The sequence below is a fragment of the Syngnathus acus genome, chromosome 22 (assembly GCF_901709675.1).
Source record: "Syngnathus acus chromosome 22, fSynAcu1.2, whole genome shotgun sequence".
Classification (NCBI taxonomy): domain Eukaryota; kingdom Metazoa; phylum Chordata; class Actinopteri; order Syngnathiformes; family Syngnathidae; genus Syngnathus; species Syngnathus acus.
The window spans coordinates 15,322-83,033 of record NC_051106.1 but is presented as its reverse complement, the minus strand read 5'-3'; the positions used below and the strand labels follow the sequence as shown (position 1 = coordinate 83,033).

General features: G+C 48.2%; 2 protein-coding genes and 1 long non-coding RNA gene across 7 annotated transcripts; 2 read left to right on the top strand and 1 right to left on the bottom strand.

The window, feature by feature from the left end:
- The first annotated feature begins 8,329 nt into the window (after positions 1-8,329).
- Positions 8,330-29,077, top strand: LOC119116778 (nesprin-2-like). The gene is made up of 33 exons (XM_037242455.1): positions 8,330-8,566; positions 8,624-8,851; positions 8,924-9,040; positions 12,369-12,689; positions 12,787-13,107; positions 13,176-13,354; positions 13,922-14,138; positions 14,230-14,328; positions 14,417-14,581; positions 14,664-15,011; positions 15,079-15,209; positions 16,036-16,165; positions 16,230-16,397; positions 16,476-18,986; positions 19,066-19,221; positions 19,292-19,503; positions 19,920-21,930; positions 22,126-22,448; positions 22,516-22,660; positions 23,974-24,174; positions 24,281-24,540; positions 24,903-25,062; positions 25,142-25,294; positions 25,424-25,564; positions 25,638-25,799; positions 25,893-26,030; positions 26,116-26,301; positions 26,377-26,490; positions 26,562-26,714; positions 26,771-26,929; positions 27,027-27,104; positions 27,542-27,622; positions 27,840-29,077. The coding sequence occupies exons 4-33, from the start codon at positions 12,681-12,683 to the stop codon at positions 27,987-27,989; spliced, it is 9,261 nt and encodes a 3,086-aa protein (XP_037098350.1). The 5' UTR covers positions 8,330-8,566; positions 8,624-8,851; positions 8,924-9,040; positions 12,369-12,680; the 3' UTR covers positions 27,990-29,077.
- Positions 28,087-53,298, top strand: LOC119116779 (nesprin-1-like). 5 transcript variants are annotated; one of them, XM_037242457.1, is made up of 14 exons: positions 28,087-28,216; positions 29,432-29,536; positions 29,626-29,726; positions 30,164-30,248; positions 33,265-33,565; positions 46,330-46,415; positions 46,485-46,611; positions 46,859-47,049; positions 47,536-47,712; positions 47,794-47,922; positions 47,986-48,083; positions 52,356-52,515; positions 52,575-52,624; positions 52,790-53,298. In XM_037242457.1, exons 2-14 carry the CDS (start codon positions 29,459-29,461, stop codon positions 53,019-53,021), a joined length of 1,815 nt encoding a protein of 604 aa, XP_037098352.1. In that variant the 5' UTR covers positions 28,087-28,216; positions 29,432-29,458; the 3' UTR covers positions 53,022-53,298. The 5 variants fall into 5 exon arrangements, with proteins under 5 accessions (XP_037098352.1, XP_037098351.1, XP_037098354.1 ...); XM_037242456.1 differs by having other exon boundaries at positions 28,175-28,300; XM_037242459.1 differs by lacking the exon at positions 28,087-28,216 and having other exon boundaries at positions 29,233-29,536; positions 47,536-47,679.
- Positions 44,296-66,766, bottom strand: LOC119116781. The gene is made up of 3 exons (XR_005096362.1): positions 66,756-66,766; positions 54,847-54,851; positions 44,296-44,705 (listed from the first exon to the last, which is right to left on the bottom strand). It is a non-coding gene; the product is annotated as an uncharacterized LOC119116781 (long non-coding RNA).
- Between the last annotated feature and the right edge of the window lie 946 nt (positions 66,767-67,712).

Sequence of the window (67,712 nt, the reverse complement as noted above, 5' to 3'; positions counted from 1 at the left end):
GCTTCTGGTGGGGGATATCGGGAGCGATGGTGTGGAACGCCGAGCTGAAGTCCACAAACAGGAACTTGGCATACATCCCTGGGGTGTCTAGGTGGCGCAGGATGTAGTGCAGTCCCATGTTGACCGCATCATCCCCCGACCTGTTTGCCCGCAAACTGCAGGGGGTCGAGCAGGGGGCCTGTGACGTCCTTCAGGTGGCATGGCAACACTAGCCTCTCAAAGGATTTCATGACCACAGATATCAGGGCGACGGATCTGTAATCAATCATGTGATGGCGGGCTTCTTGGCCGCCGGTACGATAGTGGAGCTTTTGAAGCACGAAGGCACCTCACACAGCTCCAGGGAAAATTGGAAGATCCGTGTACAGGTGGGTGCCAGCTGTTCAGCACAGACTCTCAGGCAGGAGGGGGACACGCTGTTTGGGTCTGGTGCCTTCCTGACCTTCTGTCTCCGGAACATCTGACACACCTCCTCCTCACAGATCTGAAGTGCGGGCGCGGGATCTGAAAGAGAGAGAGATACGGTGTTAACGGCGATGGAGGTGTGAACAGGGGGGTTGTGGGGGGAGGTGTGGAGGTTGATTGTGATGCAGGATGTCCTGTTGCGTGATTGGACCGTTCAAACCTGCAGTAAAACCTTTTTAGCTGGTTTGCAAGCCTTGGGTTCTCCACAGGACGGGGGGTGGGGGTTTTTGTTTCTTGAAGCCTGTGATGCTCTGTAGGCATTTCCACTCTGATGAGGGATCAGGGTTGGCAGAGAGGTGTCTCGCCAAGCTCTGCCCATAGCTCCTCTTAGCTTTCCTGATTTCTCGGGTCAATGTGTTTCTGGGTTGCCTGAACAGGTCACGTTCCCCACTCCTCGTAGGCCTCCTCCTTGGCTTTGCACAGCATCCTGAGGTTTGGTGTAAATCACGGTTTGTTGTTGTTGTACGTGCAGGTCATAGTCTGCACACACAAGTCCTCACAAAAGCTGATGTATGATGTCACCGTGTCGGCGAGTTCATGCAGGTCTGAAGTTGCAGCTTCAAAAACACCCCAATGGGTGCAGTCAAAACAGGCTCGGAGGTCATTTTTCGACTCCACTGTCCATTTCCGCACAGTCCTCACCACAGGCTTAGAAGTTTTTAATTTCTGCCTGTAGATTGGGATCAGATGAACTTAACAGTGGTCTGTACGTCCTAAAGCTGCATGGGGCACAGAGCGATATGTGTCCTTTATTACTGAGTAGCAGTGGTCCAGTGTCTGTGTGCCTCTGGTGGGACACCTACAGCACAGTCTGTATTTTTGGGAGTTCGTGTGTGAGGTTCTGTTAGGGTAGTGCTCAACCTGCGGCCAGATTAAATGCAGGAAAAGAGTTACACGGCCCCTTTGCCTTAGGCGACCAGAATGCTATCAATAAAAAAAAGAAAAAGAAAAACACAGAAACAGTACATCATTGTACCCATCACTTGCAAGGCATTTTCGATGGTCAAATCATCAAGTTTCTGTAAAAGAATGCTGAGCTAAACAGCATCTACGCAATCCACGCCTCGCAGCACATCATAGTCATCACATCCGTCATCTCTAAGAAGTTGTATATGCACTTGTGCCACGGTAGAAGACACAAACCTTGTCACAGCAGACTTCAAACACGGGATAACACAGGTCGTAAACAAGCACAACAATACCAGCACAGCAAGCACAGGAGTCACAAGTTTCAACAGCAACTGCCACCACGCGCCAGAGAATAGCCATGAAAAGAAATCCCATTGATGTGGGATGTTATCCTCCGACATGGCCTGCTGTAAATTCCTCAGTGAGTTCATGGCTTCCTTGATGTGCGTGTCGTTATCTCCTGGAATGTATGTGCAACAGGAAGTCCCAATGATGTGGCACACACCACCTTGTGCTGCCGTCAACAAGTCCAGAACCATCCTGTTTTGCAAGACCATTAGTCTAATAGCCTGGATCTCTCTATTTTGTCCATCATCGACTTGCAGTGAGAGGTTCACAAAGGATTGAAAACGATAGTTCAGTGTCTCGATGAAGAGAGATTGTTTTCCAACTCCGATCCAAGGAAAAAGCGCATGAACAACTTTGTTTCCGACAGGCCATATTTTATGGTCGTCCGGAACATTCGCACCCCAGACAGGGTCATGGGGGTCAAAGGTTGTAATCGCCCTGCGGCGACGGCCAGAAGAGTTGTGTGCTGTGGTCAGCTGACGATGTTGTATCCTGTAGGTGTGGTCTGTCACCCACACTGGTGCACACACTCCTGTCCAGTCGGCGGGCAGCATCGGATAAACCTTGTGACCACAAAGCCACCAGCCATTCTGTATGAAGTATGTTCCGTTTGATGGTGCAGCCATGTTGGTCGGAGAGCCCTCACCACCTGAAATGGCTCTCTTATCCTGACACTCAGTGGCGATGTCCAAAGCTCCCATCCAGTTCCCTCCTGGAGAGCAGTCTCTGTCAATGCATTTGTGGGTCTCCCTTCCTTGGATGTAACACGTATAGTTCACTCCAGGTGGCCAGTCTGTGAAGGCCACCTGCGGCAGTGTTCGTCCTTTAACAGTCACATTGAGATTTGTCCAGAAAAGCTGATCACAGGTACCTTCCGCAAGTCCAGGGCGGGACGGGTCGGCATCACTGACTGTGACAGCACGGTGTTGATATCCAACTCCTCCCATGGATGCCATGCATTTCGCTTCAGTGACATTCATTGCTCTGGCCTCCAAGTGAACTTGTGTGGAGGACGGAGGGAGTTTGGAACACACATAGCAGCCCTCCTGTGTGTGCGATCTCACAGTGAATTTGACGTAGCGGTACCACGTGTTGGTTTCGTATGGGTTTCTCGGGTCCCATGACCAGTCCTCAAAGTTCTCATCGTGTGACCATCGTTTTCCACGGTCAACATTGTCACTTGGTCTGTTCAGTTGAGTCCATAGACCATAGCACGCTCCAACCACAACGCAGTAGAGGATCCATCTGGCATATGGAGCCCCGTTGCTACTAGGATGGCAGAGACACCGGGACATCCCCTCGCCTAGCGGAGTGGGGATCGTTGTTTTTCTTCACCAACATTGAGACGTCCCACCCTAAACGATAGGACTCCTTTGAAGTCAGACTTCCCCCCACTCCGAATTAGGGGTCCAGCACTCTCTGCAACTTGCAGTGGCTGAGGTGAATCCAGCTGGGCCGTTCAGCGATCTTTACTGCGGTGGGGGTAGTCAGCAGGACTTGGAATGGTCCCTCCCACCGTGGGCTGGCCCAGCTCTTTCTTTTGATGACTTTGATGTAGACCCAGTCTCCTGGCTTGACGCTGTTGTCGACCTGTGAGGATGAAAGATCAGGCGGCAGTAAATTTGCATTTGACACCTCTGTCAGTCTGAGCGTTCTAATCATGTAGTCTGCCAAAGACTGTTCTTCATCTGCCTTTTGTAAATCTGCATGGAACACAGGTAGTCTATATGGCCTGCCGTGGATGATTTCAAAAGGTGTTAGCCCTTCTGAAGTGGGAGTGATTCTCATATAGAGCTTCACTAAGTCCAGGCACTCCGGCCAAGATCTGCCTGTTGTTTCCATGCATTTTTTCAACCTGCTTTTGATGGTATAGTTTGCTCGTTCAACCAGGCCAGCGCTGGACGGGTGGTAGCCGCAGTGGTTTCTTTAACGTCACCCCAAGGTGTACAGCCATGTTCTGTACAACTTGGTTCACAAAGTGTGGACCATTGTCACTGTAAATGGTTTGGGGGATGCCATGAGTCGGTATGATGGCTTTGCAAATGGCTTTTGCCACTGTTAAGGCATCCGCACGTTTAGACGGAACTATTTCCACCCATTTGGAAAATGCATCAATCATCACTAGGCAGTATTTGTGAGGTCCACTTTGTGTGAGCTCAATAAAATCCATGTGCATGATTTGAAATGGGTAAGACGGTTTTGGAAATGAGCCTCTCTTAGGTCTCATGTTTCCTTGTGGATTATGTTTCACACAAACGGGACATGCTTTACAAAAATTTTTTAAGTAAACATCCAAACCAAAGGTAGTGAATTGTTGATGTATGATGGACCTCATCCCCCCTGTCGACACATGGCAAGGCCCATGCGTCGCAATTGCCGCTGCTTTAAAAAGTGACTTAGGCAAAACAGGTTTGTCATCGACGCGGAGGATATTATCTGTGTCCGCTATTGCTCCTTTTGTCGTCCACATTCGTTTTTCCACCATTGGAGCATTGCCCTGCATATCTGTCAGTATAGTCTTATCTATGAGTTGCGTGTCCTCTGAATCTATTAAAAAAAATTCATGGCCATGTTTCCCTGCTGCCGCTTCTTTAGCAATTCTGTCCGCTAATCTGTTTCCATTCGAGGCTTCGTCTGTGCCTGTGGTGTGAGCAGCACATTTACACACAGCCAGTTTAGCAGGTAAATGAATGGCCTGCAACAAGTCTTTCAACAAGGAGGCATGGGTAACTGGCTTACCAGTTGATGTTGTCAACCCCCTGCGCTCCCATTGTTTTGCAAAATAGAACAGAGTAGAAAACGCATACTGACTGTCTGTGTATACAGTGACTTCCTTATCTTCCGCCAATTCACAAGCTCTTGTTAGTGCAATTAGCTCAGCAGCCTGCGCCGACCTGTTGTATGGAAGCTCCTCTGCTTCAACGATCTGGTTTGGCAATTTCACAATTGCATACCCACTTTGATTGTTCCCTTTATATATTTATTTCTTCCTTAGCATTTAACGTACTCAAAATCACTCTTTCTTCAAAGTCGCTCTACTAATTTTCGATAGAAGTGTCCAACAACGCCAACCATTCAACCTGTATTTTCCCTTCATTCAGGCAATCAGTCATCAATGCTCATTTGCATCTCACACGCAGTCTCCAAGAAGGAGACTTTCTATCACATCGGTCCCAATACATCCAAGCTCACCACACAACATTCACATACCGTTTCCATCTCAAGGTTCTTGATAGAACAATCCACCAATCCAAAAAAAAACTCAACACGCAAAAAAACTGCTGGCAAATCAACCAGAAGTTTTTCTTTGTTTTTAAATTTGAAGAACCCAATCTCTCAAAATCAGCTCGCATATAGAAGTTTGTATAATCCTATAACACAACCAGTCAATTATTTCTATTAAATGTGAACGTCTTAAATCCACAATTTTGATTCTTCCAATTCCTGAAAGCATGTTCTGTCGTTTCTTAATTTTAACACACATGCACAGCTCTCGCGCGCGTAAGGTAGATCCCAGCACCAATGATTCGTCACAGGCTGGCCATTTCCTGTGGTCGATCATGAGCTGGTCCCTCCCACGCACACGAGGACAGCACATTCTAAGTTTTATTTATCTTCTAGAAGCCAGTTGCATTCATTTGCCACTTGATTTGCAAATTGTAACTTTAGTGTACATACACAATTTGATCTCTGGTCATTTGTCATTGGGCATACAACAGCATTGTCATACTCCTTGCATGGACAGGAGCTCTAACAATCTAAAAACGTTCTAATAATCTGACAATGACATGTCTTGCTTTCATATGGACATCTGTTATTTCTTCCTCTGTAGGAGCACAAGAGATCACAGGGGAGGAATCTAGTCACGCTGACAATTTGGCTTTTCCTCTGCCCCTTCCTCCACCCTTTGATAGGTGTCGTTTTGCCTGACGACACTCTCTTGCGAAGTGTCCCCGTCTCCCACAGTTCCAACAGTTGTCAGAATCTGATGGGGGTTTTGACTTATATTGCGGCCTGCGACCTTGTTGGCCTCTACCTCTTCCTCTGGCCTGCTGGGACCCATGAAAGAAGACTGTTGTATCTTCATCTAGGTCAACATCATCATCATCATCGCCTAGATGAAATACATCAGAACTTTTGGCCCATTGCGTAGTTGTTGTCACACTTGCAATATCTACTTCCACCAAATGTTTCCTCACCCAGTTGCCGAAGTCGGGGGGGGGAAACAGTGATGAGCGCGTTTTTAAGACGTTGCTGATAAGCACTCTCAGCCGCATCATCGAATGGGGTGCCACTGTGCACCCAGAATTCTTTTTCAAATCTTAATTGAATGGCGGTCTCATCACTTTTTATCTTTCCAGGTTTTGTCTCCTGAATTTGTTCTCTTTTCTCTTGTGAAGCTTTCAACCGCATTCTAGCACAATTCAACTCTCTCTCTTTTCTTTTCTTTTTCAGTCCCTTTGTCGTTCTATCTACACTCTCCTCCAAAACATCAACCACCATCTTCCACACTTCAACTTTCAACTTCCCTTCTACTCCATACTTTTTCTTCCACTTTGGCATGTATTGCATACAATTAAGAAATTTACATGCCATGTACTTCTCATCTCCTTCAAGAGCTAGGGATTTACCGGTTTTGTTTCCCATCTTAATTTGGTATTTTAGGTTTATACAATTGTTTTTTATTTTTTATTTTTATTTTCTTTGAGGATCCTCAATGCAGGTTTAAATTGACCTTCCACCAAATTCTCTTTGCAGTCAATTTATCCTACCAGTCGCACTCTCAACCACACAAACTCCAGCGCTTTTCATTTTTAGGCCTATCCAGGATGGGTGTAAAACCCTCCCAAACAGCTTGGAAGAACGGACAAAAAAAAGAAAGAATCTACGCCCTTCTTCAATTAGGAAAAAGAGACTCTGTCTTTTCTTAGCCCGATCCTTCCACTGGGACTAGAATCCCAGCTGTTTCATTGCTTGGAAAAACCAAAGCCGTATCTCATAGCCCGGACAAACCAAAGCCGTATCTCATAGCTAGGACAAACCAAAGCCGTATCCCATAGCTCGGACAAACCAAAGCCGTATCTCATAGCTCGGACAAACCAAAGCCGTATCAGCGCTTTTTTCTTTGACTTACTTGTCCCCTGGTTCGTTGCACTGCCGGATCCCGTCAATCCACCTCTGTCAGACGAAGGCAGACCTAAGACGCTGGCCCAGCGAAGAATTTCCTTCCCAGGTCTTTCTTTACCAGGTCCTCCTAATGGACGCTGGCCCGTCAACGGTGTACAGCGCGTCGTCCTCCGTCAGCCAGATGGCGGGTATGAGGGTCCCGGGTTTCGGCACCAAAATGTTAGGGTAGTGCTCACTCTAACTTATTTTGCAAGAACCACACTGGAGACAAGTTAGTCGTTTCAGACACCTGCAGGCGGAGAGTTCACTCGTCGCTGTGCTTACAGCGATGGTCGAATGAAGTCTGAAGTCAGGCCTCATCAGGTGCATATTTATTGAGAAGAAACACAGTGGGGTTGAAAGTGGGGGTGTGAGAACCCAGGATGGGGTGAAGACGCTCCCCTGCTGATCAAAGCATAGCAGGGGGCCTTTTACGACTTTGTGGAAACAAAGCAACTTTGATTGCTTCCTCTGCAGCTAGTCAATCAGGTGAAAATATCTTAGCACTTTGGTCTACTACTTTTGGTAAGACAGGACAAGCTAGGTATATTATTACAGGTTACATTCCAACATAATCATACGATGAAGATATTCTGCAAACCCTAACAGGTTCGCTCTGTTAAAATCCCCCAAAACAATGATCAGTGAGTTTGGGAGTTTTTTCTCCATGTCTGTTATCTGGTCAGCCAGCAGCTGCATGGCTTCGATCCCATGTGCGTGCGGTGGAATGTAAACAGCTGCCATTTCAATCGAGGATAACTTCCGTGGTAAATAAAACGGCCGGCAGTTTATAAAAGTGTCGCTAAGAGAGGGCTGCAAGACTCTTTCAACACTGTGACATCAGTACACCAACCTTCATGTAGAAGCATAGACCACCTCCCTCTGTTTTTCCCGTGAGCTCCGTGCTGCGATCCGTGCGTAGGAGCCGAAATCCAGGCAGCTGTACGGCGTGGTTAGGGATGTGTTTGTTGAACCACGTTTCGGCGAAGCACAGGGCGGCGGATCTGCTAACGTCCGGGTTCCTTGGGATGAGAAGCAGCAGTTCATCCATCTTGTTCGCCAGGGAGCGGACATTCGCCAGATGAATTGATGGTAGGGGAGCACGGAAGCCTCTCTGCCTCAATTTCACGAGGGCTCCGGCGCTTGCCACGCCGCCGTTTCCAGCAGAACTTGTAGAGCGCCGCCGCTCCGGCGAGAATCTCCATCAAACTGCCTGGGTACGTGAAAACCGGAGAGAAAGTGCCAGGAGAAGACTGTCCGGGATGGGCAGCAGAAGTTGCAAAAAACACACAAAATAACACAAAGTGGCAAAGAGCGAGTCACCGAGACGGCCATCCGCGGCACCATCTTATGACTTTTGCTTCTGGTTCTGCGTCTTCACCTGCAGGCTGTTTTGTCTTGCCGGGATGAGGGCCAACGTCAAATCGCGGAGCTGAAGAGGGAAGCGGAGCACCTGCTTGATGAGGGCTGTAATCCTGAGGTGGCTCACCTGCTGCAAGAGACGGAGCTGCAGTGGAAGTCACTCCTGAGGATCTGCCAGGAGGCCCAAAGGCAGAGCCTTGTCCATGACTTTGAGGCTCACAGTCAAAGCACGCAGTCCTGGTTGCGAGAGCGAGAGTGCCAGCTGCAAGCTGCTGGCGTCCGCTCGCCTCCTGAGTACAGCCGCCGCCTAGCGCAGGTTGGTAGAAAATGGATAAATGCTTTTGAGGCCATTGAGCTCCGCTCGGTTTTCCAGGATGTACTGCAGTCCAGACCTGATGGTGACTGTCTGGTCGAGAACCTGGGGAGTTGCGGCCAGACCTTGTTTGACCGCCACGATGTGGACGAAGACCAAAAATGTCAAGTTCAACAGGCAGTCAAAGACGCAGAGGAATGTTGGCGCAAGGTTCTGCAGGTGGCTGGACAGCTGAAGGAGGAGGCCGCGGCACAGATCAACCAAGAGGCGGAGTCCAGAAACTCGGAGGTGATGAGGAAACAACAATGCTTTTGTTATTTGCCGCTATTTGTGATCCTCATGGCATCTTGTGCTTTTCAGCTGAGGGCATTCCAAAGCTTCCTGCAGGAAACCGAGGGCTGGCTCGCTGACCTTCAACATCACCTGGATTTGCTCCCTGCTCAAGTCACAGCGCAAGAGTGGCTGCATGCCGCGCAGGTGAACGCCGCCACTACGAGACACAATTTCTTGATCGACTGACGCACTTGACGTCCCGCGGACATGCACGGTCGAACGATTCACTGCTCAGCGAGCTGCCTCTGGGTTTCATCTTGGGTCTGCTAGTTTGATTGTTGCGTGCAATCGGGAGTCACCCTTTTTCTGGTCACGTGACAATCGTAAGCTGAGCCCGCCGTGATGCCATCTTCAGTCAAGTCAAGTTTATTTATATAGCCCTAAATCACAAGTCTCAAAGGGCTTCACGTGCAAAATGGACAATTATTCTCAACATCCCCTGATCATAACTCCCAGGCGGGCAAGGAAAACCTAAAAAAACACTACTGTCAAGATTCAAGATTCAAGAGTTTTTATCCGCCACGTTTGAGCGTGCCAAACAAGGAATTTGACTTCGGTAAATCACAGCCTCTGTTCAACATTCAGGTGACTAACAACACTCAGGACATGTGAAAAATGGCAAATATTCTCAAACATCCCCTGATCTTAAACTCCCAAGAGGGCAAGGAAAAACTCAAAACTCCAGCTAGGGGAAATGAGAAACCTTGAGAAGAGACCACAGATGGGAGGGTCCCTCTTCCAGGATGACCAGGCTGCAATGGATGCAGAGAGGACACATAGTACAAACAGTGTAGACAAATTCAAAAAAGGTGTGGAGAGCAGGATGTTCATCCATCCATCCATTTTCTGTACCTCTTAGTCCCCACAGGGGTCGCGGGTGTGCTGGAGCCTATCCCAGCGTCATCGGGCAGTAGGCGGGGGACACCCTGAACCGGTTGCCAGCCAATCGCAGGGCACACAGAGACAAACAACCATTCGCACTTGCACTCACACCTAGGGACAATTTGGAGTGCTCAATCAGCCTACCAAGCATGTTTTTGGGATGTGGGAGGAATGAGTGCCCGGAGAAAACCCACGCGGGCCCGGGGAGAACATGCAAACTCCACACAGGGAGGGCCGAAGGTGGAATCGAACTCGCACCCTCCTAACTGTGAGGCGGACGTGCTACCCAGTGCGCCACCGAGCAGGATGTTATTGCACAGTAATGACTCTGAGACTCTAAGAGTGGTGTGAGTTCATCAGAGCAACAGCCTGGGGGAAGAAGCTGTCTCTGTGTCTGCTGGTTTTGGCGTACAGAGCTCTATAACGCCGTCCGGAGGGGAATAGTTCAAACAGACTGCAACCTGGGTGAGAAGGGTCTGTAGAGATGTTACTTGCACGTTTCCTGGTCCTGGACAGGTACAAGTCTTGGATAGATGGGAGGTTGATTCCAATTATCTTTTCTGCAGTCCTGATTGTCCGTTGCAGTCTGTGCTTGTCTTGTTTGGAGGCCGATCCAAACCAGACAGTGATGGAGGTGCAGAGGACAGACTGGATGATGGCAGTGTAGAAGGTCTTCAGCAGGTTGAACTTCTTAAGCTGTCTCAGGAAGTACAGCCTCTGCTGGGCCTTCTTCTGGACAGAGTCTATGTGGCCGATCCATTTCAGGTCCCGAGAGATTGTGGTTCCCAGGAACTTGAAGGTGTCTGTGGAGAGAATAGTATTACTGCGGATAGTGAGGGGTGAAAGTGGTGAAGGGTCTCGCCTGAAGTCCACTGTCATCTCCACGGTCTTGAGCGGGTTCAGCTCCAGGTGGTTTTGGCTGCACCAGTGGACCAGCCGCTCCACCTCCTGTCTGTACGCAGTCTCATCACCGTCCTGGATCAGTCCGATGAGAGTGGTGTCGTCTGCATACTTTAGGAGCTTCACAGGAGAGTCACCTGAGGAGAAATCGTTGGTGTAGAGAGAGAAGAGCAGTGGGGAGAGGATGCACCCCTGAGGGGCTCCAGTATTGGTGGTCCGGGTCAGATGTGATGCTCCCCAGCCTCACACGCTGGCTCCTGTTGGTCGGGAAGCTGGTGATCCACTGACAGGTGGAGGTAGGCACCGCGAGCTGGATGAGCTTCTGTTGGAGGATGTCAGGAGCGATGGTGTTGAACGCTGAGCTGAAGTCCACAAACAGGATCCTGGCGTACGTTCCTGGGGTGTCCAGGTGGTGCAGGATGTGGTGCAGTCCCATGTTGACCGCATCATCCACCGACCTGTTTGCCCGGTAGGCAAACTGAAGGGGGTCAACCAGGGGGCCCGTGACATCCTTCAGGGGGTTCAGCACTAACCTCTCGAAAGATTTCATGACCACAGATGTCAGTGCGACAGGTCTATAGTCATTCAAACCTGTGATGGCGGGCTGCAGGATTCAAAATGGCCTACCCCCCCAGCTGGATTTTGCCACCTCTCACTCGTGGGGCTGCGTGGAACAATTGACGCTCCCTTTAAGCATCCTCATCAGCTGGGAGATGGCCCTCCACATATGACAACTGATTGACGATGCATGGTCGCATACTTTGCTGCCCCTGCGGACAAAAAAGAAGAGAAATAGAGCATAAGAGAAATCACTTTACTTAACTGAGATTCCGCCTGCACGAGACAGAGAGACAGACAGACAGACAGACAGACAGATAGATAGATAGATAGATAGATAGATAGATAGATAGATAGATAGATAGATAGATAGATAGATAGATAGATAGATAGATAGATAGTGTTGAGTTTTGTTCAAGATGTCCGTCGTAGATAGGCAGACAGGTAGGCAGGCGGGCGCAGGGGCAGAGGCGGGCGCAGCGGCAGATGCGGGCGCAGGGGCAGAAGCGGGCGAAGGGCAGAAGCGGGCGCAAGGGCAGAGGCAGAGGGGCATAGGCAGAGGGGCGGATATTGATCCCCAGAGGGAAATTCAGGAGCCAGCAGTGAGACACAGAAACACAGATAGATAAACAGATAAACAATACATCGATAACAGAAGACAGCTTAATATTAATAAATATTAAGCAGCTCAAATAATAAATGATAAATAAATAGGTCAAACAAACAAATAAATAAATAGATTAATAACTAATGGATAAAAAAACAAAACAATAAACTGTGTCACGACCAATGTTCCCTCTAAGCTGCGCGCGTGCGCAATCGCGCACTGCCCGCACGTTCTCAGCGCACAAGAAATCTATCCAGCGCATAAACATCCCCCGCCCCCCCATTACCCCCCCCCCCCTCCGAAGCGAAACGAACACGCAGCGTTGGACGTCCCATTAGCACCGCCCCCCCCCCCCCCCGAAGCGGTCTGATGTTGCTCACTGTAGTCCTAAATTTGCTCAAGGAGCTTGTGTCTATGCCCAGATACATGAAAAATTAGAGGGAACATTGGTCACGACTGTGACTATCTTCCGTTGCTGTAGTCTCTGCCCATATCTTGCACATCATCGTCATCATCTTTTATCAGAGCATTGTTAGCGCCAAGCACACCGGAGATGAGAAAGTCCAGGAGCTGAAGAGGCACTCCCGGCAGAGTGTGTGCGCTCAGGAGCCCGGACCGGAGCTTTTGCGTAAGGCAGTTCAGAACGCCGAGGACCAGTGGAGGGGAATCCTCGAGGCCGCCAAGGCAGCGCTTCACGCGGCAGAACAGCAGATAGCTCAAGAGGATCAGCTGAAGGCGCACCAAGAGGCCAGACGGGAAGTCCGAGCCTGGCTGCAAGAGAAGCAACAGAACCTCAATTCCCTGCATCTTGGCAAGGACCCCCAAGTCACCATAAAAATGGCGCAGGTAGCTGGCGACGCGTGAGCCTCAAGTTGAATGAGCAACAGCTCAACGTCGTTGGTGATTGCGTCATGAGTTAGCCCGCCTGTGCTCCTTGTGTCAGGACATCCTGAGCTCCAAACCACAAGGCGACAGCAAGATGGCCGAGCTGCAGAAACAAAGTTGGGATCTCTGCCATGGTGCCGACCCTGAGTCGCTCACAGCCCTGGAGGAGCTGTGGGCGGCACTGTTGCGCGACGCCGAAAATGCCCTGAGCAAAGCCGAGGTCCTCTACTCACTTTCCCGGGAGCTGCAAGCCTTTTTCAGCCAGGCGTCCGGCGCCCAAGCCTGGGTGGACCAGCTGCAGTCGCAGCTCGACAGTGTCAGTAGAATGGACGCTCGAGGTGGCCGGGCCCAGATAGAAGAGCGGCTCAGCACGGTGCACGTGAGTGGTCCGGCAAATAGCACAGCTTTCTCTGCACCCGGAGACCAGTGCACATGTCGTGTCTCCAGATGATCTTGAGCTCCGGATCCAGTGGAGAGAGTCGACTGTGGGATCTGCAGAGGCGAGCGCAGAGCCTGGGCGACCACCAGGACTTGGAACAGGACAGCAGACTGCAGATGCAGACCAAACTCAAGCAGCTGCAGGAGCAGTTTGGGACTGTGCTGCAGGCAGCAGAAAGGGCAAGCAGGTACCGACGGACGCTCAAGTACCGTTCTTTTCCATGTATAATGCGCCCCCATGTATAATACGCACCCTAAAAATGGCATGTTGATGCTGGAAAAAAGCCTGTACCCATGTATAATACGCACCCAAATTTTGACTCCTACTTAAGTCCGTAAACGTAAAATTATTTCAGAAAAAAGATCATCTTTGGGAACAACCGGATGTTATTCTGCCGGTCAGTATCACTGACACAAATGTTTCGGATTTGTGTAGGGTACATTGTGACAGCAAACGAGCAGGTGATCGAGCAAGCGTCTGATACGAGAGCATTGTGTTCGTATGGAGCGTGTTTGAAGTGAACAGCAGAGAAGAAAGCGCATCTGTAATGGCGGCCTCCGTATGATATCCAGATTAAAAAAAAAAAAAAAAAGAAAAAAAAAAAATTTTACCCATGTATGATGCGCACCCCAGATTTTAGGACAATAAATTAGTTAAATTTTGCGCATTATACATGGAAAAAAACGGTACTTTTCTGGCAGCAGGCACCTCCTCAAAGCCCTCTGTTGAGTTTTTGTCTACCGCTGTCCACTAGACAACTGCAGAGTGTGGAGGACCTCGTGGTGTCCTGTTTGTCTCAGCGAGGACAGGCCGAGGCTCGTCTGGCCCAACTCCGGACGGAGACATCCAATCTGCCTTGCGCCTTCCCTTGGCCCGGCCTGGGTGAGCGCAGTCAAGCGGCGGAAGGAGCCCGGTCCCTGCTGGACAAGGCCTCGGCGATGGGACCCCTCCTCTTAGATCTACGCACGCGGGTAGAACTTCAATATGTCCTTCAAAGCAACGGCAGTATGTTGCTCGTATGTGGATAGTCAAGTCACCGGTTGTGTTCCAAACGTTGTGCAGGCCGCAGAGCTGTTTGAGGCCACCCAGGACCCCGACTGGGCTGATTCTACCTGCGCCGGCATGGTGTATTCCGTCTCGGCCTTGCTCCAAGACCTAACGGTGAGTTTGTCTGCACCACACCCTTTCCTCGCCAGCCGGATGAAGACATGTTGCTCTGCGCTCGGCACGCACGCCTACCTGCCATCAGGACACTGCAACCCGTCTGGAGCAAGGAATTGTGGCCGAGAGGCGAGTGGCCCAGCTTCTAGAACAGCATGAAGCGGCGCAGGATTGGTTGCGAGAGCAGGTGAAAAGACTGGAAGATCCTACGGATGACAGAGCACGTCTTCATGGGGCCATCAACACACTCAAGGTCAGCCGAGCGGGCGGGATGAGCCAGGAAACAGGCTCTCGGGGCTTTCGTCTTGATGGGCTTGGCGCGGCGCTCTCCTCAGGCCTTACTCCAGACCGTAGACCGGGAGCAGAAAGAAATGAAGGAGCTGGATGCCGCTAGAGAGCATCTGCTCGGCCTCTGCACCTCCGGAGGCGGCGATGCACTGACACTAGCGGTCAGCCACCTGGGCGAGCTCTGCACCACCTCGGAACAGTACCTGAGGGAGCGCTTGAGGGCCTGTGAAGCCCGCCTGCGGGAGCTGGACTGCCAGGCGGCACATCGGACCCATGAGCTGAAGGAGAAAGCTGCCGCCTTGCTGTGGGAGTTGAGTTCTCTGGACCGGGTGCTCGGCCACGTCGGATCGCAGAATGGTGTCTGTCAGATGCAGCGTCACTGGGACAGCCTGCGGGTGGGTTTTCACGTTCTGACCGTTTAGCACTGAACCCACGACACGTCACGTCTTTCTATTCCGGCAGAATTGTGAAAAGTCGCTGCAGGAGCTCCGTGTCCACATTGACATGCTCAACCGGGAGCTTGCTGCTGCCGACAGGGATCTTCCCAGCGAAATAAGAATCATGGTGCAGTCCCTGTGCCAGCAACATGAAAGGTACCAGACAGCGAAGCCGAGTCACGCGCACGACAAGTTGCGCGCCTGACACGTTCTAACTTTCAAAACCGCAAGTTGTGTCCAATTGTTGGACGAGTGCTTGTCTGGAAAAAACAAAACAGACAGGACTTGGGTTCTTTGGAGGGTCGTTGTTGATTTTAAGGAGAGCCATCATCTTATATCCGGGTGGCCCACCTGATTGCATTCATCTTTTGCCTTTGGCAGTAGGACACAGCGTTTTGGGAGTGACTTGGCAGAGTTTTTAGGTGTGCTAGTACAAGTTTCACAGCTGGCACGTGCACAGGATAAACAGGTGATGTTTCTTCATCTTAATTGGATATTGCTTGTGGTGTCCCCCAGGGCTCCGTTTTGGGCCTCGGTCCTTTGTAAGGCATTGGATGCACTGAAACTGGTGTTTGCTATTTATATCTTCTGTTCTGCAGGAATTTGAGTGACTTACCAAAGAAATTAAAACAAAAATGAAAATGTGCTTTGATAGAAAAAATCATATCATTCAACTTGACTAAAACAAGCTTTGTTTGGGAAGTTGCAGGACATCAATTCCTAGACAGTTGAGAGAAAGCCGAAAGCCACAGATCAAATCTAAAAAGATGGAGAAGCATTTCAGTATTCCTGTGCCATCATTTTTCCATGTTTGAGGAGCTGCGTGGCAATTTGGGGTTGTTTTCTGCTGTCTGCATAAAGAATGTCTCCTTGTACCGGACGTCGTTGGTCACAAATTCATCGTTGGTCACAAATTCGTCGTTGGTCACAATGTCGTCGTAATCCACGCCAGCATTCCCGATAATCGTGCGTTTTCCTTCAGTCTAGAGTCAAGACTGAGCCAGCAGCAACGAAGCTGTTCCACAAACATGGCTTGCTGTCTCAGCCATTCCTTGCAAGCGCTGCAGGACTGGAATGGCAGCGAGCCTTCGCGATCCGGCGTGTCCCTGCAGGTGGGCCTCATTCGCGGTCGCTTTTGGGGCCCTCCCTCCGTTTTTCACGTCTGATTTTTGTTAGGATCCCGAAGATGAAAGGCAACGGCTGCTGGCTGTTCTTGGCGAGGCATTTGAGCAGCGGCAATTTTTGAGCGACTGCCTGGACCGGGATGTGTTTGAGCAACTTTCACAAGACATCTCTGAGGTTCTCAGAGGAGCGGGGACGCTGAAAATGTCTCAATGTCAGGAGGTAAGGTATTGAAAACATCCTTTGTATTATGCTTGGGAGTGCTGTTTCTGGAATTGTCATGGGATTTTTTTCATGTAGGAACCCAATGCCAAGGGTGAAGCCACACCTAGTGTGAGTGCTATTGCCGCTCTGGATGCTCAGCCCAAGGAGGCAAAGATGTCTTTGGTGGCGCCACCACCGCGGAAGAACAAACAATCAGCTGAGACAAAGTCTCCAGTTGAGCAAAACACATTTCCAACGGCAACAAATGAACAAGTCGCTCACTTTGTCACGGACATCATTGAATCTGCCATCTCTAATAAAGCTGCACTAGAATTGGAAAGTAGAAAAACATCCTCAGGTTCTCACTTTGGCACAGGATTCTCTCAAGTTGTTCACATGAAGGAAGGGAAGATTTCTCCACCTGCAAGAAAGTCAAAGAGCGTCAAGTCTTCCACACAAGTACCTGTAAAAGAGACGACACAAGAATCGAATCTCCATGACCGGGAACATCCAGTCTGCGAAGAAGCAACAGAAGTCTCTGCAAGTGGGCAAGCTTGTGGCATGACTGAGGTTGTCACAGCAACGAGACACGCTGACATAGTATCTGAGCAAAATCACCCAGAAGAGGCTGCTGCCGGAATCGCTCAATTTGCTACTGTGCACCAAAGAAATCTCTCACCGCCCGCAAGAAGATCAACAAATATCATGCTTACTCCAAAGCTGCCAACAGCAGCCAGGGAAGGTCTGGCATATGCGGCAGAAACATCTCAAGAGCACACAATTTGTGAGGAGGCACCAAAGGAGTCTGCGAGCCAGGAAACCAGAGTCGGCACGGGACTGATTGAGTCTGCAATGAGACAACTTCCTCAGGAAGTGGGGGGAAAATCCTCAGCTTCAGTAGTTCCCAGCTCTGAACCCGTTGAAGCGGAAGGAGAGATTTCACCACCCAAAAGAAAATTGAAGGCCGCCGAGCCCCATTTCCATAAAACGGCAGAGCAAAAGTTGCAGGATAGTAGTGAGCAAACAAAAGGAGTCGTGGCTCCACGGCCACCGAAAAGAAAGCCAAAGCGCTCAACCGCCCCCCCGCCAATTCCCAAAGAGGGACACCCCGAGAGGCTCGGATGCGCCGACGTGGCATATGCTGAAGAATTGGCAAAGCGCGAGATGATTCCACAAGAACCTCCAAAGTCCCCCAAACACAAAGCTGCCTCACTCTACGCTGAGCCAGACCTCGCCGCCACTAACGTGGCTGGCCCTGAGCCCGCGGCTTCTGTTTTGGTGGACGGCAAGCTATCAGAGAGTTTCAAGGTTGCCCCAAGACCCATTGAGACAAGCCCAGTAGCTGTTGAGCGAGGCGCCTCTGAAAATGATGAAGGTAAAAATCTTGCTAAGCCAGCCCAAGCTCTGTGCATCACACAAGTGAGCTCACCCGTGCAAGCCGTTATTGAGTTGGAACTGCTCGAAGTTGCGAGGGAACCAGCGGGCCAAGCCAACGCCAAAGACGTTGCGGTTGACAACGACAACGCAAAAAGATGCCTCTCTCGAGATGGAGCTCCAGTGGATGCTTTACAACTGAATATTCAGATGGACAAAGACTTTTCTGCTGAGACTGCACTGCAAGGGGAATCTCCCATGGTTTTAGCAGCACAATTGGTGGAGATTGTATTATGCGACGAGGCCGTGGAAAAGACCTGCCAGGCGGAGATCAACCTGCAAAGACCGACTGACGACGAGGAGCACGACGGAGCCTCCTTGCCTGTGGGTGCTTTGCAAGATACTCCTGTGACAATTCACATGGGGCCCCATGTGCGTCTTGTACAAGTTGAGATAAAAGCATGTCAAGAGCAGAACAAAGACAAACTCGAAACAGAAGTGGTGGAAGAGCCAGAGAAAGCCACGGACGACGAAATGTCTCCGGGAGGGAAGCCAGACACCAGCACAGAGCGAAACGCGGGCAAAGCCGTGTCCGTTGCCCAAAAAGACAAAGCGAAGTGCAACCACGAGGAGAAGCCACCGCAGCTCATCCAAACGGAAGAAATCGGCACAGTGCCACTGGCTGCAAGTCTTGTTGACGCCCACATGGCTGTGACGCAAGAGAGCAAAATGAAAGAGCTAAGCCAAGGTGAATCTTTAATGACAATGCCACGAGAAGAATCTTCAGAGAGCCTCGCTGAGGCTCCCTGCCAGCCTGACCCCGAGGCGAATGAGGTCAGCCATGGTGAGACTTTGATGACAATGGCACGAGAAGAATCTCCAGAGCTCGCTGAGGCTCCCTGCCAACCTGACCCCAAGGCGAATGAGGTCAGTCAAGGTGAGTCTTTCATGACAATGCCTCAAGAAGAATCTCCCGAGAGCCTCGCTGAGTCTCCCTGCCAGCCTGACCCCAAGGCGCTCGCTGCGGCCCAAACAGAAGCCCGGCAAATGGCTGCACCAACGGAGCAAAGCCAGAACGCCAGTAGGTGTGAAGTGTACGCAACAGGCACTTTGCAGATGCGCCAAGCCAGCGTCAAGAGGTCCGAGTCGGACACTGACGTAGCAGAAAGAGCTTCGTTGACGGACATCTTCTCAGAGCTGAAGGCAACGGCAGAGATGGAAATCCTTCACGAGGTACGCGGCGGCTGGCGTTTGTCTGATTAAGAGAATGAAAAGTTTTTCATCGCCCTGTCAAATAAATCTGCCCTCACAGGACTCGTGTAACGATTGTCTAGCAGAGCTGTTGAGCTCCACAAGTGGCGACCCGAACGTTTTGCTGTGCGGCCTCGTGTCAAACCTTGTGAGCTGTAAGAATCGCTCAGCCGAGCTACAGGTCGCTGCTATGAGCCGGCAGCTGAAGGAGGCTAAGGTGAGACTTGATGCCAAGGACGAGAGAAAGTGCCGCAAGGCCTCTAAAATGTTTGCCCGTTCACTCGCAGAAGTGTCATGACACGGCCAGGGAGCAGGCCGCCCTCCTGGAAGCGGAAGGTGACTCTCTGGAGAAGCGCTGGAGTGCAGCTGCTCGCGATGCAGCCGCCGTCGTAATGGACAAAGTCCAGCGGCTTCAGCTTGTACAGAACTTTTTTCAACAAAATGACAAAGTCAAGACCACCTTGGAACACTTGGCAGCTCAACTGGATATGTCCAGACTGTAAGTCCCTCAACTTCAATGTGTGCGTCTGGCGAGGGGTGTGGCCTACAGCAGGCCCTTACCAGTTTGTCCTACAAACGTGCGCATGGCGCTGCGGCTCTCCTTGCCCACTTGCCGTAACTTTTCATGGCACCCAACATAAAGTGACTTCTCACTCAAATTGTCTGCTCTTTTGAGTGACAATGATCACAAACAAAAACAAACAAAAAGACCTCCGGAGCCAAGACGCTCCAATGAGAAAAACAACAAGCCAATGAAAGACCATGTGAGGGCAAAGATAGAAGTGCCACACCTAAAGAAGTACCAAAACCGAAGCTAAACTTTGAAAAAGACACTACAAACCAAATAGTTTGGAGACAGAAGAGGAAAGTCAAGCTTTATATCTGTTGTACTGACTCAAGTGTTTTTTCTCATAGCGCCCCAGCAGAGAGCCACCACCAAGAGGCGGAGTGCCTGAACTCCACCAAGAGAGCTCTCAAGGAGAACCGTAGCGTCCTTGGGGAACTGCTGGACATTCACGCAAGACTGCATCCTCTCCTTGGCCATGCGCACCGCGCAGCTGCAAAGAATGTGATTGAGACTCGACAAGAGGACTGGAGAGCGCTGGAGCGCGCCACAGAGAAGGCACTGCATCGGTCGGATGTTCAGGCCCGGAGTTGCAGCGATCTCTTGCTGGAGTTGTCGTATCTGCGGGTACACTTGAAATTGCTCAGTCAACAGCTGGAAGGGTCCCCGTGGGACTGCGCCAAAGTCACGCAGCTGATTATTCCGCATGCCGAGGTCAAAGCCGCCCACGTCAAGTATTACCACTTGAAGGAGAGGTCGGAGGCGCTGCCCTCAAACGTATGGCCCAAAGAACGAGACGAGATCAAGAAAGCGCTCGCCAACGTCAAGGACCAACTTTGTCTTACGGAGGAGTGGATGGCCTCTAAAATCCAGATAAGCGGCGATGCCGTCACCAAGAAAGTCCTGACCCTGGGCAGGGACGGTCTCTCGTGGGCCAAGCAGATGGAGAGCAGCATCGAGGGCATGTGCACCAGAGTGCCTCTGCTCCCCGAGGAGGTGCACCATCAGCTCCGGGCCTTGAAAAAACTGCAGTCACAAGTCATGGCCAAACACAGACAACTCGAGTTACAGGTGAAGGCGGCGATGGAACTCCTGCCGCAGCTGGACGGAGTGGAGGAAATGCCCGCCGTGCGCTCCATGCTCGAATGTCTCCAAGAACACTCAAAGTTGCTCATCCAGAAGCTGACTGACGCCACCGCGCACTTGGAATCGGGGCTGCGCATCAGAGAAGCAGTGGCCGAGCGGATTGCCCATCTTGATTACTGGGTGGGAGCTCATCTGCAAAGAGAGATGCTGGAGACCGTCCGGACGGACTTTGCGACTGCTGATGTCGAGAGCCAGGAGGTGCCAATCCAGGTGGAAAAGCAGTGCGCCACCTGCGAGGCGCTTTTCATGCAGACCAAAGACATCGCTTCGGAGCTCAGCGTGGCGGAAAGCTGCCAGCTCTTTGACAAGCTCACCCAGCTCCGGGAAGACATCAGCAACATTGGCAGCTGCTGGCGGGCCGAGAGGAAGGAGTTTGAGGAACACGCACGGTCTGTAGACTCCAGTGAGAGGGAGCTTGTCACCGTTGAACATAGCCTGAGGCGGATGCAAGACCAGCTGCACCAACTGAGATTCCCCACCCTGACAGAATCCCTGGAGGTGTTGGAATACTTCCAAGACCAGCTTTTGGAGCACCGCTCTACGATTGGCCTACTCTGGGCCTGGACTCAGGAAGTGAAGACGAATGAATTTGACTCAGTCATTGCCGAAATTCAGAACCAACTGACGGCCCTGCGACTGAAGGCCAGCGAGCAACACAAGTACCTCTACATGAGGCAGAATGCAGAGGCCCTGAAAGAGGCTATGGAGAAGCAACTTTGTCAGACCAAAGAAGACACACGGGCAAAGGAGCGCTACAAGACATACCACAAGCTTCTGTGTCATTTTCCTCTGATCAAAGGGCGTTGCAAAGAGGTCGTGTCCAAACTCCAGATGATCTCCACCGACTTCGACCCCGCTCAGCTGCGCTCCGAGCAACGCAGACTTCAGCAAAATGAGGAGAGCCTTCAAAACGCGAAGACGAAAATCTTTGAGGTTCTCGGCGCCGTGGAGTGCGCACTGCTTCAAGAGCTGGATCTGGACTCGGAGAGGAAAGCAATGCGAGCCTTCCTTGGGGATGCTCACCGGGAGCTCCAGAAGCCCATGCTCATGGCGCCAGACGAAGCAGGGATCCATAGGCAATTCCAAAAAGTAGTCTTTCTGAAAAATACTCTTGAGTGGCGAATGAGAGCACTGGAACTTCTCAAGGAAGGAAGCGCACGTCCGGATCTCCGAGAATTGACCGACTGCGTTCTACGCCAGTGCGACTCCCAAATGGCAAGTTGGCCTTTTCTGGCAGCAATTAGACGTACTTAAGAAAAGCTACAAATGAGAGTCCTTCGGACTGCTCAGCCAAAGGACTCTCATTTGTATTTTTTTGCTTGCTGCGTTTAGTCTTCGACAGCCTCACTGAACCCGTCTCCGTCTTTTTAAACAAAAGGTAAAGTCTGACCGAAATTGTTTGTCTTTTAGGACAACATTTCTGATGCCAGGACATCACTGAGAAACTACACCCAAACTGTCAAACGAGCACTGCAGTTCTTGAGGGACGTTGAGATCTCTCTGCTGCTCCTTCCTGGAGTCTGTGGTGAAAAGCTGGAGGAAACCAAAGAGGTCTTAGACTCACTGGAGGATCACTTCCAGACTCACGTGGACCAGCTGAGCCAAGTTGCCCTCGATCCTTCCCTGTCCCCGCTGGGGGTAGAGCGTCTCCAGGAGAGTACTTTGAGTCAACTCCTTGTGAGGATGTCCACACTTAAAGCAAAAGGCTACATTCAGCTGGAGAATCTCAGCAGGTTGAACTTTTACTCACTTGACGCCGCTCTAAGAAGTAGTCTCACTGCTCAAAAATGTGCTCCACAGCTGTGCCGAGAACAACAGAAAATACGCAAAATCCCTCGAGGGAATCAGTCTGCATGCCAGGAACGCAGAAGCCAGTCTGGAGTATTTTGTCTCTCGTGAGGCCCATTCTCTGGACGAGTGCACCGAGCGGCTGCGAGAGCTCCAGGTAGGAATCTATGTGCTAAAGCTGAGCGCAACCGTCACCTGATCCGCACTGTTAGAGTGGTGCTCACTCTAACTTATTTGCAAGAACCACACGGGAGACAGTATGCCCTTTGAGCATTTGCAAGTGGAGAAATCGTTCGCCACTGTGCATACAGCGATGTTCGAACAAAGTCTGACTTTGGATTCTTGCAAGAGAGTATTTATTGAGAGAAAACAGGGTGGAGGTGAGAGGGGACAGGGTTGGTGAACCCCTGGCCTCTGGTCAAATCAGAGCAGGGGGTGTTTTACGACGTTGGGGAAAACAGAACAACTTAGATTGCTTCCTCTGCAGCTGGTCAATCAGTAAAGATGATGCAAGCACTTTATTATACAAGGTTGTAGAAACAGAAACTAGTGGACCATTTTAGATAACTAACTAAGCAAGAATGTTTCCACACCATTTGGAAAGTTTCAACGACTGAATGTGTTAACTTTCCAGAGTCAAGGAAACGTGAAAGGTTTTAACAAAGTTCATAATTCTTGTCTACATTCAAAGTCAAAGTCAAAGTCAAAGTCAGCTTTATTGTCAATCCCTTCATATGTCAAGACACACAAAGAAACCGAAATTCCGTTTCCTCCATCCCACGGTGACGAGACATACAAGTAGGCGACACAAAACAAAAACAAGAAGGCACAAACCATAAATAATAAATAATAAATCAAATAAAATGAGCGATGAATAAATAACAGACCAATAACCCATTAAATAAGAGGGGCAAAACCGAGCCAGTGCGCATACAGCAAGAACTGGACGCTACGCTGAAAGGGGGAGCGAGTTCAGGATCCTAACAGCCTGGAGTACGAAGCTGTTGGAAAGTCTGGTGGTGCGGGAGCGCAGGCTCCTGTACCGCCTCCCAGAGGGCAGAAGTTCAAACAAAGAGTGAGCGGGGTGACTCACATCACTCACGATCTTGGTCGCCTTGCGGGTGAGATGGGAGGTGTAAATGTCCTTCAAGGAGGGGAGAGAAGCACCAATAGTCTTACTAGCCGTTTTCACTATGCGCTGCAGGGCCTTCAAGTCGTGGTCAGTGCAGCTGCCACCCCAGACAGCAATACAGTTGGAGAGGACGCTCTCAATGGTGCCGCGGTAAAAAGTAGTCATGACGGCCGGAGGAGCCCCCGCTCGCCTGAGTTTCCGAAGGAAGTACAGGCGGCGCTGGGCCTTCTTCCAACATAATCATACGATCAAAATAATCTATCAACCCAATTTATCAACACGCACCGCTCCGTTTTGCTCCGCTCTGCTCTGCTCCGCTCTGCTCCGCTCCACTGCAGGTCCTGCGGGCCGATCTGGACTCTGCGCTGAGGCAACTGGAGGACATGGAGGAGTGGTGTCCCGAACAGCGATGCCAAGCGCAGCGGGAGACCTCCGCGGCGGCCGCCTGGACACGTGTGATCAAACTCCGCCTTGGCTCGCGGCGCCTCAGCGTGAGACTCGAGCAAAGGATCGTCGAATGGAGCGACATCGCCCGCAGCGTAAGTAGCTAGTCAAAGTCTCGACTGAGTGAGCGCTCAAGAAGACGCTTTGTGTTGGCATCGGCAGGGGACTCCACAAACGGAGTGTCCCTCTGTTGTCTCTCAGGTGGAGAAAGCCTCTGCCGCGCTGCGGCAGACAGAGCAGGAGCTCCCCGAGCTTGCCCCCTTGATGGCCTCCACCAAAGAACTGGTTGACCTGCAGCAGTGCTGGGAGCAGTACCGGGACAGACTGGACTGTGAACACGGCGCACTATGCGCCCTGGAACAGCGCGTCGCCAGGCTGCTGGGTGTCCCCGACGGCACGGAAGAGGCGCCGCCCACACCCCTCTGTCAGCATCTGCAAGCCATACGGGCCGCCTACGGCAGGTAAGCGGTACCCAGCGCCTTTGCTCCCGAGCCTTTAGCGAGGTCGACGCCTATTTGCTCTCCGTTTGGCTTTAGGTTGGTTGACGGAAATTTTGGTTGGGGCACTTATTTGGTTCAGTGACAGCTTTGGATGACTTTATCGGGGTTTGATGTGGGAATGCCATTGGAGCACACTGCTACACACTGCAAATGTGCCACAACCAGTGCAGCCCAGTAGGAGGCCACCGGATGAGTGAATATTCTCCAAAAGGTCCATATTGGGATTGGAGTTGAATTTGTGGATGTTGTCCGGGTTTCTGGCCCTGAGCGGCAGCTGGCTTTGATTTGTTTTGGCCGTCCGTTTGTTGCGCGCGGTTCCTTAGGGTCATGCGGAGTAGCCGAGACGGTTTGGAACAGATAAAGCTGGAGCTGGAGGACAATGAAAAATTGCAGGAGGAGCTGCAGGTGGTGTGGGTGTGGTTGACAACGGCTGACAGCCTCTTGTCTCAGATGGATCCAAGCAACGGCATAGTAGAACTGAAGGTATGAGCTCCGTCCGGCTCATGAGCGACGTGGCCCGTTCACCTTTCAAATAAAAGTTTGCATTCGGCCGCCGTTTCAGGTGCTCCATGGCCAGTTGTGCGTCCAGAAAGCGCTGGTCCGGGGCATTCGGGAGCGACTCAAGTCAAAGTACCTGGAGTCGGACGTGGTCCCGCCGGAGATCCACGGACGACTGCAGGAGGTCCAAAAGGCTCTGGAGCAAGTTCAGGCTAAGGTAAACTGAGTCTGCGCCATTTTCATTCAAGCGGTGTCTAGAAATTTCAAAACTCGTAGGACTGACTCCACAGCGAAACAACAAGAATTCCTGCTTTGCAAGCCCGCCTTACCCAATTTGTCCATCCAGGTCGAAGAGGCCATGGAGACAAGCGGACCCACACACAGAATCGAAGCCGAGCTGCTGGAGACTCAAGTTGGCCTGCGCTCAGTGCAGGAGCGGCTGCAAGACAGGAGTTGCAAAATGGCGGACGCAAAACGGGCTCAGAAGGTGGATGGGGCGGGGGTCATCACGCCCTAACCCGGGAAACCCCCTCAAGCCCCATTGTTGAAACTCCATGCAGCTGGTGTGGGACGAGCTGAAGAAGTGGCACTCGCAGGTGGCAGTGCTGGAGGCCGATGTGCGGGACCACGCGCCGTCGCTGACGCAACGACTGGCAGCGGTGCAGCAGCTGTGCGTCCAACTCACTGAGCGGGCCGAGCAGAAGACGGCGCTCATTGGCAAGGTGAGAGAGTGATTTTGTTATGCTCTGCTTTCACTTGGACACCATTTCTTTGTGGCCGATCAGGCTCGATACAAAGTTCCGCCTTGTTCTCAGACGCAAGGTTGGCTGGAGGAGCATCGGGAGATGATCACCAGCTCCAAGAGTTGGATGTTGGAGTCGCAGGCTTGGCTAGCCACCCCCCGCACGTACACCACCTCCAAATGTCTGAGTGAGCACGTCACAGCGCTGCAGGTCAGATGAGCCTGAGCCCCGCAAGTGTCGGAGTCGCGCTGACTCGCTCTTCTGCCCGCGCTCTTTTGGCGTGGTGACGCCACAGACGGTGTTGAAGGACGCCGCGCAGATCCGAAACGCCTTGGAGAGCTTCTCTTCAGTCTTGGAGCAGATGTCTCAGGTGGTGGACGTCTCAGCTCATTGGGAGCAGCGGGCGGAAGCCGACCGACAACTGGCGGCCGTCCAGAACAGCTTTGCCGAATCTTTGTCGCAAATGGAGCGCGCCGCCGCCGTGAGTCTCCCTCTCTCAACATTTCCACATAGCGAGTCGCTCCTTGCTCATGTCCATCGGCGCTGTCTCGCCAAGGAGGTGACGGCGATGGAGACAGAAGCCGTCATAATGGAGACAGATGTGGCCGAGATCAAGAGCCTCCTCTGCTCCCCGGAGACATTGTCCAGCCCCAAGAAGAAACATCTCAAGGTGACGTGTCACTTGTGCATCACAAGTGCGCCTGGCCCCCGCGTACTCACAAAGCTCGTGGCGCCGCGCAGATGCTCGAGCGGAGGATCCGCTCCATGAGGAGCAACATTACCGACATCCAGAAAGCCAAATTGCTCCTTCGTCTTCCGGAGAAGACGGACAAGACCTTGACTGTTTTAAGGCTCATAAATCAGCTGCAAACCTCGCTGCCGGACCTCGAGAAGGTGAGTTGCTGCGTCAAGCGGGTCGTCCGAGGCTGTGTGTCTCGCTCTCATTTCAGAAGATCCAGGCTCTATCCATCCAGCAGCTTCCCGCTCAACGGGCTCGAGGCGAAAGCCGGCAGGCAATGTCCCTGATGGAGCTCAAGCTGCCCAGCAACTTAGAAGAGAGTGAGGAGAGTGAGGAGAGTGAGGAGAGTGAGGAGAGCGAGGAGAGCAAGGTGAGCCAGGTGAGCGAGGTGAGCGAGGTGAGCGAGGTGAGCCAGCGCAATCTTGGAATTCTCCTCACAAGTCCAAACCGATTGGTGCTTGTTACAGGTCGACGACCCCGAGCCGAACGAGGCAAAGGAAGCCGCGCCTGGGCAGAGGCACGCGGGGGTGGCCCACATCGTTACGGTAAGGGCCGTTTGTTTGCGGGAGGCATAGCCCACCTGCCTTTTTGCGCCAATCTACTGCTTGCTGCTGTTTTTTAGGCACCCAAAAAAACATATTGTCACTTCCTGCGCCTCCTTGTCAATCTCTGATATGATGTCAGCTTTAGTCATGTCGCCGTGTTTGCATTTGCGCTTTGACACCAAGCAAAGAGGCAGCGGGTCCGCCCTGTCGCCCTTGTCCACTTTTGAGTTGTGCGCGGCCATTAGGCTGATGAGGCCAGCGGGGAAACCGCAGGGCAGGCTCAGGAAGTGAAGGCAGGTGCAGGCGCACGTGTTTGAGTCCCAGTGATACTATTTCAAGATGATACCGTGCCATCGCTCTTCTGCAAGGACTCAAGTTTGCGGTGACTAAAACAAGTGATTATTTGTCTGACCACATGTTGTCTTTTTGGTTGTCAGCCTCACGAGGACAGCATGCCCGAGAGGAGCGAGGTCAGCATGCCAGAGAGGAGCCAAGCTTCACCTGAACAAAGTCAAGAGGTAACCTCATGATACTGGAAAAGCCTTGGTGCGCGTGTGCCGAGCAGTGTTTCCCCACCTAGACCAATCTCGTGTGTTCCTGACGTCCAAATAAATGAAGCGCAATGCCAGCCAGCCCCAAAACTTCCTCGATGAGAGAACGCGCCAGATGAAAGGAAGGAGCCGAGTGTGCCCACTCACCAGGCCGTTTGCTTGCCTGCTTGTTTCGTTTCTTTAGGCTTCGGGCGCCACAGAGCAGAATTGCTTTGAGGATTTGTCATCCTCGCTGGAGTCTGTCACACATCCCAAGGACCCCGAAGCCATGGTAAACACCTCCACTGGCTCCAAAAGTGCAGCTGCTTCCCAGCAGAGATGCTCACTCTGCTAGATGTAGAAAGCCTCCAAGTCTTCTTCACGAGTTAGAATTGCAGCCTTTCCTACACCTCCGACGTCCCGCTGGCTCAAGTTAGTGATGTCAGGTTTGAGCCCCAGCTGATACCCCATTCTAGACCCAAGGACAAAGAACCGATCTCAGAACACTGACGATGATCACGACGCACTTGGAATTGACTCCAGAAAAGCAAAACTCAGACAAGACCTGGCCGGTTGGGCCTTGGAAGCGCGACGCCGCTTTGTTCCCTTGTTAGATTCATTCAAAGTGCCGGCATCGGAAGAAGCCCATGACGCATCCAAATCATCGTAAGGTGGGGCTGGCGTTTTCTAGAGGGGGGGAAAAAAAAAAAAAAGATTGACTGTTGTCAAAATGTGTACCACCTAGTCCCAGATGATTCATAGCCCAGCCAGGCGTTTGCTGAGGACCTACGACAATTGTATGCAACCTTAGCAGGCGCTATATCAGCGCCATGACGCCAGCTCCTCCCAAATGGCCGAGTAGGGCATGATTTAGATGCGTAATCTGCACTTATCCGATGCATGGGTATTTGCGCTATGAACGTTCCTACACATGAATGTTCAATTGCGAACAAATCGTATCCTCGTGCTCCCGCAGCGACACCATTGGCTAGTTGTTATGGGATAGGCTAAAGTTAATCCGGAGAGTGGCGTGGACGATGTCGCTTGTATGCATGGGTTGAGCATGAGAGCCGGCGACCCGCATGAACCTGACGTGGTTTTTTTTTGGGAGTGGGGTTTTGAGGAAGCACACACTAATGGACACACGTGGTGACTCTGTTTGCTAATATGCTAATCAGCTGTTTGTGTTTTCCACACGCCACGTCTGAACTTTGCAAACATTCGCAATGAGACGGGGCCCGAAGGTCGCGCAGATGCTCTTTGACGTGTTTAATCATTCAACTGACGGCCGATGACATGAGCATTACTTTTCATTAAAGTCACCATGTGCAAGTTTTTTTTTTTTACCTGTCAGCATGAAGTCTTGATAGGTCTGCATGAATAAGATCTTGCTCTTTTCCTTCCTGACTCGCTCTTGTATATTCAATAAATCTGCAGCAGTGATTCACGTCTCTTTGTGTCTTTTCCTCATTACGGGAATAATAACCCAATAATACCACTCACAGACGCTTGGATTCTTTGCACTTCCCACATGTCGACCACAACGGTGACCATAGCGTTCGGGACTAGCCACAAGGTTGTTGGCTCATTGGGTCGAATTTACGGCGCGGGATGGCACCAGTTCAAAATGCTGCTGTCCAGTCCGCATTGTCTAAACAAACGGTAGCAAAAACACGAGCATATTGAATTTATGAGGCAATAAATGAGAACCTCCTCCCACCTCCACATGAAGGAGACATTGCACACCCTCACAAGGAGAGCTCTTGTGTGTACATCTTTCCCTGGTCACCTCATTAGGTGCAGCCCGTCACCTGTGAATATGACATGAGTTGTCATGGCAACGTGCCGACCAACACGCCGGCGGGGACAGACCTGGCTGCTGTCCTAAGACTGTTCCCGGAGGTATGAGTCACCCACCTACGGGTTTTCCCGGGCATGAGGGTTAGGGTTCACTCACGTATGAAGTTGTTCATCAAGTTTTGTTTATTCAGAAGTTGGAGTGGCAGTCGAGCGAGCAGAGAGATGTGACGTGGGCCACCGTCGTCGGCACGCTGGGTCCAGGAGCCAAGGCCCTGCCGCCGTCGACGCCACGGTAACGCTTGATAGCGCAACGTCATGGATGATGAGGCGTTGCTTTGCTGTTACGTAGAGGTGGGGGTCCACAAATTCAAAAAACTGCCTCAACTGCTACATTTACCTTCCGCTTGAGTCGAAACACCTGTGGCTGAAAGCAACACTTGGCTGGATTTTTGGCCTTAAGAATCTCTGTTGCGGCTTCACCATTTTGGGGTGAAGTTCTCAGCCATCTGCCGTCACTCATGGAAATCCCATTTTATTTGTCCCCAAACGATTCGTTGGCGATCAAAGCACTGTTGCGGCCAAATCCGTTGTTGATGAATTTATTATTCAGTTTACATGCATGAGCCATTTTAGGAGAACATGTCCGCCAATGGCCAAGATGGCTTTCCTGCACCGGACGAAGGAAAGTGGTGAGGCGTAGAATGAAGTGTGAATGTATGTTCCCCGCAGGAGGTCTCCGGCTGAGGAGGCGGTGGCGCTCGGCGGCCGCTTCTGGAAGTCGGAAGATGTCTGCAAGAGGCTGGCGACTTATCAGGTAGAAAAATCGACAAGAAAGCTCTTGATTAGCACTTCTTCAAGCCGACTTAATGTCTGGGGACCACTCATTTTTTTGCTCTTGGCGCATGCTTCAAATCCAGAAATTCGCACATTTGTAATGAAAAACGTCATAAAAAAATGTTAAGAAAGGACAAATGTCTTCATTGACTCTTGCTCACACGCTTGAAGGATAGTCTGCTAGCCTAATGCTAACACAGAATGGGACAACCCATAGATGGGCCTGAACTGAGATATCATTATGAGCCATCAAACAGGTGCTACTTGAACACAAGCAGAGCAACAGCAGCAAATACAAGCGAACGACACAAGACAGCTCAATGTCGGTGCAAGGGGTACGGACATCAACGTTGCCGGCTGACGTCCAATCCTTTTGAGTGCGATGTCGGCTGGCCTTGTGTCTGTGGAGTGGCCGGCCGTCAAAGGCAAAAAAGAGCATTTTGTCCACTCAACTCTCAGTAACTGGTGGGCACGGGCGCTTCTGAACAGAGATGCCAGCAGGACATTTTTAAGTTTAGCAAGGTCTCGAGATGATTAATCGATTATTGATTCATGTGAAAAGTATTATTATTATTTTTTAACCTCAGTGTAAAGGGACATGATGAATCTGTATTCAAAAGTCTGGGAGGGGTCCTAGAGTTAACTGCCAATGCAATTACTAACTTTCTTGCGCTAATTCAGCACAGAATGGGTAAAGTGCAAGCGGTGCCACAATTCATCCCAACAGATTTTACAATATTTTGTGAGGTACTGAGCCGCTAAACACGGTTGACCTTTTGCGGCTCACAAAGCTTCAACATCCCACCGCCAAAGAGAGAACGCTGGCGTCTCGTCCATCCAGGCGTCCGGCCAGCGGCCCCGTTGACGCCGTGACATTTACCGTAATTTTCGGACTATAAATCGCACCGGAGTATAAGTCGCACCAGCCATAAAATGCCCAAAAAAATGATAAAAAACATATATAAGTCGCATTTTGGGGGGCAATTTATTCGACAAAATCCAACATCAAGAACAGTCATGAACGAGCAACAACAGGCTAAACGATAGGTATGCTAACGTGACATAAACACAAACTAAGAGCTGAGAACGGCCCTGACGTAAAATTCAGAGTTATTCAAAAAACTATTACATAAATAACACGTTAATAAAACCATCTGTGTCACTCCAATTCATTAAATCCATCAATCGTCCTTTGTCAACAATGCGTGCGCGCCGCTGACGGCTCTTGCACTTCAAAATATTCCACAGGCCCATATAAAGATATATAAATTATATATCAAATAACTATTATATAAGCAATAATGTTATCAAACCATCTGTGCACTCTAAATCATTAAATCCATCGATCAAATTCCTCGTCCTTTGTCAACAACGCCGCGCGTGCGTGCGCCCTGACGTCAGCCTCGTCGTTATTCCACAGATCTACTATATAACGATATATAAATTATTTATCAAATAACTATTATATAAGCAATAATGTTATCAAACCATCTGTGCACTCTAAATCATTAAATCCATCGATCAAATTCCTCGTCCTTTGTCAACAACGCCGCGCGTGCGTGCGCCCTGACGTCAGCCTCGTCGTTATTCCACAGATCTACTATATAACTATATTGTAGCGTTAACAAAGTTCAAGGAAAGACGTGGGTTTGGTAAACGGCTCTTTATTTAACAAAACAAACTTACAGGCGTGTGGCGGCGTGGACTTCCAGCCACGGAAATGGAAGAGAGCTCCATAGACGATAGGTATGCTAACGTGACATAAACACAAACTAAGAGCTGAGAACGGCCCTGATGTAAAATTCAGAGTTATTCAAAAAACTATTACATAAATAACACGTTAATAAAACCATCTGTGTCACTCCAATTCATTAAATCCATCAATCGTCCTTTGTCAACAATGCGTGCGCGCCGCTGACGGCTCTTGCACTTCAAAATATTCCACAGGCCCATATAACGATATATAAATTATATATCAAATAACTATTATATAAGCAATAATGTTATCAAACCATCTGTGCACTCTAAATCATTAAATCCATCGATCAAATTCCTCGTCCTTTGTCAACAACGCCGCGCGTGCGTGCGCCCTGACGTCAGCCTCGTCGTTATTCCACAGATCTACTATATAACTATATTGTAGCGTTAACAAAGTTCAAGGAAAGACGTGGGTTTGGTAAACGGCTCTTTATTTAACAAAACAAACTTACAGGCGTGTGGCGGCGTGGACTTCCAGCCACGGAAATGGAAGAGAGCTCCATAGAATAGGACCGGGCGTGCGTAAAAGCCATGACCGAGCCCCATCCACCGTCCCCAGACAGCCACCCGGCCGAGCGCCGGCCCCCGACTTCAATCCACGGAAGTGAAAGAGAGCTCCGTCGAGTCAATCTTTGTCCTTTATGTAAACAACGCCGCGTCGCGCTGCTGACCGCGACGTCGCGCTGCTGACGTCACTTGAATTCAAATTACAGTAATCCCTTGCTACATTGCGGTTCGTTTATCGCTCCTGAGTATAAGTCGCCCCCCCACCCAAACTATGAAAAAAACCGCGACTTATAGTCCGAAAATTACGGTAGCTTAGCTTAGCATGGAGGGAGGAAGGGATAAGGCGTACAAAAGAGCCTTTGCATGCGAAGGCTCAACTCACCTGCACAGCCTCCTCTCTCGCTAATCTCGGCAGGACGTGATACAATCGACGGCTCTTTTCTGCTCTGACGACCATCTTTCCGGATGTTTTCGTTGATCTACAAACGTGGACTTAAGGCGGTTGGACTTGTGTGTATCCAGAGTGTGACTCTGACGGAATGCTCTGCAGATAAGCCATAGAAGTGCAAGAACATGGGCAAGCATAGGACTGATTGCTATCAAGTCAATCCTCTCGCTCCGCAATTGGGACTGCTCAACTGCCGCCTGGTCAGCGGCCTGGCCACGCTGCGCAGAGTCAACATGAAGAACCTACGCATGTTCCCCAATTCAAAGGGCCTGTCTTGCTGTAGATTGAAGCGCTGAAGGAGGAGCCGTCTGAGCAGGAGAACACACTCAAAGCTGGCGGCCCGATGTCTTTGTGGAGCGACTCGGAGAAGGACGTGGCCAAACCTGGGGCCGCGCACCGGATTCCGCTGCCGCCTCTAGAACTTTCTGGAAGAGAGACCCCGGTTGGTGTGGACTCCATCCCACTCGAATGGACTCCATCACGCTCGAGTGGACTCCATCCCGCTCCATCGCACACGGTGGATGTGGGAGGGTCCTTGACATACGAGGATGCCGAAGATGTGGCCTCCATCAGTGCCCTGTCAGGTAACATCAGGGGCAGTGTTCCCTCTAAGCTGTGCAGCTGCGTGATTGCGCACTGCTCGAAAACTCTGTGCACAGGAAACGCCATGCTGCACACAAAATAAAATTTAGGATACACTGATTGGTTAATATCTAATGTTAGACGTAATCTAATCTAATTAAGTGGACCAATGATTTTCTTTCTGTGCCTTTTTATAGTGTAAATCGGTGATTGACAGGTGTCCAGCCAATGATATGATATGGTTCACTTACGCTACATAGCCAATCATAGCATTGACAGTGTCACAGATGGAATGGAGCAGGGCAACCAAATGCAGCTTGGACCAGGGTTTATTGAGGGAAAAGGGAGTTGGAAGGGAAGATGAGGGGGAACAGACAGACCGAAGTCAAGTCAAGTCAAGTTTATTTGTATAGCCCTAAATCACAAGCAGTCTCAAAGGGCTTCACATAGACAAAAATTGACAATTATTCTCAAAGCATCCCCTGATCTTAAGCTCCCAAAAGGGCAAGGAAAAACTCAAAAACCCCTGCCAGGGGAAAATGAGAAACCTTGAGAAGGGACCACAGATGGAAGGATCCCCCTTTCAGGATCACCAGGTTGTAATGGATGCAGAGAGGGCACAAATAATACATCATATGAAAATCAAAAAAGTGGATGTCCAAGTCAGAGCGAAGGGCTGCCGGAGGAGCCCTCTACTATCCTGGCAGTGGAGGTTGAGCTGCAGATCCCCCAACCTGAATTGGCCCACGAGAATCCAGATAGCCGCTGTCAGCTTGGGTGCCACCTAACCACCTCCCCGGCCAGGGAGGGGGGGGGGAGAGAAAACAAAACAAACTCCGGCCGAATCGGCCACTACAGGTTAGTTAAAGGCCATGTCATAGAAATGTGTCTTTAAACGTGTCTTAAATGTTTCTACTGAGGTAGCAGTCCTAATATCCATTGGGAGGGCATTCCAAAGCTCTGGAGCCCGGATAGAAAATGCTCTAGACCCTGCAGACACTTTCTTGGCCCTCGGTGTCGCTAAAAGGGTAGCGTTTTGCGAACGAAGGTTACGAGACAGAACATAAGGAACAACTAGGTCGACGAGATACGAAGGCGCTAAGCCATGCAGTGATTTATAGGTTAACAGAAGAACCTTGAAGTCACATCTTAAATGGACCGGGAGCCAATGTAAGTTGGCTAATATTGGGGTAATGCGATCAAATTTTCTTGTCCGTGAGAGCAGCCTTGCAGCAGCATTTTGTACTAACTGTAGACTTTTGATGCGGGACTTAGGAAGACCAGAGAATAGTACATTACAGTAGTCCAGGCGCGACGTGACGAACGCATGTATAATAGTTTCCGCATCACCGGTCGAGAGGATCGGACGAATCTTTGCAATATTACGAAGGTGAAAGAACGCAATTCTGGTTATATTCTTAATGTGCTTTTGAAAGGAGAGAGTTTGGTCAAACATTACCCCGAGATTAGTTACAGTATCGCTCTGAGTGATAGTACGGTTATCTATAGTTATAGCGGTTTCCTTGAACAAGTGTTGAAAACGAGTTGGACCAATTATCAACATCTCAGTTTTATCTGGGTTAAGACGAAGGAAGTTGAGAGACATCCATTGCTTGATCTCCGCAAGGCATGCCTCAAGATTACAACAATCCCGCGGATCTGTCATCGATAACGGCATATATAATTGGGTGTCATCCGCGTAGCATTGAAAACTAATATTATATTTACGTATTATGTCCCCAAGCGGAATCATATAAATATTAAATAGAATTGGTCCGAGAACCGATCCCTGTGGGACACCACACGTAACATTATAGAGCTCAGAGGACGCATTGCCATGGACCACTCGGTGCGTCCTATTTGATAGATAGGAATGGAACCAGCCTAGTGCTGACCCTGAAATACCAACACAACTTTTAAGACGCCCTAATAAAATATCAAAGTCTACAGTGTCGAAGGCAGCACTAAGATCGAGTAGTAACAGTACAGATGAAGTGTTTGAATCCATAGCTATGAGGAGATCGTTAGTCACTTTAGCAAGTGCTGTCTCAGTGGAATGATTAGCTCTAAAACCAGACTGAAAAGAGTCATATCGATTATTGGCGACCATGTAATCAATAAGCTGCTGTGCTACTACTTTTTCAAGAAGTTTTGCTATGAATGGGAGGTTTGAAACTGGCCTATAATTACTGAGACAGTCCGGGTCAAGATTTGGTCGCTTAAGTAACGGTTTAATGATAGCGGTTTTAAAGGCTGTTGGCACTATCCCAGAGGAGACAGACAGCTTGATTATATTTAAGACAGACGGTCCTAAAATTTGAAATAATTCTTTAAGTAGTTTGGCTGGAAGAGGGTCGAGCAAACATGTTGTTTGTTTAGCCGCACTAACCATTTGTGTAAGCCTTTCAAGGGACACGCTATTAAGAGTTGAGAGAGTTGTTGCATGATCATCAGCGTTGGTAAACGGCGGGCTCGACCGAGCGATTGGAATGGTATTCTTGATCTCGTCCCTAATGGACTCAATCTTTTGAGCAAAAAATTTCATGAACTCGTCAGCTGAGTGGAAGGAATTATCGGGGGTCGGCTGGCGTAGAGTCAGCTTTGCCACTGTATCAAATAGGTGTTTCGGATTGTTTTTATTGAGATTAATAACTTGCGAAAAATACCGAGTTTTTGCTAAAATAAGCGCATCTTTATATTTCAGGAGGCTATCCTGCCATGCCTGATGGAAAACCTCAAGTTTGGTTAGACGCCATCTGCGCTCATGCTTTCTACATAATTGCTTAAGCGTACGCGTTTCGTCTGTGAACCACGGAGTAGGCAATCTACGGCGAGTTTTCAGACATAACGGCGCCACAGAGTCAATGGCATTTAACAATGTCGCATTGAATTCATTTGTAAGATTATCAACAAAGCCGGTGTATGCGGGAAATATAGCGGTTGCCGGCGACAGTAACTCAGATAGCGCAGTTGCAGTCATGGAGTTAAAATTACGGCTCCTATAATTCCGATTGCTCTCTTGTCTTTGACAAGAAACTAGAATTTCAAATTTTATTAAGTAATGATCAGACAAAACAGTAGTGTATGGCAGTACTGCTATATTTGAGGTTGCAAGTCCTCGGGATAATACCAGATCTATGGTATTTCCATTCTTATGCGTTGCTGCCTGTACGGCTTGCGTAAAACCAAACATATCAGTTAAAGTCTGAAACGCCGAAGTAAGTGGCTCTGACGGTAAATTCATGTGGATGTTGAAATCGCCCATGATAATTATATATTCCGCATTGGTTACTAGATCAGCCACGAAATCTGAAAATTCATCCAGGAAGCCAGAGTAAGCCCCGGGTGGACGGTAAATAACAGCAAGATAAAATGACGGTAAAGCGGTGGATCGGACAGTGAGAACTTCAAATGTTTTAAATACGTTGATCGAACGAGGCCTAAGTCTAAGCTCAGAATTCGAGATGAGGGCGACACCCCCACCCTTTTTTCGAGGACGCGCCACATGCGAGCTCACAAAATTTGGAGGCAAGGCCTCGTTAAGCGGCAGCAGTTCATTAGGTTTTAACCAGGTCTCGCAGAGACCAAAAACGTTTAGATTATGTTCCGTGATGAGGTCATTAACGAGAACTGCTTTTGTATGAAGCGATCTAATATTCATAAAACCGAGTTTAAGCGTAATCGGTCGATCAGGGTGCGTATCTATCGAAGGATATTTAAACGAGATGCGAGTAAGGTTGTGTTCTCTAGGCCTGACATCACCTCTCGAATGTTTGTTAGCGCGGCGGGACGATACGACCGTGGGAATCTGATAGTAAATATTTGTTACACATGTAAAATTATCTGAAACAGGCACCGTTTCATCAGCAAAACCGGTCGGGGTGGAGTGATTGGATTTGTCTACTACCCCAGTAGAAAGTGTGTTTATGTGTACTGTAGCACTATTCAAACTGTCACGCTCTAGTCTACACGAGGAGCTATGTGCATGCTGGAAGTCTAGCCTAGCGCTAGTTAACTTTAGCTTAACAGACTCCAAACCCATCCTGACAGGTGGTCTAATCACCTGTGCCCCGGCCTGCTCTAAAGTGACCTGTCATGTGTGGCTCAAACAGTAATCTATATTCCTAGAAAGAGTGAAGGCGCCTTCACGGTTAGGGTGAAGGCCGTCCTTCCTCAGCAGGTCGGGGCGGCCTGTTAGGGTAGTGTTCACTCTAACTTATTTTGCAAGAACCACACTGGAGACAAGTTAGTCGTTTCAGACACCTGCAGGCGGAGAGTTCACTCGTCGCTGTGCTTACAGCGATGGTCGAATGAAGTCTGAAGTCAGGCCTCATCAGGTGCATATTTATTGAGAAGAAACACAGTGGGGTTGAAAGTGGGGGTGTTGGAACACAGGATGGGGTGTAGCCGCTCCCCTGCTGATCAAAGCATAGCAGGGGGCCTTTTACGACTTTGTGGAAACAAAGCAACTCTGATTGCTTCCTCTGCAGCTAGTCAATCAGGTGAAAAGAGCTTAGCACTTTGGTCTACTACTTTTGGTAAGACAGGACAGGCTAGGTAAATTATCACAGGTTACATTCCAACATAATCATACGATGAAGATATTCTGCAAACCCTAACATATCCCCCCTGTTTTATCATATGAGTATGTCAAACCCGATCAATCAAACATAAGAAAGAAAATACAATGACAGCAATAATTTCCAGTGAAGACGAGGTATTTCCCTCAATGCTCCAGTCCAAATTTTGTGTGCAACTGAAAAACCTGCGGCCAGATTAAATGCAGGAAAAGAGTTACACGGCCCCTTTGCCTTAGGCGACCAGAATGTTATCAATAAAAAAAAGAAAAAGAAAAACACAGAAACAGTACATCATTGTACCCATCACTTGCAAGGCATTTTCGATGGTCAAATCATCAAGTTTCTGTAAAAGAATGCTGAGCTAAACAGCATCTACGCAATCCACATCTCGCAGCACATCATAGTCATCACATCCGTCATCTCTAAGAAGTTGTATATGCACTTGTGCCACGGTAGAAGACACAAACCTTGTCACAGCAGACTTCAAACACGGGATAACACAGGTCGTAAACAAGCACAACAATACCAGCACAGCAAGCACAGGAGTCACAAGTTTCAACAGCAACTGCCACCACGCGCCAGAGAATAGCCATGAAAAGAAATCCCATTGATGTGGGATGTTATCCTCCGACATGGCCTGCTGTAAATTCCTCAGTGAGTTCATGGCTTCCTTGATGTGCGTGTCGTTATCTCCTGGAATGTATGTGCAACAGGAAGTCCCAATGATGTGGCACACACCACCTCGTGCTGCCGTCAACAAGTCCAGAACCATCCTGTTTTGCAAGACCATTAGTCTAATAGCCTGGATCCCCCTATTTTGTCCATCATCGACTTGCAGTGAGAGGTTCACAAAGGATTGAAAACGATAGTTCAGTGTCTCGATGAAGAGAGATTGTTTTCCAACTCCGATCCAAGGAAAAAGCGCATGAACAACTTTGTTTCCGACAGGCCATATTTTATGGTCGTCCGGAACATTCGCACCCCAGACAGGGTCATGGGGGTCAAAGGTTGCAATCGCCCTGCGGCGACGTCCAGAAGAGTTGTGTGCTGTCGTCAGCTGACGATGTTGTATCCTGTAGGTGTGGTCTGTCACCCACACTGGTGCACACACTCCTGTCCAGTTGGCGGGCAGCATCGGATAAACCTTGTGACCACAAAGCCACCAGCCATTCTGTATGAAGTATGTTCCGTTTGATGGTGCAGCCATGTTGGTCGGAGAGCCCTCACCACCTGAAATGGCTCTCTTATCCTGACACTCAGTGGCGATGTCCAAAGCTCCCATCCAGTTCCCTCCTGGAGAGCAGTCTCTGTCAATGCATTTGTGGGTCTCACTTCCTTGGACGTAACACGTATAGTTCACTCCAGGTGGCCGGTCTGTGAAGGCCACCTGCGGCAGTGTTCGTCCTTTAACAGTCACATTGAGATTTGTCCAGAAAAGCTGATCACAGGTACCTTCCGCAAGTCCAGGGCGGGACGGGTCGGCATCACTGACTGTGACAGCACGGTGTTGATATCCAACTCCTCCCATGGATGCCATGCATTTCGCTTCAGTGACATTCATTGCTCTGGCCTCCAAGTGAACTTGTGTGGAGGACGGCGGGAGTTTGGAACACACATAGCAGCCCTCCTGTGTGTGCGATCTCACAGTGAATTTGACGTAGCGGTACCAAGTGTTGGTTTCGTATGGGTTTCTGGGGTCCCATGACCAGTCCTCAAAGTTCTCATCGTGTGACCATCGTTTTCCACGGTCAACATTGTCACTTGGTCTGTTCAGTTGAGTCCATAGACCATAGCACGCTCCAACCACAACGCAGCAGAGGATCCATCTGGCATATGGAGCCCCGTTGCTACTAGGATGGCAGAGACACCGGGACATCCCCTCGCCTAGCGGAGTGGGGATCGTTGTTTTCTTCACCAACATTGAGACGTCCCACCCTAAACGATAGGACTCCTTTGAAGTTAGCCTTCCCCACCACTCCGAATTAGGGGTCCAGCACTCTCTGCAACTTGCAGTGGCTGAGGTGAATCCAGCTGGGCCGTTCAGCTATCTTTACTGCGGTGGGGGTAGTCAGCAGGACTTGGAATGGTCCCTCCCACCGTGGGCTGGCCCAGCTCTTTCTTTTGATGACTTTGATGTAGACCCAGTCTCCTGGCTTGACGCTGTTGTCGACCTGTGAGGATGAAAGATCAGGCGGCAGTAAATTTGCATTTGACACCTCTGTCAGTCTGAGCGTTCTAATCATGCAGTCTGCCACAGACTGTTCTTCATCTGTGGACCATTGTCACTGTAAATGGTTTGGGGGATGCCATGAGTCGGTATGATGGCTTTGCAAATGGCTTTTGCCACTGTTAAGGCATCCGCACGTTTAGACGGAACTATTTCCACCCATTTGGAAAATGCATCAATCATCACTAGGCAGTATTTGTGAGGTCCACTTTGTGTGAGCTCAATAAAATCCATGTGCATGATTTGAAATGGGTAAGACGGTTTTGGAAATGAGCCTCTCTTAGGTCTCATGTTTCCTTGTGGATTATGTTTCACACAAACGGGACATGCTTTACAAAATTTTTTTAAGTAAACATCCAAACCAAAGGTAGTGAATTGTTGATGTATGATGGACCTCATCCCCCCTGTCGACACATGGCAAGGCCCATGCGTCGCAATTGCCGCTGCTTTAAAAAGTGACTAAGGCAAAACAGGTTTGTCATCGACGCGGAGGATATTATCTGTGTCCGCTATTGCTCCTTTTGTCGTCCACATTCGTCTTTCCACCATTGGAGCATTGCCCTGCATATCTGTCAGTATAGTCTTATCTATGAGATGCGTGTCCTCTGAATCTATTAAAAAAAATTCATGGCCATGTTTCCCTGCTGCCGCTTCTTTAGCAATTCTGTCCGCTAACCTGTGTCCATTCGAGGCTTCGTCTGTGCCTGTGGTGTGAGCAGCACATTTACACACAGCCAGTTTAGCAGGTAAATGAATGGCCTGCAACAAGTCCTTCAACAAGGAGGCATGGGTAACTGGCTTACCAGTTGATGTCGTCAACCCCCTGCGCTCCCATTGTTTTGCAAAATAGAACAGAGTAGAAAACGCATCCTGACTGTCTGTGTATACAGTGACTTCCTTATCTTCCGCCAATTCACAAGCTCTTGTTAGTGCAATTAGCTCAGCAGCCTGCGCCGACCTGCTGTATGGAAGCTCCTCTGCTTCAGCGATCTGGTATGGCAATTTCACAATTGCATACCCACTTTGATTGTTCCCTTTATATATTTATTTCTTCCTTAGCATTTAACGTACTCAAAATCACTCTTTCTTCAAAGTCGCTCTACTAATTTTGGATAGAAGTGTCCAACAACGCCAACCATTCAACCTGTATTTTCCCTTCATTCAGGCAATCAGTCATCAATGCTCATTTGCATCTCACACGCAGTCTCCAAGAAGGAGACTTTCTATCACATCGGTCCCAATACATCCAAGCCCACCACACAACATTCACATACCGTTTCCATCTCAAGGTTCTTGATAGAACAATCCACCAATCCAAAAAAAACTCAACACGCAAAAAAACTGCTGGCAAATCAATCAGAAGTTTTCCTTCACAATTTTGATTCTTCCAATTCCTGAAAGCATGTTCTGTCGTTTCTTACTTAACATGCACTAGTGTGGATCAGTTTCTGCTCGCAAACAGATTTCTCTCTTTTCCTCTCATTTTTATCTTTCAAAAGCGTTTCTGTTCTGCGGTGCAAATTGGATAGACCACAGTCTAGCAAATTTCTGTGCACTAAAAGTTTAGCCAATTTTCATAATTTTAACACGCATGCACAGCTCTCGCGCGCGTAAGGTAGATCCCAGCACCAATGATTCGTCACAGGCTGGCCATTTCCTGTGGTCGATCATGAGCTGGTCCCTCCCACGCACACGAGGACAGCACATTCTAAGTTTTATTTATCTTCTAGAAGCCAGTTGCATTCATTTACCACTTGATTTGCAAATTTTAACTTTAGTGTACATACACAATTTGATCTCTGGTCATTTGTCATTGGGCATACAACAGCATTGTCATACTCCTTGCATGGACAGGAGCTCTAACAATCTAAAAAAACGTTCTAATAATCTGACAATGACATGTCTTGCTTTCATATGGACATCTGTTATTTCTTCCTCTGTATGAGAAAAGAGATCACAGGGGAGGAATCTAGTCACGCTGACAATTTGGCTTTTCCTCTGCCCCTTCCTCCACCCTTTGATTGGTATTGTTTTGCAAAACGACACGCTCTTGCCAAGTGTCCTCGTCTCCCACAGTTCCAACAGTTGTCAGAATCTGATGGGGGTTTTGAATTATATTGCGGCCTGCGACCTTGTTGGCCTCTACCTCTTCCTCTGGCCTGCTGGGACCCATGAAAGAAGACTGTTGTATCTTCATCTAGGTCAACATCATCATCATCATCGCCTAGATGAAATACATCAGAACTTTTGGCCCATTGCGTAGTTGTTGTCACACTTGCAATATCTACTTCCACCAAATGTTTCCTCACCCAGTTGCCGAAGTCGGGGGGGGGAAACAGTGATGAGCGCGTTTTTAAGACGTTGCTGATAAGCACTCTCAGCCGCATCATCGAATGGGGTGCCACTGTGCACCCAGAATTCTTTTTCAAATCTTAATTGAATGGCGGTCTCATCACTTTTTATCTTTCCAGGTTTTGTCTCCTGAATTTGTTCTCTTTTCTCTTGTGAAGCTTTCAACCACATTCTAGCACAATTCAACTCTCTCTCTTTTCTTTTCTTTTTCAGTCCCTTTGTCGTTCTATCTACACTCTCCTCCAAAACATCAACCACCATCTTCCACACTTCAACTTTCAACGTCCCTTCTACTCCATACTTTTTCTTCCACTTTGGCATGTATTGCATACAATTAAGAAATTTACATGCCATGTACTTCTCATCTCCTTCAAGAGCTAGGGATTTACCGGTTTTGTTTCCCATCTTAATTAGGTATTTTAGGTTTATACAATTTTTTTTATTTTTATTTTCTTTGAGGATCCTCAATGCAGGTTTAAATTGACCTTCCACCAAATTCTCTTTGCGGTCAATTTATCCTACCAGTCGCACTCTCAACCACACAAACACCAGCGCTTTTTATTTTTAGGCCTATCCAGGATGGGTGTAAAACCCTCCCAAACAGCTTGGAAGAACGGACAAAAAAAAAGAAAGAATCTACGCCCTTATTCAATTAGGAAAAAGAGACTCTGTCTTTTCTTAGCCCGTTCCTTCCACTGGGACTAGAATCCCAACTGTTTCATAGCTTGGAAAAACCAAAGCCGTATCTCATAGCCCGGACAAACCAAAGCCGTATCTCATAGCTAGGACAAACCAAAGCCGTATCTCATAGCTAGGACAAACCAAAGCCGTATCTCATAGCTCGGACAAACCAAAGCCGTATCAGCGCTTTTTTCTTTGACTTACTTGTCCCCTGGTTCGTTGCACTGCCGGGTCCCGTCAATCCACCTCTGTCAGACGAAGGCAGACCTAAGACGCTGGCCCAGCGAAGGATTTCCTTCCCAGGTCTTTCTTTACCAGGTCCTCCTAATGGACGCTGGCCCGTCGACGGTGTACAGCGCGTCGTCCTCCGTCAGCCAGATGGCGGGTATGAGGGTCCCGGGTTTCGGCACCAAAATGTTAGGGTAGTGTTCACTCTAACTTATTTTGCAAGAACCACACTGGAGACAAGTTAGTCGTTTCAGACACCTGCAGGCGGAGAGTTCACTCGTCGCTGTGCTTACAGCGATGGTCGAATGAAGTCTGAAGTCAGGCCTCATCAGGTGCATATTTATTGAGAAGAAACACAGTGGGGTTGAAAGTGGGGGTGTTGGAACACAGGATGGGGTGTAGCCGCTCCCCTGCTGATCAAAGCATAGCAGGGGGCCTTTTACGACTTTGTGGAAACAAAGCAACTCTGATTGCTTCCTCTGCAGCTAGTCAATCAGGTGAAAAGAGCTTAGCACTTTGGTCTACTACTTTTGGTAAGACAGGACAGGCTAGGTAAATTATCACAGGTTACATTCCAACATAATCATACGATGAAGATATTCTGCAAACCCTAACACGGCCCCAGAAGGAGGGCCAGTTATCTATAAAATACAGTCCCCGCTTATTACAGAACCCAGCCATCCAACGATTAAGGGAGACTAATCTACTAAACCTCTCATCAGTGCCTCTCCCAGGCAGGGGGCCAGAGACAAATACTCGATGCCGACTCATCTTTCTGGCGAGATCACAAGTCCTCGCTATGTTTCTCTTTGTGATCTCCGATTGCCTCATCCTAACATCATTGGAGCTGACGTGTCTCACTATGTCCGAGTAGCTAGTGTTGTTGGAACTACGCTGTTGACTAGACCTATTGCGAGTCAGCTCCCTAAGATTAGCTTCTATGTCGGGTGCTCTGCCCCCAGGAATACACATTACCGTGGCTGGATTTTTAAGCGTAATATTTCGGGTAATGGAGTCACCTATGACCAAAGTGCGAGGGCCAGTAGACCAAGATGACTTTGGACGGCTATGCGTCTTACCTGGCTTATCGCGATTAGCAAGCCGCTTGGGGCTAATGCTAACTGGGCTAGCGGGCTGACTACAGTCCGCGTCTGTATCCGCCACATCTACGGTTATCGCGCAATTCTGCTCTAACTGGCGGACACGTCCCTCTAGCAGGGACAACTTCTCTAAGAGAAGGGTGCAGTTGGTGCACGAAGCCGTACAAACCTCTTGATCCGCAGCCATACTTTGTGTCCGATGATCGACGGTAGACAAACGGCCACGAAGCCTCCGCTCTCCCAGGCACTCCGGCTGCGAAGTAAAAAAGATCGAACAGTGTAATAAGAAGATTCAAACTTACTTTAGAGTCAGGGAGATGAGTTCCACGCTGGAGAAACAAAATCGTCCAAGCCTGAAAAGTATTGGGAGTCTGGGCTGAGAAGGAAGAGGGCGTCCGGCAGAGAACCCGGAAGAACGAATCGCAGACAGGTACAGAAACTAACAGAGACGAAGACTGGAGACAAGAATAACGAGAACAGAGACGACAGACGAGAGACATGAAATAATCCGACAGGGGAGTCAGAAGCAGTCAGGATTTAAATACACGACAGGTAACGAGAGGCAGGTGAGGGTGATCACACTGATCATGGGCAGACACAGGAGGGGAGGGGCGAGTACACAGAGACGCTAACAGAAACCATGACAACATAGAGAACACATAGGACGACCGGGGTCGAGTCGTGACAGACAGTGCCTGAAAATGTGTCCTGCCCATCCGTGCCGTGCAGGTCAGCTAGCTAACAACACTGCGGCGGAGTCAAGAGATGCAAATGCTAAGTTAGCTAACCCCTAATCATGGCAAAACGAACGAGCAGCGACACATCCACTCGCCAAGCCAAAGTAAATAAGAGATGCGGCGGTTCTTTTAAGATGGAATGGTTGTCGGACTGTGTGCAAATAAAAGAACAAACGGTGAAACTGGGTGTGATTTTCTCTTTTTTGAGTGAGAACGGTCTACTATGCAAAACATGCAGTGAAGCCAAAGTGGTGGGCGAGTTTATGGAGGGAAAAATATAGACTGAATCGAAGTTTGGCTACCTCAAGCGTCACATTCAGCAGAAATTGTACAAAGACTCAATATGGGACAGGGGATAGGTACATTATATCGGGAGAGTGCAAAAGACCGACAGAAAAGGAACGAGCTGTCACACAAAACAAAATCCGACCCCGAGTAGGAGTTCTCATTGACAATATTTATTTATTTATTCATTTACTTATTTATTTAATCTGGTGTTGCGCACAGTGTGCACAGGGAGCTTGTGTGTTTGCACAGACACTTGAAAAATTAGAACATTGATCAGGAGGCAAAAGTATCCAACCACAAATACTTTCTTCCTTTACCAACATCCGTACTTCACAATTTCCTTTTCATTTGCGTATCTGGAATCGGGTAACACAGGCTGTAGCTTAATCAGAAAATTCCATATAGTGACGGCAGCAACAGCAGATCTACTACTACTACTACCTTCCCCTATAAGCTAGCACAGCCCCATCTGCTCCGCTTGAAAATCAGCCCCCTCACCTCCCCACACATACACGGCGTGACTCACTTTGCTACTTTGGTTGCCTGAAACGTGTTTCCATGTGCCTTCCGCAGTGACGTCCATGAGTGGTCCCACCTCACCATGGAGGACAGCGCTTAGCCGAAAAGTCTGCAGTACTGGTTTCCATCGGCAAGGCTACGTAAGGAAGCCATAGCGTGTGACAATATGACTCATTGCGTTGTTTGTTGACATGAGGCCATGCGATCAGGTAAAGCTGATGTCCGAGTGCAGCGGAAGCATCCACGATGTCAAAAGAGTTAAGTCGATCTGCGACGGCGAGCAGGAAGCGGAAGGCCTGACCAGCGGCACAGCAGACAACCGCACAGGGACAACGGGTGAGAGCATACCGCTCCTTATGCATCTCTCACCTCGCATCGGTTTCCCTCAAGCAGGTTCCACCTGCTGACATGGAACTGTCGCGTTCCAATCGCGTAACATTCACAAAGTGCTTTGTATTTGAGCAACGACTCCATATGAAACGCTCCGCTCCCTGGTCTTGACTACTGTCGTTCACCAGTCCCGACTCTCTGGCGAGGGAGTTTGGCCCGTGGTTTCTGGAACTATCTTGTTGCATCTGCGTAGGTGTGATTGAGCGCTGGGAGGTGTCGCAGGCCCAGGGCATCCAATGCAAGAACTCGTGGCAGTGGCTTAGTGCCGACCTGCGTGACGTCACTTCCTGGCTGGACAGAAAGCTACCCGAGCTGGAGGCGCTGCAGAAGATCCCGCCCTCCACCGGCCTCAAAGCGTTTGAGGACAACGTCAGGGCGCTCAAGGTACGAGCCTGTTTTTCTTCTCTCTGGGAGTTTGGACGCACATCATCAGGTCAAGCGCACTTGTGCAATCGGGAATCACTTGCCTGTAGCTCCTCTTCGCGCTCAAAGAATACTGAGCATGACTCTGAGCACTTGGACGCCGACGTGGTATGGGCAACACCGGTTTGACGCTCGCCACTCGGCTAAAGGGCGACCTAACTTTGATCTGTGGCCCAATTTGCTTTGCTGCAGCAGTAAGCGTAGGCGTGCGAGCATTTTGCTTCATTGAATTTCACTGAACAAGCGTCGCGAAAGGAAAGGCTTCCTCCTCGGCCACATTCCTGATACTTGCTTGTATCACTTAGGCTTTGTTGTCAAAAGTGTGAATTGTGGTTTTCATCTTTGACATCTGACATGCATGTGTGCACTTGCTGAGGAGCCGCCTTCTGTCCGACTGGCAGACAAAGACATTCTGGTGCTTTGCACTGTACCCATTTTGTGGATCAGGAGATGCAGAAGGCGTTTGGCGTCCGCAAACGCGCCCTGATCTCACTCAACCTGGCCATTGGTCATCTGAGGGAGCTGAAGGCGGAGCTGGGCTCAGCCAATCGCAGCTGGATGCGAGCCTGCGGCGCGCTAGAGCACTGGGAGGCGGGGCTTCGCGCCGCGCTCATGCAGTGTCAGGTGCGGCACCGCGGCTCACCTCTTCCTTGTCGAACAGGCGCCACCTCGACACGGATTTCGTTTGTTTTTGCTTCTTTTCAGGAGTTCCACTGCTTGCTGCATTCCTTGCTTTTGTGGCTGACTCAGGTGGAGCAAAAACTCGGTGCGGTGAGCCAGCGACAGCCGCCGCTCTCCTACGCCGCCCTGCTGGAGCAGTGCCACACACTGGAGGTAAGGAAGCGTTGCGCTTATCCGCCGCACGGGTTGCTAACGGCGCTCTTGGGCGCCCCCTAGGCTGTGTGGGAGCAATTGTGGGAGCGTCAAGCGGCTGCCTCTTCTCTGCACGACGCGGGCACACAGCTGCTTCTGCGGGCGGGCCCCAGTGACGTGCGGTGAGGTTCATGACTGGGGAGGCACTGATGTCCCCCCCCCCCCCCTCGGGTAAAATTTGTCCGACACCTAACCGTGTCACAAAAAAGGTTGGGGAACGCTGCTCTAGAGTAGCTTATTCATTATTTAATTTGAACTATTTTAATCAAAATCCCATATCAGCAGTCTTTACACATAAAAACTCTCAATAAAGCACATGGAATCAAAAACTTGTTTTCGATCGTGCGTACCACTCCGTTTGAAAAGACATGCAGTCAAGTCTTGTTGTCCGAATCAAACGTTTTAACTCCGGAGTTGGTCTTCCTTTGCTGATGACCTCTTGCTCCGACCGAAAATCCACAGTTGAAAATCGTTTGAGTTTGCATATGTAATCCTCCATTGGAAAACGAAATGTAAAAACAAAACAAAAACGAATGTAAAACGAAATAAATGGATGACTGCTCCTCAGTTGTTCACTATAAATTTGAACTGGAGATCGCTTATTCTACAGGTGGGCGCATGAAGCATCCCGGGATCACTCGCGCTCCCTGCCATAAGGCTGGAGAACTTTTTTCATTGCCTCCGTTGGGTCTTTTTTCAAAGTTGTTTTGTTAATCTAAAGAAACACGACGTTACAGACAGATGACAAAAAACATTAATAATAATAATAAATTATATTTATAACGCACTTTACATTCGGAGGAATCTCAAAGTGCTACATGGCAAGTAAAAAGAAGAAAACAAAGCAAGGACAAGTATAAAACAACTGGACGACAACCAGGATATGAGAACAGGATTACGGAAATGCTAGAGTAAAGAGGTGAATTTTTAGTCCGGTTTTGAAAGAGTCAGTGGATTGGGGTGCTCTTAGGTGGTCGGGGAGGGAGTTCCACAGTGTGGGGGCTTCATGGCAGAAGGCCTGGTCGCCCATGGTGCGTAACATGGTTTTCAGGACGTGGAGAAGGTGTGAATTGGATGAGCGGAGGCTTCGGGTGGCAGGTTTTGGGGCAAGGAGTACTTTGAGGTATGGGGGAGCATGTCCGAGGATACACTGGTGAGTGAGGAGGGCGATCTTATAATCAGTTCGGAATTTGATGGGGAGCCAGTGCAGAGAACGGAGGATGGGTGTGATGTGGTCGCTTTTCCGCACCCTCATTAGGATCCTAGCAGCGCTGTTTTGGATGTACTGAAGCCTCTGGAGGCTCTTGCTAGGGATCCCGATGAGGAGTGCGTTACAATAGTCTAGCCTGGAGGAGACAAAGGCATGGACAAGTTTCTCAGCATCCGTCAGGGTAAGTGTGGGGCGGAGTTTGGAAATATTCCTGAGGTGGAAGAAGGAGATTTTGCAGATGTGTTTTATGTGTGACTCTAGGTCAGGGGTCACCAACTCCGGTCCTCAAGGGCGCCAATCCAGCCTGTTTTAGGTGCAGCCCTGCAACAACACACCTGATTCAAATGATCAGCTCATCAGCAAGCTCTATTAAGGCTGATAGCGATCCTGATTATTTGAATCAGGTGTGTTGCAGGGGGGATACATCTAAAACAGGCTGGATTGGCGCCCTTGAGGACCGGAGTTGGTGACCCCTGCTCTAGGTTGAGTTGAGGGTCCAGTTTCACACCCAGGTTTGTGACAGTGGCTGAGAGGGGGATAGTGTGACCGGCGAATGAGATGCTTGTTATTGGGCAGGTATGGATCTGATGGGGAGTGCCAATTAACATGGCTTGGGTTTTGTCACTGTTGACTTGCAGGAAGCTGAGATTCATCTACGCCTTTATCTCATCCAGACACAGGGAGAGGATGGATGAGGGAGATGGAGGAGGCTGGGTTGTGGAGGGCGGGGGGTCGAGTTTGAGGTATAGCTGGGAGTCGTCCGCATAACTGATATGAGATGCCGAACTTCCTGATTATATTGCCGAGGGGTAGCATGTAGAGAGTGAAGAGGGCAGGACCGAGTACAGATCCCTGGGGGACACCGGAGGTGACAGTGTGTGTGTCGGATTTTTTTCCTCGCAGGGAAACGTACTCGGTTCGGTTCGAGAGGTAGGACTGAAGCCAGGTTAGAGCAGTGCCAGAGAATCCAGTGGAGTGAAGTTGGTTAAGGAGGATATTGTGGTGGACAGTGTCAAATGCAGCGGACAGATCCAAAAGAATGAGGAGTGACGGGGAGTCTGCATCGGCAGCCATGAGAAGGTCGTTGGTGACCCTAACAAGGGCTGTTTCAGTGCTGTGGCCATAGCGAAAACCGGATTGAAATTTCTCAGCAATGTTATTGCGGGTGAGATGAGTGTGAAGTTGGGCAGCTACCACTTTTTCCAGAACCTTGGAGAGGAACGGGAGGTTTGATATCTGTCTGTAGTTGGCAAGGTTGTCCGCGTCAAGTGAGGGTTTTTTGAGCAGGGGGGTAATGATGGCTGTCTTCAATGCAGGGGGTACAGAGCCAGACTGGAGTGAGAGGTTGATGACATTGGTTATTAGGGGACTAATGGCTGAGGTTTGTTGTTTAATAAGGGCTGTGGGGAAAGGGTCCAGGGCACATGTGGAGGGTTTCATCTTTTTGATGATGTCCTCTACCTCCGACTGCAAGATAGGGGAGAAGCTGCGGAGAGGCTGGACTGTCCCGGGTGGAAGGAAGGGGGGAGGAGGTGAAGTGGAGGGGCCAGAAGAGGAGAGGAACTGGGTGCGGATGCTGTCAACCTTAGCGGTAAAGAAGGTCATAAAGTTATTGCACACTACCTCTGAGAATTCTGTTGGAGTGGTGGGTTGGGGTTTGAGAAAGTGGTTGATGGTTGAAAAGAGCTGTTTTGAATTTCCAGGGGTATTGTTTATGATATTGGAGTAGAACTGGGCATGTGCAGTCCCAAGGGCTTTTGAGTAGGCCTTCTGATGTTCTTTGTAGGCCTGTTTGTGCACGGTCAGTCCTGAGGCTTTGAGACGACGCTCCAGGATGCGTCCAGTTGACTTCATCAGATGCAGCTCACTGGTGTACCAGGGGACTGAGCGTGAAAAAGTGACTGTTTTGTTTTTTATGGGGGCGTGGATACCTAGAAGTTTGGCCAAAGGGTTATTGTAATGGTCCACTGCCTTGCTGACTGATGGAAAGGTGTCAGAGGAGGAGGAGAGAAGCTGGAGGTCCTGTGCTATAGTGTCTTGGTTGATGTTTTTGAAATTTCTGAATGAGATTTCCCGCTTGGGTTTGGAGTGGTGGTGTGGGAAAGGCTGAGTGGGGACATTTACATGTTGAGTGAGGTGTAAACAGTCCAATAGTTGCAACAGGTCAGAGGCAGGGGGGCGGGAGGGGGTGTCGACATGGATGTTAACATCACCTAGTATGGTTAGATTAGAGGAAGTGGAGGTACAGAGGGTAGTGAGTAGATCGTGTAGTTCTGGAATGAAAGCGGAGTTTGGTTTAGGAGGGCGGTAAATAAGTAAAACTGTCATAGAATATGGAGGTTTACATTTGAATGCAAGGGATTCGAATGAGGAGTAATCAGGTAGAGGGAGGGGGGACAGCTCTAGATCAAGACGGTGGAGTACAGCCAGGCCACCGCCACGGGCCAGTGCTGCGAGGTTTAGTTATGTATTTATAACCAGAGGGACAGGCTTCATTGAGGGATTGATAGACATCCGGTGGTTGCCAGGTCTCAGTCAGGCACATTATGTCTAAGCCTTTGTCCAGGATGAGGTCGTGAATAAATGATGATTTACGGGTGAGTGCTTGGATGTCGAGGAGATCCATTTTGATTGTGGCTGTGGGGCTGTGTTTAGGTAGGGGGCGAAGTAGAGAGAAATCCACTCCACATTTTCTGTGCCACATGAAGTGCAGTCCACTCTGAGTTGGAGTGAAATCCAATTTGTTTTATCCTGGCCACCCGGGGGCCGCTCCGTGTTGGAGTCCGTTCCGTGCTGGAGAAAAAAACATTCCGCGTTTTCCCGGCAACCCGGTGTCCGTTTTGTGTCGGACTCCGCTCCGTGTAGGAGTTAAGACCGTACCATGTTTTCCAGGCCACCTGGAGTACTGCAGCCCCGCATGGTTGCTACAATAAGATCCAAGTGCGCCAGGTCTCTATATTAACTCATTTCCGTAGTTAAGCTGATGGTCTATAGATCAAACAAGCCTTACCGAGGAGGCAAGGCAGGAAGTTGCCTCCTCCGAGCGACTCGTCTTCGGTTTTAACATAACTATAAAAATTCAGCGATTTTGGTTCAAAATGATACAAAACTACTGAAATTAAAAGGAAAATGACTTTATAATAAAACCAATTGAATTTGTTTTTTCCCCTTTTCATGATGGCAGGGGAGGCACGGCCTCCTCTGACCGCATGTCCCTGGCGGGCCCCGACAACGAGGACTGCGTAGAGGAGAAAGTTCACACCGTGGGCAACGAGGTGAAACTGCTCCTCAGGCACGTCCGCAAACGCCTCGACCGAGACCTGCGCGCCCTTGGACGGCACAAGGTAGGCCGCTGGCTTTGGTGGACTGCGCAATGCACTTTGTGTGACTCTGTGTGTTTCAGGAGGAAGGGGAGGAGCCAAATGACGATGGACAGGCACCCATGCATACAAGGTACTTTTTTGCACATGCACATTTCAAAAGACTGATGGAAAGCTTGTGTGTACTGCATGTCTGTACTTCTTACGGCAAGAAAATAGCAGCTACTACTTTCCTAATTCCCACTGATGTTGTGTCTTTCTGCTAAATTGCCATGCCAGTTGCTGTTTTTCCTTGCAGGGAGCGAGCCGGGGGGAGCGGTGGGAGCAATAAGAGCAGCGGGCACCTCCCCGTCCACCGGCCCCTGTTGCAGCGCGCCCTGTTGGTGGTCCTGCCGCTGGCCTTGGCGTCCTTGGTGGCGCCGTCTCACGAGTGGCCGTCGTTCTACCAACTTTGCACTCTCCTTCAACCCCTTGCTGCGCGACAGCAACGGACACCCGCCCACGTGACCGAGCCCGTCCCATCCGCCTGACTTCTCCCAATGCTTTTATTGTTTCATTCCCTGTTTCAAAGTATCCGAATGCACTCGCGCTTTGTGCGATTCCGTTCCTGTGTGTGTGTGTGTATACATAAGTGTGTGTATAAGTGTGTGTGCGGTTTGAAGGGTTGCATGGAACACACGGATGTAAACAATCCCTCAGCATCGTTGCCACAGAGACAAGAATGACAAGGTGTACAAAGTTTCCACATGTTGACTTTTATTGATGGGATCCCGTACGGCAACGTGATGAATAAACATTTCAATGCTGGATTGTGTGCGCATGTGTGAGAGGGACTCACAAAGAAGACAACGACTTTGCATGTGCCGTTCACAGAAGACAAAAGGACTACCGTTTTTTTCCGTGTATAATACGCAAAATTTAACTAATTTATTGTCCTGAAATCTGGGGTGCGCATTATACATGGGTACAAATTTTTTTAAATTTTTTTTTTTTTTAATTTTTCTTTTTTTTTTTTTTAAGAAAATCATGGTACAACAAAACCAACAACAGGACTGACCGACAAAGACGTGGAACAAAAAGACAGGGTGACATTACCAAAGACAGGAACAGAAACCAAACAGACATCATGACAGTAACACATGCAATGATCCGACGGTGAGCGAGGGGCAGACAGGACTTAAATACAAAACACGTTACAAGAACAATAGTGTGTTTGTACTGTGCTCTGGTCTTTTCGTCAAAGAAGGGATAATAGTCCTCTTCTTTTCTTGACTGACAATGAATGTGATAGTTTAATACAATCAGCAAATAACAAAATGCGTATTACAGGTAATATTTTATTTCACAACACTTTGCCTTGTTCCTTTCGTCTCTGCTGTTCACTTCAAACATGCTCCATACGAACGCAATGCTCTCGTATCAGACGCTTGCTCGATCACCTGCTCGTTTGCTGTCACAATGTACCCTACACAAATCCAAAACATTTGTTGCGGCTCCGAGTCACGACGAGGGGCAAGTTTTGGTTTCCAAGGGTGTTTTTATTCCTCTTCAACGTCTCTCCCATACAGAGCCGCCTTTTTCACATGTCCGCACGTCACTTTCCTCTCTTTTCATCTGATCGCGGTGGTGCCTTTATGGGCAGTCGGAGAAATCAACGCCAACAAAAAAAAATACATCCAGCCTAGTTAAGACCATACCAAAGACTACAAAAATGGGACCCATTGCCTCCCTGCGTGTGTGACGATCATTGGGACTTAAAAAAAAAAACAAAAAAAAAAAAATTGGGTGCGTATTATACATGGGTACAGGCTTTTTTCCAGCATCAACATGCCATTTTTAGGGTGCGTATTATACATGGGGGCACATTATACACGGAAAAAAACGGTACTCCTGACTACTTTTTCGGCTGGGAGACTAATTCCAAATTTACTGACAAAAGCGCAGTTAGAATAACATGATGGACTGACAGACAGACGATTCCAGTTTTGTTCAGCTTGAACAAAACAACAGACCGGCAAAATGTTGCCAAATATCAATTTGTGTTCCTTGACGTGAGGATGAATTCTCAAATGTTTGCTCCGATCTGATGAGCTTCTCGCATTCGGCCGAATACAGACCGCGCTTCACGGTGCGGGTGGTCAACGATCCACCCGAAGAATGATGCCAGAATGTTCTGAGCCCAACCCCATCGAGCATGCCTTTCACTTGCAAAGTGCCAAAGTTAAAGATGGGAAACTGTTGTCCTTTGTTGGAGATGCCTCTAATTCAAGCTGATAGTTTCCATTTTGGAGATTTCCTTTCCAATTCATTCTTGTGCTGCCGCAGCAACATGTTAGGGCTGAACCTCGATTTCACGCAGACTTTGGGGTCCAGAATTTGGCGCATTAACCTCAAAAGTGCATGCATGAATTGCTTAGAACAGGGGTGGGCAAACTTTTTGAGCTCGCGAGCTACTTTTGAAATGACCAAGTCACAAAGATCTACCCACTAAAAAAAAAATTTTTTTTATATATATCGTGAAAAAAAAGTCCTACTCCCATTCCCTATGAAAGTGATACTTCTTACTATGGCCAGCTGCCCCACTCATTTTTATACCCTTTCTTAAGTTTAAGAGAAAAAACAGGGTCCTGACAATTGGAGGGAACTCGCGAGCTAGCGTGTTTGTGTTGTGTTGTTAGCGCCGTTGTTTGTACGCGCGTCAAGTGCGAAAAAAAAAAAAATATTATCACGCGATCGACCAATAGTGGCTTGGCGATCGACCGGTCGATCGCGATCGACGTATTGAGCACCCCTGGCTTAGAAAGTCTTGGGAGTGTAATAAAATCAGAGCCGTGCATACGAGTGTATTGAGAAATTGCAGTAGGGAAATAGGTACCAAGATACACTTGTTTGTATTTTGGGAATAACATTGTTCTGGGTGAAAATTAATATGATAGTATTTAAAAAACATTATATCACCAATTGGGGTAGCGATCATGTAGGGACGTCCTTTCCTATTAGCATAAGCAGTCATAAAGATCAAAGCCCTTACCGATCGCCGTCTCTGTGGTTGCACAATGGAGTGCTGTTCCGACTTCTCATCAAACGCCTTTAAATTAGTCGCGGAAATAAAATAATTAGCACTAAGCTAGTCATTTAACTTCCTAAGGTCTATATCGTCCATTTAGAATACGACGAAAAAAATGGAGCTTCGGTTGTATTTGGCTCCATCGTGACAATTGGGAAGGCGTGTTGCTGAAGGTGGCTGGGATGCACTTTTTTTTCGTAGACTGCATTCAACCTCGACTCAGTCCAGTAGTGCGTTCAGAGATGTTTCCATGGCAATGGCATCAGGAATGCCAAAGTCCGAAGTAGAGGCGGGGTCCCCCAGATCCAACATCCACGCCTCCACTGGAACAAAGCTGAGCACCACAAACAAAGCCAACACTCAAAAGACACAAGAGGGCTGGGAAGTACGTTTTGCTAAATCCATCCATCCATTTTATATACCAGTGGTCCCGAACCACTGGGCCGCGGACCGGTCCGTGGGTCATTTGGTACCGCACAGAAAAAAAAACATTTTTTTATGGACGATTAATTAATTCAGATCAATACGCCCCCCAGTCGAGGCCGCAAAGCTAGCAAAAATAAGTATGAATTTATTTTGAAAACTATAAAAAAAAAATTGGGGATTCTCTCCCAATTACATCCGTCGCTGCATCTGTGCCTCTTGACACGGTCGTCCCGGTCACGTGACATGTTACCCCACTCGAGCCCGCGAAGCTAGCAAAAATCAGGAAGAAAAAGAGATGTTTGGAAAGCTTCTTTGGAAAGAAGAAAAGGCCCAATGAGGAGACAGAAGAAGAGGCTACAACTTCCAAGAAAAATCAAAGCAGAATATCCCGAGATTGCCAAAAAAGCACAGAAAACCCTGCTTCCCTTTCTAACGTCCTATCTATGTGAAATTATTTACATATTTATATAAAGGCCGGTCCGTGAAAATATGATCTGACATGTAACCGGTCCGTGGCGCAAAAAAGGTTGGGGACCGCTGTTCTATACCACTGGTCCCCACGGGGGTCACGGGTGTGTTGAAGCCTATCCCAGTAGTCATCGGGCAGTAGGCGGGGGACACCTAGAACTGGTTGCCAGCCTATCGTAGGGTACAGAGACGAACAACCATCTGCACTCGCACTTACACCTACGGGCTGGAGTGCTCAATCAGCCAACCATGCATGTTTTTGGGATGTGGGAGGAAACCGGAATGCCCGAAGAAAAGCCACGCCGGCATGGGGAGAACATGCAAACTCCACACAGGGTGGTGGAATTGAACTCGCACCCTCTGAACGTGGACGTACTAACTAGTGTGCCACCCGTTTTGCTAAATGAAAAAATAAAAATTGCAGGTATTACGTATATATACTTCATGTATTCTATTTTGTGAAGGCGAAGGCCTTCACACGTTATTACTGTCCTTTATTAATGTGAAGTGGACGTGCTTGGATTTGTCTCATTCAATAAAATGATCAGTTTTCGCAAAATTCACAAATTTTCAGCCAAATTTTCCCCATTTGTTCTTAACGGCACATTCGACATTTCACATTTACATTGTTACCGTTTGAAATTCACATCATTCAGCTCATTCAAATTACATTGGGGAGGATTGTCACTTTTAAAATTCACACAAAATTCCGCAAAATTTTGTTTTTCCCTTCTCGTTTCTCAATTCAACCCATTCCAACTTTTAATTGTTCAGTTTATGCCTACCTATTCCAAAACTTCCCACTTACTAAAAATTAAAAATTTTCAACTTTAAAATTCACACAAAATTTTACAAAAAGAAATTTTCCTTCTAATTCCAACATTACTTGACCAATTTAACCCATTCCATTTCCAAACATCATTCTGTAGCATTCCCCAAGTATTTACCGTATTTTTCGGACTAAAAGTCGCTCCGGAATATAGGTCGTATTAGCCGTAAAATGCACAATAACGTGAAAAAAACATATATAAGTCGCTCGGAGTATAAGTCGCATTTTGGGGGAAATTTATTCGACAAAATCCAACACCGAGAACAGACATGAACGAGTAACAACAGGCTAAACAATAGGTATTCAGAGTTATTCAAATAACTATTACATAAATAACACGTTTATAAAACCATCTGTGTCACTCCAATTCATGGTTTTCCTCCTCCAAAGCAAACTGCACAGACGCTGTGACGCAGTTCTGCGGGCCAGACAAAAAGAGCGCTTGTAGTCAAACAGTGGCCAGGTCGCCGCGTCCACAGCGTCCACGAGGTTGGGTCAACACGTCCTCGAACAACAGAAGGCGCTCCACCAAACATTTTGCCTCGTCGATCAATTTACTCCCCCCCCTCAGAATCATTGCTTCTCAAGCCGTAGCTTGGATCCGCATTGAGTGCAAAAAAAACGCGTGATTGTGTGGTCTCAGCTTTCTACTCTGAATCATAGCAACTTTTATCGTGTCAAACGGTTTGAGCTTTGGGCTATGAATGACTTCACCTTGTCAGTGTGTCAAGCTAAACATGTTAGCTTGTAGCTTGTTGTACATTGACCTGGGTAAGTTCAAGCTAGCTTGCATGTGGCCTACTTTATGATCGCTAGTGCTGCGGAGCCACCCGAGTCAAACAAAAGAAACAAGCATGCGTCTTTACCATAAGTGAAGCCCACTAACTTACTCATGCTAACATGCTAGCTCAGTAAGCTAAATGCTGGCCCATCTTGCTTGTGTAGGGAATTGCATTTTGTAACAAACACTCAACTTCAAGTTCAGCTCACACTCTGCTGCTCTTTGTTGTGGCAAGATTTCGTTGTTTTTTTTCAAGACTTGTCACATCACCGCTGTTTATTTCATTTCAAATTTTTACAAGATTGACTCCTGCCACACCTGATTATTTGTGTGATGGCGCCGGAAGCCGGGTGCAGCATGCTGCCTGTCGTGTTCAGCGGTGACCGTGGGACCCGCGGTTTACAGATGCTTGGAACTAAAAAACAGCCAATGAACACACATCTATCCTATTTTCAAAACCTAACTATGTTGAATGAAGACATGATTTAAAAATGAACAGGACAGACAATGCGCAACCATCTTTTATGATTGAGGTACTGGTTGGTTTTGTGCGTAAATGTGTGAAGCGACATTAGACATGGCCTCTTGTTAGCCGCAGGCTGCAAAGTACGAGTTGCGTGGGCTTGCTTTTTCTGAGTGTCAATGCTTTTTCCTCGGATAGTGGCCGACCGTGACCGGTGACCGATGGATCGGAACCTTGCGACATTTTAGCACCCTCTGTTTTTGACTTGACTTGGGCTCACAATGCCAGCGTCACGTGACCGATGCCAGAGAAAACATGATGTGAGAACAAGAGCACTTTGAGTCGACGGAAGGGAGAGCTGTCCCCTGCATTGGCCGATAACAAATCTTCTTGGTTCTCTCGTGTTGGTCAGGGTGACGAGTGTGTGTGTGTTGCGGGGGGGGGGGGGGGGGGGGGGTTAGGGTGGGGGGGGGGCAAAGAACATTGGATTGGAAGCAACTCGACATCCACTTGAAAGAATTTGCTGGATAAGGACTGGATTTGATGACCGCATGCACCCAACCAATAGATGCCGTAGCCAAATCTCAAGCATGAAAAATCAATCGAAAAGAATCTGGTGGAAAACCAAGTCCGTCACGGAGCGTGCCTTTGTGTGCCTCGTATTGTCAAGCCACCGCAGAAATAAGCTCCTTGCGTGCCATTCATAAATCTCCACACATCACCCTGGGCTGGTCGCCAGCCGCTCGCAGGGCAAATAAATGCAGTTGATCTGACGTCAATTAACGCTCACTTTGCGGCTGTGCACCTGGCCTCACTGCTGGAGGCTATTTGTGTTCTACCCCGTTCTATTATATTTTAGTCGCTTCGCAGAGAGCGCGTGTCTTGACAACGGATCCCAGATAGAGTGCAGGTGTAGTTGTGTGTCTTGGAAAGATGGCCTGCGGCGAAGGAAAATGAAGGTGTAAATGGAAGAAGAAGAAGACGACAGAGAGTTGACTTACTTGCGACGGACAGCTTAAATGTTGGCCCATGATTGCACGCTGAGAGATTTGAATTTGTTTTTGTTCAGCTGTCCACATTTTGAGCTTTGGACGCTCGGCCGCCCTTCACTTGCTTGCTCACTCGTGCTATACCCGTAAAGGGATTAAAGGTCACCATTGATTTCCTCCGCTGCGCTAGACGAGCTCTTGACCCTCTCTGAGGTAAGACTCAAATTGAATGGTGGCGCCGTGGATCAGCAGTAGGGTGGTCATCTCCCAACCCAGAGGCTTCCCATCCACTGTGACCACGTGAAAATGTCCATGAGCAAGACACCTAAGTCCCAGTTGCTCCTGATGGCGTGTAATCAGTCGGTGGATGAAGAAGCGGTGTCAAGCCCTCGCAACTGCCCATTCTCCATTCAGTCCAATGACAAGAGCCGCTTTGATTGGCCATTACTTAAATCGACTGTGATCACGGACAGGCGCAGACCTCCCTCTCGCAGCTCCGCTAGCCTGCGCTTGTCTGCGAATTGACCAACATTTGCTTCGTGCTGAGAACCGCCGCCGAGGATATGCGCTAGTGACAAAGATCCAGCCCGTAAAGTCAGCTACTGGGTCTAGGTACAGCGCAGTCATCCATTCAGCCCTGGAGGGAAGTACGTAGTCCCCAACTACGTGCATAATCTATATCAGACTTGGGCAAACCCGGCCCGCTAAACCTGAATAAATTGTATTATTATGCATTGTGTTAGGTCATTTTCCCTTCAATGACTGCATTTCCCCAGTAGATAGAGAAACGCCCGCCCGCGCATTTACACCCGTAAGCCGCGTCAGAAAGCGCCGTGCATACTCACAAGTGCGTGTACGTACTCAGTAGTACGGACCCGGCGCACTCCGCTTTCTATCAGTGCCGAATTTCGAGTGTGGGCTGTGACGTCAGCATTCTCGTAATTCGCGCACTGAGCTTTCAGATACAGTTTTACGCCAAAGCCACCCACAAACCTTCCCCTGGAATACCTCCATCAAAATGAGTGTGCCAGGGAAAAGAAAGGTGGACACTGAGTGCCGAGTGTTTCAAAAAGAGTTGACAACAGAATATTTTTTCGCATAAGTCCAATCAATGCCGTTATGTCTGATATGCCAAGAAACGGTTGCAAGGAGCACAATATTAGCCGTCACTTTGCTACGAAGCATGCTAACTACGCTAGGAGTCAACACATGAACGAGCGGCTACAGTGGAGAGGTTGACAGCTAATTTGAAGACTCAGCAGAACTTTTTTCACCGACAAACTGCGGATCAAAAGTCAAGTACAGGGGCAAGTTTATGATGCACCATCTATTTTCGACTAATCTTAACTTTTAAAGTTTTTAAGGCTGACTTTATGGAAGTGTTTTCTGTTTCCTCACCTGTCAGGTTTAATTCGCTGACTGAATAACTATTAAGAGAAGAGCATCAGCAAACAAACCACAAGTGAGACGGAATATTAGTTCTTTTCTCGCGAGGAGTGCAGTACAGATCGCTTACAACAATCTCACTACACTAAATATCTGTATGCACTCCTGCGCTTTTTATTTGGATTGGCCCTACCCACAAAATGAGACAAAGCCCCTAAAGGGGAGGGGGAAAGCACGTGGGCTTTGTCTCGTAAGCAGAAAAATCACAAGGTGTTACATACTAAAAAAGGAACAGTGTGATGAGGAGTATGAGTGATCAGCAACCATTCTTTGTGTCTGTGATGAAATCAGGAAACATGAGTGATCACTTGCAGGTTCATTGGGGGGTGCGAGATCGCGATGAGGCATGTTGTTGATCAGATCAAAAGGGTCTTTGTTAAAAGGAACTGTCTTGGTAGATGTCTTCATTTTGCTGAGTTGTCCGCTGCGACCTGTCGGACCCAACTGTAACCTCTCTCTTCTGTGGTACATCATAAAAACAGCAAAGGCCAAACAGCAAGCATATATTGCAGTAATATTGCGGTAAAGCATCGATTAGAGAACGCATGAATATACATTTTTCTAACAATTCCCTCCTGTTTATCATAAATTCTCAGAGACCATCTTATCACCTAAAAGCGGCCACTTCAAAAAGATTTTCAGCCGTAGGATCACAAGTATGAGCACAAATAAGTTTACTCCAAGAAAGGATAAACGTTGCGATATTATCATTCGGAAACACCCAGATCTGGGAAGAAGTCTGTAAACCCAAGTGCAAAAATTCCATCATCATCATCGTTATCATCAACATGCTGGCGTTCAGACATTAGGCATACCCCGGCCATCTTGTCTTCCATGGGCGATATTGCTGTAGTGATGAGACGATTAAACAGAGCACGGAGACATGGAATACAACAACAACCACACAAGGTGAGTATAGCAGTAACTGAGGACACAAGGGCTTTATACTTCCCAAAAGCAGTCATCCACTTGTTGTGCTCTTTCATCCTCGTTTTGAGGGATTGCAAGCTTGCAATCGCCTTCGTCAGGCTCCCATCAGGGGCGGTGTCATTCTGGATGAAGGTGCAGCATTGTTCCCTGAACATTGCGCAGACCCTTCCTTTCTCAGACAACAACATAACAAGAGCATTGCGGTTCTGGATTGACATTAGGGAAGGCGTGGCTAGCTGTTCGTGCATTGCCTCAAGTCCCGCTTGTGTCCGTTTGCCCAATTTCTGCATGTTGCAATGGTTGTAATTTATCATGTCGACGTTCTTGTTCATCGTACACCACCAGCAAATGGAAGACTCCCATCCTGCTACAATTTGGTCAATTAATTCTTATTAATCAGGAACTCCTCTGGGGACTCTGATTGCATCAATTTCAGTCAGATCATCGTCGCCTCTCAAATTTAAAGACATTTTGTTTGTTTGTTTTTCCAGCTTTTTCCCAGATCTTGGCATGTTGATACATATACAATTTAGCTTGACTACATTCTCTGAAAGCAATGGCTTCTTTTTTCTTTTTTCAATGGATATTACTGTATAGAATGCTCTGTCACACAATCTTTGGTCAATGGCAACGATACAACATAAAGAATCGGTCGCAAATCCATACATATGACATATTCAATTTTTGCTTCTTGTCTTTACAGCTTGTTTTGCCATTAGCAATCAATTGTTTCGTTTTTCAGGAACTCTTATAGTTACCTGAAACAAAATATCCACATTAATTTTAGATATAATCATCCCATTCTTTAACATCTACAGCGGTTGTTGACAAAGTACACATATAAACATCATACTTTCATGGCAGTCCAGATCCGACACAGCAGATCATCCTGCAAAGGTCAAATTGATCTTTTTAAACAGCATTGTTTCTTTTTTTTCTTTTTTATTTCTACCAAATTTTAATCATCCTTAGTTTCCCACTTGGTTTCAAAACATGGTAATCTATATTGTCGCCCAAACAATTTTATACGGGGTTAAACCCACAGTAATTGTAATATTTATGAACAGTTTGACCAGGTCTAAACATTTTGTCCATGATTTTCCAGTTTTTTCCATGCACATATTCACACTCTATACCAGTCCTGTCACGAGAATCAATTCCTGAAATACCATATCTCGGTATTAATTCTTTACTACATAACGTTTTTTGCCACTGTTAAGGCATTCAGTGTTTTTGTTGAAGCCAATTCAAACCATTTTGAGAATGTATCTATTATGACCAGGCAGTATAACTCTGGATGACCTATAAAAGAATCGTTCATAACTAAAAAACCATAGCAGCACAAACGAAAATTTTTGCTGCACAAACCAGCACAAACGAAGCACAAACGAAACAGACTATTTTGCTTAAATTTTGCGTGGGGTGGGGGGCCAGCTTCACGCAGGTCCTAAACCTGAGCCGTGCTAACCAGTGCTCCACCGAGCTGCAAGTAAATTTAATCTACTCCACTCTAATCTAATCTAATCTAATCTAGAGTTGAAACGATTACTAAACCTAAATGGCCTTGAATTCTTATTTATTTTTATATACATTTATTTTTAAGAAATTGTTTGCCTCTGGTTATTTTTTATTCCAACTTTTTGGTTAAGACTTTATTCTCAGATGGGTTATTGCAGCACCCTCTCTGGTCAAAACCACACCACACTGACTTTCCCTCCGCCACCCCACGCCATAAAGTCAGAATTCTGACTTTATTCTCAGAATTCTGACTTTATTCTCAGAATTCTGACTTTAAAGTCAGAATTCCGACGGTTTAGTTCCAGGTCCAGCGTGAATCTACGTCCGAAGGCTTCCATCTGGAAAGAGCTCTGCTGGTCTGGCATTTATTTGAAATCTTCTGTTTCCAGGCCGTCCACTTGGCGCAGAGCTCTTTCCAGATGGAAGCCTTCGGACGTAGATTCACGCTGGACCTGGAACTAAACCGTCGGAATTCTGACTTTAAAGTCAGAATTCTGAGAATAAAGTCAGAATTCCGACTTTAAAGTCAGAATTCTGAGAATAAAGTCGAATTCTGAGTTTAAAGTCAGAAATTGACTTTAAAGTCAGAATTCTAAAGTCAGAATTCTGAGAATAAAGTCAGAATTCTGAGAGAAGTGTGCAATGGCTTCGGAAAAGGATATGGAAGAATTAAAGCTATCTAATGAGGTCTTGAGAAAGTCAGTGGAGCTCATGAGCCACCAAATGGAGAGCATGACAACAAAGCAAGATTCTATAATGGATATGATGAAGGAAATCAAGGAACTAAAGAGACTAAACAAAGATGTGAAGATTGATCAACTGGAAAACAGGCTTTCTGATCTAGAACAATATACTCGATTGAACGATGTTATTATCACCGGGCTGCCAACAAAACCCCGCTCATACGCAGGTGCGGCAAGGTTAGGAGCTGTGACCAGGGGAACAGAGCTTAGTGATCAGGAAGATACAGTGCAGCAGCAAGTGATAGAATTCCTACAGAAAAAACACATCAGCATAAATGAGAATGACATAGAAGCTTGCCACTCTCTTCCCCAGAAAGATAAGAGCAGGCCGGCAGTTATCATCATGAGGTTTGCTAATAGAAAATTTAAAACCAACCTTCTGCAACAAGGTAGGATGTTGAAAGGGTCAAATGTGTATTTAAATGAACATCTGACCAAAACCAATGCCGACATAGCCAAGAGGTCTCGGTTCCTCCGTAAAGAGGGAAAGATTCAAGCAACGTGGTCCTCTAACTGCAAAATATACGTACATAAAACTGAATGGAGCACCTGAGCAGGCTAAAGTGGCAATGGTTAGGAGATTGGAGGAGTTGGACAAATTTGCAAAGGTAGGCCTACTTCCTCTGTGATGCATGACGGTTTTCTGACGTTACTTTCTTTAATGATGCCGACATTGCACAATATTTCCTCATATAGAAGCGTAGAAACTGAACTTGACATCAACAGTACTAATGACTCTCCATGGAATACAGTATCAATAGAGGCTTTGCAGTCACGTGGTTTTATCACGTGATTTTGTGTTATGCCGCCATCTTGGCGGTCAACTAGTCAGCTCGTTCCTACGTGTTTGTATGGATTGTCTGATTTCTGCGCTACGTTTTCACCGATTTCTTCCGAATTATGGCTGATTTGCTATCCAACGAAGTTAGGCATTTGGATGAAGACTCCAAGAATCGTCACAGAGAGAAGTTGAACCTTGTTGGCACAACGGATCCGTACCTTTTACCGAGAAGCATGCTAAAATCGCCCGAGCATTTTGCAACAGCCGACCTGCCTGAACGCTCATATCCAGATATTTATAATTACCTCGTCGATTTGTTTTGTAATGGCATTTCATAACTTGACATATTAAAAAACTGAATAGAGTGAAATCATTCAGATACTGTACCTGTCTGTTCAAGTTGCTACCATTTTTATTATTTGTTTATTTTTGCATGATGCCACATCTGATTGGCTTGAAAACTTAACCAATAAATATAATTCAATATTTACATTGATAACGTTTTCAAGCATCATGAAAAAATAAACACAAAATAAAAACGGGGGGGTGAACTGAAGAAATCATCCCATTCCCTGCCTTGCTGCTCTTGCTGCCTTTCTAAAAATGCACCCAGCATTTTCAACAATCATATTTGTATCATCCCATATTGTATTATTTCACATTTTGTGAAACAAATCAGGGGTGAATAGTTTGTTTACATACCTGATATGAAGTCCTCATTGCATATCCTTGTGTAAATCGTAGGTTTCCATCGTTCACGACGAATATCCGCGATCCATTTATCACGTTTTTTCATGTTCGCCGGAAATCTATAGAAGCTAAGATTTGGTTTATCGCCTCGTCTATTGCTACATCCAACAGCACAGCAGGTATCCGGCATTTTAAAGCTCAAATAGCAGCAGATATAACAAGAAAGCGTGTGTGAGTCGTTGACCGGCACTGAAAAGTTGACCGCCATGATGGCCGCCAAGCTAATGTGGGTAGCTTGATGACGTCAGCTGCAAAGCCTCTATTGACCATTCTGATGTTGATTGTTTTAATTTCATGAATCAAAGTGTAACTGACAGCTGCAAATATTTACTTGATGATGAATTTAGAACAGCCAGTGATCAATTCCATAATCCCAGTGTATCTCTTCTGCATGTAAATGCCCGTAGTCTTCCTAAAAACTTTGACCATCTTGCTCTATCTCCATCCTCAACTTTCCCTTTTCTGTTATTGGCATCTCTGAAACATGGCTACACAAAGACAATTCTGATTACTATGCCTTGCACAATTACAGTAATGTCCACAGATGCAGAGAAGACAAGATTGGAGGAGGTGTTTCACTGTATGTTAGTAGTAAGTTGGAATGTAAAGAAAGATCTGATATTGAACAATGTTTTGAGCTGAGTGGAGAAGCAGTATTTATTGAGTCTAATCGTACAGTTATAGGGTGCATTTATAAACCTCCAAAATCGAAGATACCTGATTTTGTTAACCATATATATAATATATATAATATCTCATGAAAATAAAAAATGTTTCCTCATGGGGGATTTCAACATCAACATTATGGACTCTGAGGCACAAACTCAGTCTTTCCTGGATAGTCAGTCTTCTTTCTGTTTTAAGCCTATGATTTCTAAACCTACGAGAATAACTGAAAATTCAGCAACCTTAATAATAATAATAATAATAATAATAATAAATTATATTTATAACGCACTTTATATTCGGGGGAATCTCAAAGTGCTACATGGCAGATAAAAAAAACAACAAGAAAACAAAACAAGGACAAGTATAAAACAACTGGACGACAACCAAGATATGAGAGAAATTACGGAAATGCTAAGGTAAAGAGGTGAGTTTTAAGTCCAGTTTTGAAAGTCAGTGGATTGGGGTGCTTTTAGGTGGTCGGGGAGGGAGTTCCACAGTGTAGGGGCTGTATGGCAGAAGGCCCGGTCGCCCATGGTGCGCAGCTTGGTTTTCGGAACGTGGAGAAGGTGTGAATTGGATGAGCGGAGGCTTCGGGTGGCAGGTTTTGGGGCAAGGAGTTCTTTGAGGTATGGGGGAGCATGTCTGAGGATACAATGGTGAGTGAGGAGGGCGATCTTATAATCAATTCGGAATTTGATGGGGAGCCAGGGAAACGTACTCGGTTCGGTTCGAGAGGTAGGACTGAAGCCAGGTTAGAGCAGTGCCAGAGAATCCAGTGGAGTGAAGTTGGTTAAGGAGGATATTGTGGTGGACAGTGTCAAATGCAGCGGACAGATCCAACAGAATGAGGAGTGACGGGGAGTCTGCATCGGCAGCCATGAGAAGGTCGTTGGTGACCTTAACAAGTGCTGTTTCAGTGCTGTGGCCAGAGCGAAACCCGGATTGAAATTTCTTAGCGATGTTATTGCGGGTGAGATGAGTGTGAAGTTGGGCAGCTACCACTTTTTCCAGAACCTTGGAGAGGAACGGGAGGTTAGATATTGGTCTGTAGTTGGCAAGGTTGTCCGGGTCAAGTGAGGGTTTTTTGAGCAGGGGGGTAATGATGGCTGTCTTCAATGCAGGGGGTACAGAGCCAGACTGGAGTGAGAGGTTGATGACATTGGTTATTAGGGGACTAATGGCTGAGGTTTGTTGTTTAATGAGGGCTGTGGGGAAAGGGTCCAGGGCACATGTGGAGGGTTTCATCTTTTTGATGATGTCCTCTACCTCCGACTGCAAGATAGAGGAGAAGCAGCGGAGAGGCTGGACTGTCCCGGGTGGAAGGAAGGGGGGAGGAGGTGAAGTGGTGGGGCCAGAAGAGG

Coding starts and splice junctions, on each gene's coding strand:
- LOC119116778 (XM_037242455.1), top strand. Junction 26,031..26,115: donor AGCACGTCACAGCGCTGCAG/GTCAGATGAGCC, acceptor GTGACGCCACAG/ACGGTGTTGAAGGACGCCGC. Junction 26,930..27,026: donor AGGAGAGCGAGGAGAGCAAG/GTGAGCCAGGTG, acceptor TGCTTGTTACAG/GTCGACGACCCCGAGCCGAA.
- LOC119116779 (XM_037242457.1), top strand. CDS start 29,459: ATGAGTTGTCATGGCAACGTGCCGACCAACACGCCGGCGGGGACAGAC. Junction 33,566..46,329: donor CTCCATCAGTGCCCTGTCAG/GTAACATCAGGG, acceptor TGCCTTCCGCAG/TGACGTCCATGAGTGGTCCC. Junction 46,416..46,484: donor GTTTCCATCGGCAAGGCTAC/GTAAGGAAGCCA, acceptor CCATGCGATCAG/GTAAAGCTGATGTCCGAGTG.